A 72,089-nucleotide genomic window follows, 5' to 3' on the forward strand; every position below is an offset into this window, starting at 1 on the left:
ACAATACGCTAGTTAGACACAATCTCAGGCTCAAGCATAGAATATGCTGTGACATGTTAATAAATCAAAACAAAATGAAAGCGGGAAAAAAAACGCGCTACTCATTTCTGCTTCACGGACCGTTTAATAGTTTGAACCAATACAGCGCAGAGCTCGATCACGCGACACCATTTCATTCGCAGAATTCTCCTGTTATAAACCATATCAGATCAAACAGCTCTGACGTGGAAACCAGGAGAAACATCGTGCCATGAACGAACAAGTAATAGAAGGCTTTAGGTCCACAGATCAGCAACATTTACCATGGATTGAATGTAGTAACACTAACTGTAACTATGGTATAGGCTACTATGGTTAAAACAGTAGCCTTCACATGTTTTTCCAGCACTTCAAAACTGCAATATCATATTTAAATATTATTTTTAATGTGTTGAACAAATCATTTTTTGTTCATCCTTTAAAGATTATCTCTATTTATAAAACTAAAAGTTTCAAGAAGTAGGAAAACTCACACTTAGCCTATTTAAAATAAAATAAAAAGATTCAATTACCATTTTAAACATAGCTGCAGAACACGCTTATTGGCTATTTTCACTCCCTAATATCTATTTTGTCACCATTTTGCTTTTGAATTAATATTAAGACATTATGAATGATAATAACTAAAGTTAACTTTATCTATACACCTCTAAGCTCAGTGCTATGTCATCCCACAGTGCTACCAAATACTTTCCGTAGAACGTCTCGGTTACGTATGCAACCCTCGTTCCCTGAGTAGGGAACGGAGACGAATGGGGTTTCGCTTAGAAAGCCTGTCATCTTCCAGTATATAAAACGAGCCAATGGCAAAGAAATGCCATGGGTCTGCAGAATTTGCATAGCGTAGCTCCGCCCCACTCTGTGGGTAAATAAGGAAGTGCGCTGGCAACATGCAGATATGTCTTCGCTGAGGAGCCGAGACTGAACTCAGGCGTTCCAGCGGTACAGCGGAAGTGGCAGGGAGACGTAACGTCTCCATTCCCTACTCAGGGAACGAGGGTTACATACGTAACCGAGACGTTCCCTTTCGTAGTCACTCCGAGTTATGTCAGATGACGACGAATGGGGTTCCCAGTCTAATCACGCCACCTCTCGTCTGTCTTCCAGTGCCCTGCGTAAGTCTGAGCTCCCTGTCGTGAGACTGGCACGGACGAAGGATTCCTACTAAAACAGGAATACCAAGGTAGACTGGGAAGCATATCTCAGAGGAAATATGCATTCATGCCCAACCCGAAGGGGGGGGGACTTGGAATACACATATGACCCCGAGGGGCTGCATATGGAGTATCACTGGGGTGTCCAGGGGTGGCAAGGTGGCTTGCTGAGGGAAAGACACATGCTCAAGGTGGCTTACAGTGGAAATACACATGTGGGGGTCGCCCAGAGACCATGCACATGGAGGCACCTAGCCAAGCGCAAAAGCTGCGGTGGCATAACTCTGGTGTTGACGTCAACAGTGCTGGAGGAGACTCAGGTCTTATGAGGCTCACCTGAGGAGAATATCACACGAATCCCATCTGTGGAGAGGAATGGCGAGCAGGCGAAGACACCTGAGCACAATATAGTGCCGGCTAGTTGAAGCGAGTACATGAGAAGAAACTGGCTCCACTCGGAGATTGTAAAATCTTGCGAATGTGTTAGGTGTCGCCCAGCCTGCAGCTCAGCTGATGTCTGTTAGCGAGGCGCCATGTGCTAGAGCCCAAGAGGATGCCACACTCCGGGTGGAGTGGGCGGTCACACCAAGGGGGCACGGTCGACCTTGCTGCTGGTAAGCCAAAGCAATGGCGTCCACTCTCCAGTGAGACAACCTTTGCTTGGAGAGAGCCTTTTCCTTCAGCTTCCCACCATGACAGACAAAGAGATGGTCTGACGTCCTGAAACACTACATTCTGTCTACGTAAGCACGGAGGGTGCTTACTGGACAGAGCAATGCCAAGGCTGGGTCTGCCTCCTCCAAAGGCAGCGCTTGCAGGTTCACCACCTGGTCTCGAAAGGGAGTGGTGGGAACATTGGGCACATATCCAGGCCGGGGTCTCAGGATCACGTGAGAGTTAGCTGGTCCAAATTCCAGGCACGCTTCGTCAACCGAGAATGCCTGCAGGTCCCCTACCCTCTTGATGGAGGCCAAGAGGGTAGGGGACCCATGGCATTTCTTTGCCATTGGCTCGTTTTATATACTCGAAGATGACAGGCTTTCTAAGCGAAACCCCATTCATCGTCATCCGACGTAACTCGGAGTGACTACGAAAGGGAATTTTAGGTCTGCTGCCCTCAAATGTTAGTCTGGAGCCCTGTGAACTTAAAGTAAAACTGCAGATTGTAATTTCTGTATGTTAAGTCTATTTATTATCAAAGCATTTGTCGGTAATACAGTTATTTTGGGGGATAATGTGAATAATTGCATTGCAAGGTGATTTAAGGTGTGCCCCTAAATTTTCTTCTTGCACTCCTACAATGTTAAGTCAGAGGCTACAGTGCTCCTAGTAAAAAACATTAGTCTGGAGCCCTGAAGAATAGTCTGATAAACTACTGTAAGAGTTAAAATTTTAGCACATTATATTAAAATATTAATTGTGATGTTAAATTTGAATATTTCAATGTTAATTCAGCAGTATATTTAAATTGTGTTAAAGTGGATGTTATTGTGAGGACTTTTATTATGACGGGGGTACAGAGAGTAGAGCGGAGGAGAGAGGGTGAATAAAGAGAGAAAAGAGGAGAAGAACTTGTCCGTGTCCGAGGGTTTTATTGCTATATTCCTAAAGTTATCTTTGGAATAAAGCCCTGAGAACACCCACAAATAAGTAGTACACTACATCATCTTCTGTACGGCAGTAAATCAACATGTTTTAATTCCATGTCTGAAGCATTCTGCAAATAATCTAAATATTCGGGAAGAATCTGGATGATGTAATGCCACATAAAAGCCTGACTTAATTATGCCTGTTCTGACCCACCTCAACCACTAGTATCAAAGTATACAGTTGAAATTTCTGAGTAATGACACATTTACACTGTAAAAAAAAACTCTTCTTAAGTGGCAATTAGAAGTCATAAAACAGACTGATTAATGCTCCTCAGAGATGGCATAGATGCATATACACAGCAATTCGAACTGCATTGTTATACAAGGGGCTTAGGTGGGTCAAAGCAGGCATAATTTAGTCTGGCTTTTTTTTTTTTTTTTTTTTTGCTGCATTGTGCCTTTACACACAATTTTGAGCAGGCACTGAGCAGCCTTAACTCGGCTGTGTAAAGATGCCTTAAAACCATTTATGCCACCTCTGAGCAGCATTTAACAGTAGGCTATTTGTAAAGACACCTAAATGCCATTTCAGAAGCATTTCTGCAATGCAATGTAAAATATCTAAATCTGTGTTTTTTAGGCAGATAGTGTGCACATATAGTCTCTTACCTGATTATTGTGCTGTAGGCCTATCCTGATGTCTGTTTGAACAATAAAAACAAACTCAATTAGACACACATTACTTTAGTTAATTAGAATAAAAATACACTGAAGATATTTTCGCTGCTGTTGATCTGTAGTTTATATTCTCCAGAGTGTGTGAATGAATCGGATGTCTGTCTGTGATGGTCAGAGATGACCAGTCATATTATTTACCCACAGTCTGTCTCTGAATCTCTCTTTACCATTTTTGCACTGAACATCTGTGCAGGTTTGAGTGAGATCTCGCTCGTGATTTCAGCTATGACAATGTCATTAAATAAGCACATCATCACATCACATGGCTTTCTTATTACAACAGTATATAAAGTGACAGATTCTCCCTACTTTTCAACAGCAGGAACCCTTGAAACACAAAATCAACCAATGCTGTTGAAAACCCCACAGCATCAAAGAAGTGAATATCTTATGAATCTATCTGTCTGAAACTGACCTCTCTCTCATAGCTTGTGACATGCTTTGTTCAAATGGTTATTGTTAAATTGTCATACATTGTCATACACAATCTTGTCATACATTAAGTCAGGTAATTGCACTCTTTTTCTAAAAATCAAATAATTCAACCTCATGTTTGTTCTACTGAACATTCGCCTAAGCAATGTATATGTTTTCTTTTGAATGCGAACTGAATTTGAAATTTTTTAAAGGTTATAATGGGAATTGTAATGGTTTTAATGGAAACTGTTGGACCCATGTATAGGTATCTACTATAGCCTCTGTCCTGAGAATTGTTTTTCATCTTTCTATGTTTTCCCTATAATAAATTTTGGATGTTTTGCAGTATTTTTGTTTAACACCTTTGTAATTCTACAACAATTCCTTGTAATTCAACTTTAACACTTGCATGGACTTGTGTACGGACAATTTAGTTTGCACAAGTGAGTGGATCCGCATTTCGGAGGGTTTTTTTTTCCCAAGAGACTGTCTCTTTTTCCAGGAACATTTGTGGAAAATAATATTTTTTTTTCCTTTTATAAAAAAAAAAAAAAAAAAAACATTCATTTCCTGCGCTTGAAGAAGGAAGAGACTTGATATCTTTGAACAAGTTCCATATAGCTGTTCTGATTTCCCTGCCATACCTGGACAGTCCAACGCCAGCCCAGTTCTGCAGTGAGGTAAAATTTAAACCTTGAGTTGTGAATATTACTCAGGTATGTTGATTGACATGAGAAAATATCTGATGTGAAATGTAATATTTATTATGTACTGCTGACTGAACTGGTTCTCATCTGAATATTCTGGGGTCCCTCCGGTTGAACGCTCTGTTGCCATGCTACTATGTCCTCAGAGTGCTTCCCGGCGCAATCCTAAGCACCCGTCCAAAGCCTGTAGTTCTTTTCGTATACACTAATCTGTGGCGAAATCCTATAGTGCCACAGGACAGGCAGCCGCCTCACTGCATCCCATGACCGTTCTGCTGGTCTACCTGACCCAGATGCTCATGGACATGCAGGAGGGTGGGACTGACCCGAGGCTCTTCAGTGTGCTGCGCGCCGCCACTGACCTTGCTCTCCGAGCGACGAAAGTGGCCGTACGCTCTCGGAGTCAGGTGATGTTCACCATTCTTGAGCTGACCGGTCTGATGTGCACGATGTCGGGCGGACCCGTCTGCTCGACACCCCCATCTCCCAGGTCGGCCTCTTCGGCGGTGCGGTTGAGTGCTTCTGCCCAACAGTTCTCAACCGCCCGTGAGCAGATTGAGGTTATTCTGCCCGACGGCCCGCCGTCCGCTCAGATCCCTCAGTCTGCCCACTGCCGAAGGCGCCCTCCCACGGTTCCAACCCCGCCCGTTCACCCGGGCCTGGCTCTGGAAGACCGTAGGGGGGATGCCACAGCCCTCTCCAGCCCCGCCCCCCGCTAAACGCCGGGTTAAGCGGCACTTTTGAGATGGGCTGCTCAGAGATGAGACTCAGTTCTTTCCAGGAGTTGGTAGCAGGGCCACTCCTTTCCCCGGTGGAGGGCTGGGGAAGAATCCTTATTCAGAAAGAGCTGACTCTCTCGTCTCTGAGCATACAGAGTTCTCGGACGACACAGAGCGCCGCCCACAAGCCATGCTCTCCTCGCCCCCCTCTGTCCCAGAGGCGGTTGACACGGCGTGCCGTCCACGGACCGCTTCGCCCCTGTCCCCCTCTGTCGCCAGACCCCTGACAGAGCAGGCCCCCGTGGAACGCTGGTCCTTCCCTGGCCTCCTCTGTAAGGGTGAGGTTAAGACCTTGCCCCCACACCGGGCCGCTATGCCGTCCACGTCTGGGCCGGTCATTCCGCTTCGCTGCACCACCGGGGGGACGTCTGTGGTTCTTGACGCCGCTGGTACAGTTGGGAGCCTGCCTAGAGCTTCCCTATCTGTTCCGCTGGGTCGCGCGAACCATCGGGTCGGCTATGCGATTCAGTTCGCACGGTCTCCTCCCCGCTTCAGGGGAGTCCGCTCCACTTTGGTCGATGGCTATGCCCCTATCATGAGAGCGGAGGTTGCTACCCTACTGGCGAAGGGTGCGATTGAGACTGTCCCTCCAGCCGAAATGAGGTCTGGGTTTACAGCCCCTACCTCATTGTCCCGGAGAAGTCTGGTGGGTTACGGCCAATCCTGGACCTACGCATCTGAACCGCTCCCTTCACAGGCTGCCGTTCAAGATGCTCCTGGCCAAACGTGTGCGGCCACAGGATTAGTTTGCAGCGATCGACCTGAAGGACGCCTACTTTTATGTCTCCGTTCTCGTTCGACTCAGACTGTCACAGGTTAACCTGGTGACTCTATAAACTTGGACTTACAAACATACACCCATTTCACTGATACTGTGCATTACCGGCAATATTAACATCTGTGTACACATCAGGAAGGTGTTATGGATTTTTTGTTTTGTTCAGTCTAAAGTTTGTTACTGCTGTATTTTGTTATAATTTTCAACTCTTTATAGTTTTTCTTTAAGTTTGTCATTATTTTTCTAAAAGAACAGAATGCCAGAACACACAATAATTCATATGATAATTACCTTTATTTTTCCACATATCTTCCACAAACCGTATTGCAGTTAAACTTCCCGGTTAACACTCTGTACAACCAAACCCACAATCCAGGTTAAACTGTTTTTTTTTATAGCAACAGCCACATCACTTCCTGTGGAAGATACCATTTTGGTGGGATGTCAGAGGAGGGGGGAGTTAGAAACAGTTGTGTTTGCCATATAATTTGTTGTTAAACTCTTTCTCTGTTAATTTTTGTGGTTTTAGCTGTTTTGGAGGTTTAAGAGTTGTGTTGGGTGTTTATATTAATTAAATTGATTGGTACAAACGTTTTCGTTTGTACCTGTGGTTGGTATGCCCTATAGGCGGGGCTTCAGCCTATAAATAGGCTTGCTGGATGAAAGATTTTCAGTTCTGATTGTGAACTCAGAGAAATTGGATACTGAGCAGTGTTGTGAACATTGGGCCATTTGGTTTAGCCAAAATTAGCACATTGTTGCGGTTTCCTTTTCTTTTTGTACAGTTTTTATTTATTTTTGTTTTCTCCTGCACTGTAAATATTTTAGCACCTTCCAATAAAACACCATTTTGGATTTTGCATCAACTTTTTGTACAGCACGTCATTTCCCTTTTCCACTCCAACTGGTTGGCTTCCCTACACAGACCATATACCTACGGTTTGCTGTCAGGGCGCGCGCATATCAGTACGCTGTTCTACCATTCGGGCTAGCCCTGTCTCCTCGCGCCTTCACAAGGTTGTTGAGGCAGCCCCTTGTTCCTCCATGGGAACACGGGGTTCGCATCCTGAACTATCTCGGTGACTGGCTGTCTTATGCCAGAACATAACCAACACTATCAGATCACAGTTTGCTTTATTCATTTGACTGTTATAATCAAATAACAGCCGAAAAACAAATTTAAAGTGAATGTATAAAGGTTAAGAGCCCAACTAAAGCAAACACTTATCGCCATAACGGTTGCTTACAATTTGTGATTTTCGCCTTCAATGATTCTGCTTGTTAACATCAGGTGTCTTCAATAATGCTCAAACATCACTAAATTAATCACTTACTTATCTCATTAACTTTAACACTCTTGAGTGTTAATTTAACACTGGAGTTTGTGCTGTAGAGTAAATGCCGCTCCATCTGAAAGCAGGTTACGGCGATTTACTACTAATCAAGGAACCGGCTTTACTGACGAAATGTACATAACAATATCGTGCGATATATCGCCCAGCCCTAGGTCCTATATGTTATATATGCTCCTAATCATATCTCCTATATGTTTGTTTTAATGTCTACAGTCTCAGATCAACTCCAGCAGTTTCAGCAGCAGCAGCAGTAACAACAACAACAGCAAAGGCAGCAAACTCACTTTGACTTTAGTAAGAATTTACCAGAACAGGTATCACATTAATGTTAAAAATCTTGTCAAGTATTAATTGCTGTTTCTGTTTGCTTTGTTTTTATTTTCATTGTATGAATGTAACTTGTATTTGTGTAAATCAGTTTATGCCATGAAAACAGCCACAGATGCTGATATGGCATTAAATAAAACTGTACTGTATGAAACACATGGGCCATGTTGATTTTGTCCTAAACAGTTTACTATAACAGCTGTTCTTTATTATTCTGTATAACAGAGAAGAAAAAGCCATCAGGTTGGGACAACTTAAGATACTTCAGTTTCTAATCTCAGAGTTATTAATAGGTGCACATAAATTATTTTTTTAACTTTTAAACTTAAAATTTGTCTTTTCTGTTCTGTTTCTTTTTCAAAACTGCATCAATGCATTTGCTGCTGTATCGATACAGAATCATCCGTATTGATATATTACTGTATTGATATTTTGAGCACAGCCCTATTTAAAGCCTTGTTCCGCATGTGCCCCCTTTTATACTTTGAGCACCTGCCCCTCCAGAGGTCTCTGCACGGCCCTGAGGATGAACAAAATATGATGATACAAGTAGTGGGAGCTACTGTAACATGTTAAATTGTATGGTTTTCTTTTCTTTTTCTTTCTTTCTATGAATGTTTTTGATATGAAGAGAAGGTTAAAAGCTGTGGTTATCCGCTATGTCGAAATGAGGGATTTTATTGTACTTTTATTTCTTTGTATTTCTTAGCCTGTTGAAATGCCATGTGGGTTTCAATATGTGTGATGATAACCAGGGTGTTAAATTGATGTGTTTCCTACTTAAACTATACACTATTTCTTGTTTATACTGAGGTGACTGAGGGTTCGATTTAGATCGAGAGTGCAATAACAGTGCTTATTCATTCAGCCCGGCTTCAGATAAAGTCTTTACTTGCTTGCTAATACTTAAGGGACTATCCCCACAAAAACAGCCTAAGCTTTTTACTTTTCCAAATGTTATTTCACAAATGTTTAAGAGAGTGGTCAGTTATGCGAAAACCAGAGATGAAGAGTAGTGTGATGATATGACTTAAAATTTGTCTTATTGTTTATTATTATGATTGGGTAATCTGAATGATAAAAAGGGGGGCATTATTGTAGAAATTTTAATAGTCATTGATCCCTAACAGGTATCATAAGAGAGAGAACCTATTCAATGTATAAAAATATATGTGTGTACGTGCTTGTGCGTGACGTTTCAGGAACATATGGTACAGGACCTTTGACCTTAGGGACGGTCAGGTTTGGCCAGTTTATTTCAGTACCAGTTTGTGTCTTTAAGTAGAAACTGAACAGCAGTAAGGACCTTATCTGGGTGGGTGAAAGGTACAGCGGGTGAGGAGGAACCTTGAAAACATTATAAAGGCTGTCTCATATCTTCCTGTTGTGTGTCACTCTCTTGCACAGCGTAACTTCTGTGTACTAGACTGAACCTATTCTTGCAAGAATAAATACTTCTCTTTTTATTAATTTGACTCTGAGTGTCTCTTACGCAGTGATGATGTTTAACAGGATTTTTGCCACAACACCATCCAGTGTCAAATTCAACATTTCTCCATTTTTTTGGAGAAGTTATCTGCAAGTTGACTTTATTTTAGTGTATTTAGTTTGTTACGTCACAATATTGGTAAATTTCCGTTTTAAACCATGAAGCCGAGCTAATGGATATCACACAAGCAAGTGTGCATGCAATGTGCAAGAGTTATGGCGGTGAAGAAGTCTTTAATCTCAGTCAATTCACTACAGAAAGTGAAATTAAAAAGCGTTTACTTCTGGTATCCATTGCCGGTCCACCCACTGATCTATATAAATGACTGGATTGCTAATGACGTCATTTAAAGGAAGCCACCACACCGCCATATTGTTATTCCCTCGCATTTTATTGAATAAATAGGATGTCGTAAACATTACCTGACATCTCAGCCTTTTTATATATGAAGTCTCTGTGTACATTCTTACAATGCAAACACCCCAAACATTTATATGGTTATTTGTTTAAAGTTGGGAATTTCCCTATAGCTTATTAAAAGTTACGTTCATCTTCATTACAGTAGGGTCAACATCACAATAAAGTGCCTATATAAAAAGCTGATATCCATTTAATTTCATATTTGTTTTATTAAGGAGACCTTAGGCTGTTAGAAAGGCATGTTGGTCAAGCTCCACTTTTTATAAACTTTATAACTGCAAGCAGCCAATATACAGGCACAGGGCTGGACTGGGACAGAAAATCGGCCCTGGCATTTTGGCACAGACTGGCCCACTACATATGATCATAAACACCAGCCATCTTTGCACGCCCTTGAATATGTTCAACTCCTATTCATGAAAACCACTAATGGCATGTAATGAGTGAGTAGGAACGAGTGAGAGTTAACAGATGAAATAAGTACAAAATTGTAATTTATTAATACAATTGAACTATACTCCGCAGCGATGCATCAAAAAACAAGCTATAAGCTGCACTGGCATAGCAATACTTTTAGAACATAGAAAATTGTGTGCATTTTAATGTTAAATTCATCAATCTGGTGCACTTTGAGAGTTAAAAATTAAAAGCTCCAACCCATTTTTAGTGTGCAAATTAAACACAGAAAAAAAAAACTCTTTTAGTATAAAACTGTATTTACTATATTACACTACTATATAATAATAGTTATAATTAATCTCAAGACAGTAGCCTAATAGCCATATATTGTAAAACAAATGCACTGAAAAATAAAGAAAACTTTCATAATTAGTTTTGTACTAATTTATAAACTTGAAAGAGATAAGCACATGATCTTTTATTTTGACGGAAACTGCATTTATTTTGGCGGAAAACATGGATACAAACGCGTATCATTAAACTTCTAGTAAATTGCTGTAATCGTCAACAATGCAGATGTGGAAATAATGCGTAACTAGGTAATGGGTTCCTACACTCATAGCCAAAGTGTTTTAAAAAGTAGTTCTGCTTACCACAGACTCTACACTTTCTCATCTCTCTCGTCTCCTGATCCTCCTCACTATCCTCCTCATCCTCAGCCACTGGAGCTGATGAAGCTCCTGCTGCTGAAGAAAACGCATATACTTTGACACATTTTACAGCGTCTGCTTGAAGGGCCTATATCTATTTTTCACGCTATTTCTCTGCACATTCCTTGCGTTTCTTCTCCATCTCTCAGACTATAGACAGATACACAGTACACTTGACACTGCACGCTCAGTCAAAGCACAAAGGGGGAGGTGTTTCAAGATTTGATTGGGCCAGCCCAGTGTCAATCAAGAAAACAACCAATGGGCCGTTGATCTAAGTGTTTCATGGGCCGGTCTGTCATTGGAAAAAAATATGCATTTTTTTTTGACCAATGCATTACATCGGCACTAACCCAGCGCCGTCAATTAAACAAAACAAAACGAATGGGTTGCCGATGTACGAGTTTTATGGGCCGTAAAAAATAAATAAAAATAAAAATATGAGATGTATCGGCCCAAAAAGCACGTCGGCCCACCGGGCATTTGCCCGGTATACCAGATTACCAGTCCAGCCCTGTACAGGCAAACCACAAAATATCTCCACCCTGTCATGGACAAATTCAATCTGATTTTGCTGACGTTACATTAGCACTTGTTTGTTTTACTTTCTATTTTGTTAATAAACTTGGCTTAAATTCAATGACAGTCTGTGTCCCTTCCTTTGTTGCGTCCTTTTGGAGTCACGGGTCGTGAAAGCATCAACTGCAAAGTGTCCAATATGTAAACAATATGATTTACACACTAAATTCAGCATGAACTCCAGCACAATCTGCATATTTTTAAACTCTTTAAGACAGACGTCACTGAACTTCATAGCAATTTGAGCACATTGCTAGCATGGCAATAGTTTTGTCACGATGCCAGATTTCAGTAGTCCCTACAAAAAGACATAATAGAACTGATTGTGTTTACACACATATCTTGCCAAGATGTGATTGCTCTTCAATGGACATGTGCATAAATATGCAAAAGAGCGTTTGAAGGCAGCTGCCAATCAAATAACACACAAGTATTGAATTGAGTCTCTACTTAGTTCAAACACTAGTTGTTATTACTGGTATTGGTACAGTTATTGGAAGAGACTGATATTGTTTTAATGTATGTACATGGATGGATATAGAGCAAGCACTATGCGACAACCTGGAAATCTCTAATTTACTGTATTTTAGCTCAAATATTAAGTCTCATAAGTGCTTTAAGAGCATTAACATCAGCACTTGTTTGACAGCCTGGTGGGAATTTCTTAAAAAAACAGATTCTTCAATGATCCCATGTAGGCTCAGCCCTATATGGAATAATCCTGATATTACACTAAACAAAAATATGATTAATTTTATCCAATGGAAAAACAAAGGAATTAAACACTTAGAGCATTTAATCGATCACTGTAACTTTTTACCATTTCAAACAATCACTTCACAGTATGGGATAAGTAATAACCGATATCTAGAATATCAACAACTCAAATCAGTAATAAGTAAAAAATTCCCTCTTAAGCAAACAAACCTGGAACTCCCACCAAGTGTTACAGAATTCAGGAGCCTTGGTACTCCAAGGCTACTATCGAAAATATATATAGTAATTTCCAAAATAGATGATACAATCTCATTACCAATTGCAAAATGGGAGTCGGATCTATCACTGAATCCCACCAATCGGTTCTGGTCAGAAATAATATTAAACAACTTTAATATGACTGACAGCTTAAATCTGCAACTCATACAATACAAAATTCTCCATAGAACTTATTATACAGGACAAAGGATGTTCAAGATGGGTTTTAATCAATCAAATATTTGCACGCAGTGCACAAGTAATACAGCAGACGATTACATGCATGCCTTGTGGCTTTGTACACCAGTCCAAAGATTCTGGACTAAGGTCTGTGAGGACTTATCAATATGTCTTAAGTGTAATATACCTATTTGCCCAAAACTATGTATGATATTAATATGGAGATTGATAAAGCACACATGGTCCTCACCACACTATCTGTTGCAAAGAAAACTATCCTTTTGAATTGGAAAACTAAAAATAATCTTAGTATTAACCAGTATAGAAACCTCCTGTCGGATCATATCAGTCTGGAGTCCATGCTTGCTTTTAACAAACTTCGATCGGCTGAGTTCGATTCTCTCTGGGCCCCGCTGATTAATTACGTCACTTAGTGGGAGGGAAGGGATATGTGTTCTGCCTTACTGGGGGATATGGGGATCTGCGGTACGATCAGCACAAGCCCATAACCAGTCTGTGCTCCTGCCTAGCAGTCTGCAGTTAGCATAAGCTCACGACCAGTCTGTGCCTCTGCCCAGCAGTCTGCAGTTAGCACAAGTCCGTTACCAGGCTGTGGACCAGTCCAGTGGTCTACACTCAAGACAAGCTAGCTCTCAGTCTGGGTCCCAGTTCAGCCGCCTGCAGTCAGCATATTCCCGTTACCAGTCTGTGTCCCAGCTTAGCGGCATGCAGTCAGCCCAATCTAGTTGCCAGTCTGCAAAGCACACATGACCATCATCACATTATTTGTGGCAAAGAAAACTATCATCTTGGAAGCCCACATTTTGTGGAAAAGTCTGGCATCCAACAACTAGCCTAAGCCAGCTTACAGTCTGGCATTCAACAACCCGCTAAAGCCGGTTCACAGTCTGTGGACCAGTCCGACATTCAACATCCAGCCTAAGCCAGCTCACAATCTGTGGGCCAGTCTGGCATCCAAAAATCATCTGTAGACCAGTCTGGCATCCAACAACCAGCCCAAGTCAGTTCACAGTCTGTGGACCAGTCTGGCATCCAAAAATTAGCTCAAATCAGCTTACAATCTGTGGACCAGCCTGGCATCCAACAACCAGCCCAAGTCGGCACACAACCTGTGGACCTGTCTGGCATTCAACAACCGGCCCAAATCAGCTCACAGTCTGTGGACCAGTCGGGCATCCAACAACCAGGCTAAGCCAGCTCACAATCTGTGGATTAGTCTGGCAGCCAACAACTAGCATAAGTTAGCTCATAATCTGTGGACCAATCCGACATCCAACAACCAGCCCAAGTCGGCTTACAATCTGTGGACCAGTCTGGCATTCAACAACCAACCTAAGTCAGCTCACGGTCTGTGGACCAGTCTGGCATTCAACAACCAGCCTATGACAGCTCACAATCGGTATACCAGTCTGGCATCTAATAACCAGCCCAAGTCTGTGGACCAGTCTAGCATCAGACAACCATTTCAAGCCAGCTCATAGTCTGTGGACTAGTCTGGCATCCAACAACCAGCCCAAGTCAGCTCATAACCTGTAGACCAGTCTGGTATCCAATAACCAGTCCAAGACAGCTCACAGTCTGTGGACCAGTCTGGCATCCAATAACCAGCCCAAATCAGCTCACAATCTGTGGACCAGCCTGACATCCAACAGCCAGCCAAAGTCAGCTCACAGCTTGCGGTCCAGTCTGGCACCCAACAACCAGCCCAAGCCAGCTTGCAACCTGTGGACCAGTCTGGCATTCAACAACCAGCGCAAGCCAGCTCACAGTATGTGGATCAGTCTGGCATCCAACAACCAGCCCAAGTCAGCTTACAATCTGTGGACCAATACTGCATCCAACAACCAACCCAAGCGAGCTCACAATCTGTGGACCAGTCTGGCATCTAACAACCAGCCCAAGTCAGCTTACGATCTGTGGACCAGTCTGGCATTCAATAACTAACCCAAGCGAGCTCACAATCTGTGGACCAGTCTTGCATCTAACAACCAGCCCAAGTCAGCTCACGTTCTGTGGACCAGTCTGGCATTCAACAACCAGCCCAAGTCAGTTCACAAGCTGTGGACTAGTCTGGCATCCAACAACCAGCCTAAGTCAGTTCACGGTCTGTGGACCAGTCTGGCATTTAACAACCAGCCCAGGCTAGCTCACAATTGGTAGACCAGTCTAGTATCCAACAACCAGCTCAAGTCAGCTCATAATCTGTGGTCCAGTCTAGCACCCAACAAATAGCCCAAGCCAGCTTACAAGGTGTGGACCAGTTTGGCATTTAACAACCAGTTTAAGCCAGCTCGCAGTTTGTGGATCAGACCTTAGTGGTTTGCATTTAGTATAAGCCTGTTACTAGTATGTGGGCCAGCCTAGTGGCCTGCAGTCAGCATAAACAAGCTCTCAGTCTGAGTCCCAGCCCAGCAGTCTGCAGTCAGCACATTCCTGTTACCAGTCTGTGGACCAGCCCAGCGGCCATCTGTGATATGTATATAATCTTTAAAAGTATTTGCGATACTCTCCTCAACCAGGCTTAATTGATGTTAAAATCCATTTTGCCGATAATTTAAATGCCTTGAAGTATTTTTCTACATAGTGTTTTCCACCCATTGTACATTCAATCATATAAAGCGATCAAGTCTTTTCTGAAAATTTGGACTGAACTGCCTGATTCATATAGATTAGTTTTTATTAACTTTTTGAAGCAACAAAGTGGTAGTTGTGTGTCAATGGAGGAACAGAAATCTCTCAGATTTCATTTAAAATATCTTCATCTATAGATGAACAAAAGTGTTGTGGGTTTGGAACAACATGAGGTCGAGTGATTTCCATTACACGAGAGTAGATGTTAAAACTTCATGCTGATTTGTACTCGGCTTTCGCCAAGATAATCACCAACTAAGACGTAGCTTTACAGTAACCTATGCTTCTCCATCCATTCTTTCCATCTGGTGACGTGAATTTTCTGTCTGGTGTTAATACAGTGTATTGCGCGTCAGCACACACAACGGCTGCAACCACAGTGCGGTCCCCCCATAACAACCCTCTGGATTGAGCGGAGTAGGGAACATCTCTAGGGTCTTCAAGTGGGCACCTTCCGTCCTCAGTGTTTCGTCGACTAGCCCACGACACCTCAAGAGGGCTCGACAGTGACTCTGGCGTCCCAGAGTCACCCCCTCCGTCCCCCACTCAACTCAGCCCAGCTTACTGACCTCTACTTCCCTCTTGCTGCTGAGACCTAACCACAATCTCACAATCTCTCCGCAACCCAACCATACGCGCCAACCCATTTGACTAAGGCTGTCGAGCCCCACTGGTGCGTTAATATGCAGTTTCAGTGGCAACGGTTCCGTATGGCATACCACCTACCACAAAACACAATATCTGCCCAACCACCCGTCATCCACGCAATATACACAGGAACGTAATGACTGTGAATACTATACAACCTATACAAATAAACCAACAGTTGCTGCTGAGACCTAACCACAATCTCACCGCAACCCAACCATACGCGCCAACCCGTTTGACTAAGGCTGTCGAGCCCCACTGGTGCGTTAATATGCAGTTTCAGTGGCAACGGTTCCGTATGGCATACCACCTACCACAAAACACAATATCTGCCCAACCACCCGTCATTCACGCAATATATACAGGAACGTAATGACTGTAAATACTATACAACCTATACAAATAAACCAACAGTTGCTGCTGAGACCTAACCACAATCTCACAATCTCTCCGCAACCCAACCATACGCGCCAACCCGTTTGACTAAGGCTGTCGAGCCCCACTGGTGCGTTAATATGCAGTTTCAGTGGCAACGGTTCCGTATGGCATACCACCTACCGCAAAACACAATATCTGCCCAACCACCCGTCATTCACGCAATATACACAGGAACGTAATGACTGTAAATACTATACAACCTATACAAATAAACCAACAGACCTTTCTAGTTTTCAAGAATTCTACGAAACCGTAGCATGGCGGCCTGTACACAGCCAGCTAGAATCTTTCCGTCTCAACCACAGCCAGTTGCTGCTCCTTTCTGCTGCTTCAGATAAGTTCTTTACTGTACGACGCAACTCTTGGCCACTGAATCCGACGTCTCTGACGAACCGGGTTGTAGAGTGTGCCACAAAACCACGACAACCCACTTCCACTGGATAAACCTGGACTCTCCATCCTCGCTGTTCTGCTTCAGTGGCCAGATGAGCATACCGCAGTTTCTTCCTCTCATATGCCTCATCTACCGCATCCTCCCATGGCACTGTTAACTCTATCAGTTGAACAATGCGTGCTGATCCAGACCACAAAACAATATCTGGTCGTGGGTTAGTGGTGGCAATCTCGGGTGGAAAAATAAGCCGTTGATCAAGATCAACCAGCATCTTCCAGTCCCTAGCAGCTTCCAGTTGTCCTGGGCGAGAATTGGTGTTAGCAACTTTTCTTGGTGGTTGCTCGCCTGGGCGGAGGAATATTGTCTTCTGCGTGTAATGTTTTGCTAGAACAGGCGGCAATTTATTGGTCATACTACGCTTGCCTTCCAATGCTAAAGCCAAACATCGCAATACTTGGTCATGGCGCCAAGTAAACCGACCCTGGCTAAGAGCCACCTTACATCCTGTCAAAATGTGCCTTAATGTGGCAGGTGATGAACACAAAGGACAAGATGGATCCTCTCCTACCCAGAGGTTTAGGTTCTGCGGTGATGGGAGAACATCATATGTTGACCTAATAAGGAAACTGATCCTACTCTCTTCCATTGACCAAAGGTCTTGCCAGCCCATTTTGCGTTGTTCCACACTCTCCCATCTCATCCACTCTCCCTGCTTGGCCTGGGAAATGGCCTTTATACATCTCATCCACTCCTCCTGCTTTCGCACCTCGTTGACTACCAGCTTCCTCCTTTGGGCTGGGCCTGCCTTGTGCCATTTAGGAGGAGCTAAACTGAGCCCAAAACCCCCTCTTCCATGCTGTACCTGTCCCACGATATCCCCAATTTGAAGGTCAGCCTTTGCCTCTACTACAGATTTCTTTGCTGACCACTTTCTACCAGTTTTTACCACAGGGGCTGTCTCCCTTACACAGTTGTCGCGTGACTCTGCTAAAGTCATTTCCAGTCTGACCTTGGCACACTTAAACTCCTCGGTTAAAGCAGAGACTGGCAGCTGCAATACTCCTTTACTATAAAGTCCCACTCTGCTGAGGCAGCGTGGAACTCCCAACCATTTCCTGATGTATGAACTTATTAACGCTTCCAGCTTATCCACTGTTGTCAAAGAAACCTCATACACAGTCAGTGGCCACAGAAACCTTGGCAGTAGACCAAACTGAAAGCACCAGAGTTTCAGTTTGCCTGGTAGAGCACAGCTGTTTATGCTCTTCAACCCTTCCACTGCTTGTCGTCTAACTTCTCCCACTCGAACTGTGTCCTTTAGATCCCCATCGTACCATCTCCCTAGACTCTTCACTGGCTTCTGAGAAACTGTTGGTATTGCCTCACCATTAATGAAGAATGTTTTATCTACTACCTTGCCTTTAATTATGGAGATGCTCCTTGATTTAGAGGGCTTAAATTGCATTCGTGCCCATTCAATATTATCTGTTAACTTCCCCAATAACCGATTAGTGCAGGCTACCGTTGTAGTCATGGTTGTCATGTCATCCATGTATGCTCTGATTGGTGGTAGTCGCTTCCCAGAAGCCAAGCGCTCTCCACCTACTACCCATTTTGATGCCCTAATGATTACTTCCATTGCCATGGTAAAAGCCAGTGGAGAAATGGTGCATCCTGCCATTATTCCAACCTCTAAGCATTGCCATGTAGTGCTGAATTCTGGAGTTGAGAAACTAAATTGCAAATCTCCAAAATAGGCTTTCACTAAATTTGTTATTGACATCGGTACCCTGAAAAAATCAAATGATGCCCAAAGAAGCTCATGTGGCACTGAACCATATGCATTAGCCATATCCAGGAATGTCACGTGGAGCTCCTTCCTCTCCTTTTCAGCTGATTGAATTCGTTGCCAGATAACACTGATGTGTCCTAAGCATCCTGAGAATCCTGGAATGCCCGCTTTTTGAACTGAAGTGTCAATGAAGCCATTCTTTAATAGGTAGGTTGACAATCTCTGAGCAATAATGCTGAAGAAAATCTTTCCTTCGATGTTTAATAGTGAAATAGGGCGAAACTGACTGATGCTTGTAGCATCTTTTTCTTTGGGTATAAAGACTCCCCCTGCTCTGCGCCATGCTCTAGGTACAACCTGCTTTTCCCAAGCCACTTTTATCAATTTCCACAGAATTCGTAGAACTCCTGAAGCACTCTTGTACACTCTGTACGGAACTCCATTAGGCCCTGGAGATGATGAAGCCCTTGCCTTTCTCACAACCTGCTCTATCTCTTTCCACTTAGGTGCACAGACCTCCATTTGGTATTCTGGTTTATTGACAGGTGGCATGTCTGACGGAATAGACATAGGCTTATGCCTTTTTGCATCTGTATGTGTTTCCTCCAAATATCTCTCTAGCTCAACCTTAGATGCTTTTAAAGTGCTTTTAATTTACTTGTAAAGTAAATTATATCGTTTTCATTTTTGTTTCAACTATCCATTTATCATAACTTTAGGTTTAGAAAGAAAATAGCTGTGTCTAGTAAAAATACCCATGTTGCATAACCTGCTGTCTGGCCATTTTATCTGGGTATGTCAGCGAAACAAGCACACACAACTAGTCATAAACAACTTTCGGTTTGCATTTATACAGAAGAACACAATTTTACTTGTGCATTTACACTGGCAAAAGCTTTTATTTCCACAGAATCAGGGATGTGTGACTACTGTAAAATGAGGGTCTTTATTTTGCTCTTAGTGTGTGTGTTAGTGGCTGGTAAGTGCCTTTATTTGTTGCAACGTCTTTTTCGAATGATAATGAAACAAAAAGTGTGTAGTGTGAACATGACCCTGTTTGAATTTATTCAGGTTTAATCATTTTTAGCTATTGCTGTTTTAAATATCTATGGGTTTAGGATAAAATTGTTATTTTAAGAGGTTGCTGTAAATCATTTGAGTGTAAAATTGTGTCCTGGTCATTTATTCTTAATCTCTAATTTTTAAGAGGAATAGTCAAAATAATTTAATTGTTCTGTTCAATCAGTCTAAAACTTTCAATTGCTAATAAATCTGATTCTATAAATGCATTCGAAATAAAAAGGCATTGATACTGTACAATTAAAAATAAATTAATAAAAAACATGACTTTATATGATGGAAAATAGCAATAAACTGATTAACACCGGGGTCTAGGGGTTGATAAAACAATGAATGATCTCTGTGTGGGAAGGAGCTTTGTATGAAGAGGTGTTTGTGAGTTATGTGTAAGAGCATAAATGTGTAAATAAATGATGTTCTTCTGCTGTTTGATTTCATGTGTTACTGTGATGCAGAGTCAGAGGCGTTCGGATCCATGTGCAGATACTTTATTGAGAAAAAGCAAACAGAGCAGAGCAGACACAGTAATGCAAAATTCTCAAGGGCAGTCCTCGGAGTTGTTACCAGGCAAGGGTCCTGGGCAGGCAGCAAACGTTCATAAAGAGTCATTGGACACGGGCTAGGAGGAACCAGGAGTACACAGAGATTATTAGTAGATTACAAGTAGAAGTAGTAGAAACAAGACTTCGCAGGGAACAAAGGGGAGCGAGGTCCAGATAAAGGGGAGTTGAGTGAGAACAGGTGGCAGTGATAATGGGGATGAGACAGGGATGGAAGGAGATGAGTGATGACGGGGGTGATGGGAAGTGAAGTCCTAGAACTCAGGAGAGATTTATCTGGAGGGGCCAGGAGGAGGCGACGCGGAGCGCATCGTGACAGTTACATTATAATTTTGGTCTTTATCTAATTGAAGGCAATTTGGTTGCAGCATTTAGACATTATAAACAATACATAAAAAGTACATGACAATGCATACACCCTTAGGAATCTTATCTAATTTTCTTCCCAACAAATATTCAATTTAAGAGCTCTACAGATGATTAAAACTGTCCAGACTGGTTTGTTCTAATGCTGGATATTCTAAAATGAATGCAAGAGCAGCGTTGAAACTTGTGGTGCTTCCCTTCTCTTCAAACAAAGCAAAAATATGTTCACAGCACTTTCCTGTTATATAATTGTGTTCAGCTTATAATTAGCTTTGTGTCTTCTTCAGGTGTTCCTGGTGTTAGTGAACATGAAGTGATTGTGGCAAAGGGAGTTTCAGTCTCTCTACACACTGGTGTTACAACAGACCAACACGAAGAGATTAGATGGTATTATAATGACATTCTCATTGCTGAAATCACCGGAAATCTCAGTAAGATCTTTACAGATGATCAGTGTGATGGAGATACTGAGAGATTCAGAGACAGACTGAAGCTGGATCATCAGACTGGATCTCTGACTATCACAAACATCAGATACACAGACTCTGGAGTTTATCATTTACAGTTTAACAGCCGCAGCGACAGTGAAAAGATCTTCAAGGTTATTGTCTGGGGTAAGTTGAGTGAAAGGCAGGTTATATACAGTATGTTTAAATCACATAATAATTTTGATTTTAACAGTAATGTTTAGACATTCCTGTAGTACATTTACAGTTTATATAATTTTGTGATCACAAGAAGCTATTTTATATTATTTAAAAAAATAATGTTCTAAATTATGGTTGTTTATATTCACTAGTAGTGCATTAAATTGCATGTTATACATGTGCATGTGTAAAAGGAGTACGGAGTGGGTCAAAAAATGGCTCCTTCCAGCATCCGTTGGTTTGTGTTTCAGGTATTTCTGTTGGAAAACAAAAGAACATCGCGGAGGGAGGATCTATCCTTTTAGACGCTGGTGTAATGAAACAAAATGAAATGGTAACATGGTATTTTAATGACACTCTCATCGCTCTTGTCACTGGAGATCTCAGTAAGATCTGTACAGATGTTCAGTGGAAGGATAGTAATGACAGATTCAGAGACAGACTGAAGCTGAATTATCGGTTTTCATGGTCTCTGATCATCACAAACATGAGTTTCACAGACTCTGGACTTTATACACTAAAGATCAACAAGAGCAGTTTCAGCATCATGAGGAGCGTCACTGTGACTGTTACTGGTGAGTGTCATTCAATCATTCAGGGCACTTCTCCCTGGAGCAGTTTTAGAAAACAGGTGTTAAATTGACCCAATAATTATATATTTTTTCTAAAACGTATTGTGAAGTGAATATCATTCCACCTTCGCATGCATGTCAAAGTAACACAATTTTCACTTTGTGTGTTACTCTTACAATCATTTGATGTTTCCCAATGTTATTAAAGTGATAGTTCACCCAAAAATTTAAATACTCCCATGATTTACTCCCCCTTCAAGCCATATCACATGCATAATACTATATTATTTCAAATGAATACATTCAGAATTTTATATAGCCTATATATATATATATATATATATATATATATATATATATATATATATATATATATATATATATTAGGGCTGTCAGTTAAACGCGTTATTAACGGCGTTAACGCAAAACCATTTTAACGCGATTAATTTTTTATCGCGAGATTAACGGTCTTTTTGGTCTAGCAAACTTTGTAGTTTTTTTTCACATGCTTTTGCAACAGGACGCGGCATGCGCGGCGCTGCGATATGAAACCCATTCATTTCAAGGGCTTGCGCCGTGCGAGGACGTTTTGTTGCTTCGTCGACCAAAGCAAGTACACCTGGCTGCAGCCTGCAGATCGGGGTGGGGCTGCATCTGGGGCGGGGCTGCACGTGCAGCCCCACCCATAACGCTTCTCATTGGTTAGTGGCAAAGTGATGACGTCGATCGAGGCGGGGCCGCACCTGGGGCGGGGCTGCACCCATAACGCTTCTCATTGGTTAGTGGCACAGTAATGACGTCGACGCCACGGTAAACAGGAAATACTGTTGAAAACAATGCGGTCTTTGAAAACTCAATCGCTATTTTGCGTTGATTGACGTCACGCGTCTTCAAAACGCATGCGCAAATTTGAAATAATACTTTAATAAAATGATACTGGTTTAAGGTATTAAACTCTAAAGTAATAATGAAAGTAGCAAAAAGGAGTAGAGCACATATCCATAGTCATAACTATGCCTGATCTAAGGTAAACTTATAAGGAATCACAGAGTATATATTGTGTAATATCTGTGCAGTATTTTAAAAGTCTTTCACATTCTGTTGCACTTCACTATGTAAATTACAAAATTACTGTAAACATTAATGGCACCTTATATTTCTTATTTTAATCATTCCTCTGTAATAGTTCTTGTTTATTTTTGTGCATTTATGCCAGTAAAGTAGTTTGTAGTTAAACAATCTTTAAACATTGTCAATCTCTGTATCCCATATTATGCATGCCAACTCAAAAAACCAAACTCATACCAGTGATAACTTTTATTTCAAAACAAGAATAATTGTGTAAAGAGATATGCACACATACAGATAATCACGTACATCAACCATACACACACACAAGTACGTACACACTCACACACGTACGTGCACTCACAGACACGTACGTGCACTCACAGACACGTACGTGCACTCACAGGTACACACGCACACGTACGTGCACTCAAAGGGAAAACACGTACACACACACACACGTACGTACGTACACACACGTACGTACACACACGTACGTACACACACGTACGTACACACACACGTACGTACACACACACACGTACACACACACGTACGTACACACACACACGTACGTACACACACACACGTACGTACACACACACACGTACGTACACACACACACGTACGTACACACACACACGTACGTACACACACGTACGTACACACACACACACACACACACACACACGTACACACACACGCACGCACACGTACACTCACGCACGTACGCACGCTCACGCACGTACGCACGCTCACGCACGTACGCACACTCACAGGTGCACGTACACTCACAGGTGCACGTACACTCACAGGTGCACGTACACTCACAGGTGCACGTACACTCACACACAGACGTACACTCACACACAGACGTACACTCACACACACACACGTACACACACACACACACGTACACTCGTACTCACACGTACACACACACACACACACACACACACACACACACACACACACACACACACACACACACTCACACGTACACTCACAATCTACTCAGCCTGAAATTCCCCTCCATCATTGAAAAAACAATCAACCGAGCAATAGCCCTCAACTTCCTTCTCAGAATAAAATGCACGCAGGACTCCTCTTCTGCCATCACCAACATATCCAGGTGGGCAGTCCTTGTATACTTCAGTGCAGTGCAAGCACAGAGTCAACGAGTACGGCACCCGGAATTCTTGCCTATATTCTCTGGAAAAGGCACTCCAGTTCACAACACCTAATTTAGATAAAATACAGAACAAACAATATTGAATCACGGGCATTAACATAGTACACGGGCATTAACACATTAACATTAACATAGTACAGAGTCATACAAGGAATTTCTTTTTTATACATTTTAAACATATTATAGGAAAATGTTAGACAAGATATGCTTGAGTGTTATTGGCTTTGTCTGTAAAGTACCTAAGAGACTTACTTTGTTTAAAAAAAAGGTTTGTCAACAAACTTTAATTTGGCTTGAGAAAGCCTATCCTAAAAGTTTGAAAGCTTGAAGTTTGAAGGTTTTCAGTTTGAAGATCAAAATAGTTTAAGCTGAAAGTTTTGAAGGCAATACAGTTTATCAGACAGACAGACAGACAGATAGATAGAGACAGACAGATAGAACAGACAGACAGACAGATAGGCAGATAGGAAGAACAGACAGACAGATAGATAGATAGATAGGAAGAACAGACAGACAGACAGATAGGAAGAACAGATAGATAGACAGATAGATAGGAAGAACAGACAGACAGATAGATAGACAGATAGATAGGAAGAACAGACAGACAGACAGATAGGAAGAACAGATAGATAGATAGATAGATAGATAGATAGATAGATAGATAGGAAGAACAGACAGATAGATAGACAGATAGATAGGAAGAACAGACAGACAGACAGATAGATAGATAGGAAGAACAGACAGACAGATAGATAGGAAGAACAGATAGATAGATAGGAAGAACAGACAGACAGATAGATAGGAAGAACAGATAGATAGATAGGAAGAACAGACAGACAGACAGATAGGAAGAACAGATAGATAGATAGATAGATAGATAGGAAGAACAGACAGACAGACAGATAGGAAGAACAGATAGATAGATAGATAGGAAGAACAGATAGACAGATAGATAGGAAGAACAGACAGATAGGAAGAACAGATAGATAGATAGGAAGAACAGACAGACAGATAGATAGGAAGAACAGACAGATAGATAGATAGATAGGAAGAACAGACAGATAGATAGGAAGAACAGACAGATAGATAGATAGGAAGAACAGACAGACAGATAGATAGATAGGAAGAACAGACAGACAGACAGATAGATAGGAAGAACAGACAGAAAGAGGGATAGATTCCACAGACAGACAGAAATAGATGGACGGACAGACTTTCTCAAGTACCTTTTACAGTACTCACAACTTAGGTTTAAAAAAACTTACTGTCCAGCCATACAAAGTGGGCCTCTTCTCTGAATTTGGGATCGCTGACAACGTCCCTGAAAACCTTACATGTCAGTGAAAGTCTCCAGAAAGCCACATCGCCGTCATCTGTGACGACTCCCATCAGGATCCGCCACAGGATGTCAGGTGGCATCTGTTCAAAGTAGCCAACAGTCAGTCCAAAATGTAAATTTAAATATGACTTATTAAAAAGGGTAACTGATAGATTGACAGGAGTTTATACTGCGCTTACCTTGGTCAAAGAATCAATGGGCAGGGGGGTTTCCATCACCTCTAAATTGGAGGGTAAGAACAAGAGTAGCATCATTTTCAAATCCCTGTTATTTACGGTTCAAGATTTAAGGTGGGAACCAATACCTGCTCTCTCTACTCTCCTCTTTTTCCGGAGTTGCTTTCTTTCAGCGTCTGACCTTTAAATGTTAAAATTTTTAAACATTTTGTTCAATTTAAACAATTTTAGACAGTTTGTTCTTAATGACATCCCCAGGACCATAATTGAAATCCACTTGTTTAGATTGATACATGTAATGAATTTATTAGCAATCTATGGTTAAAAACAATTATTTATTTTAAACTGCTAAATTTAAGCATTTGGTAATTGAAACTTCAATGAACAGTACGTATAGTGTGACAGAACAGCAAAAATTAGAGTGCAAGTTCAAATGTGGATTCAAAAAAAGGAAGAAAACAAACCTCAAGGGGAAATTCTCCAAAAGCAGCAGACACCACCACCTCCTGATGCAAGGCATGTCAGGCTAAGTTAAAAATAAATAATCAGTTAGGTTAATAACATGGGGGGTTTCCATTGCATTTTTCACTTACCTCTGTAAAATCAAAAGCCCCTGCTGTCACAAAGCTCAGTGAATACTGAAATGGTAAACATTACAAATAAATTTGCTCAGATACATATACTGGATAAACACATAGTAAGCAACACATCAGCTTTATAAACTTACCATTAGGACAAAGACACCACAGCTGTTGCTTTGATGTTGTCGTGGAAGGCCCTGTTAATGTTGCCATGCACAGAGTCAATCCACCTTGAAAAAATAAAACAATTTCCAATGCTTTTACAGTTATTTATTTAAATGAATATTGGTACCGTAATATCATCGACACAGTATTCATGCCAAGGCCCAGGAGACATGATTTGTGCAATGTTTCTGTGATGACAAAGACAAAACAGTTACTGCACTGCATCAAACAAAACAATACAAGAGAACTGAAATGTGAGGCAGAACCAGAACTTGGCATGAGTATTATATGATCATTTTCATTGACACTTTACAAAAAAAGTGATCTGTAAAAAAATTAGATCCTAAGTCAGATGAACAAGTCACATAAAAACCTTTAATGTTAATGGCCACAATTTTATTCAAATGTGGTTAAGAACGACCACAATCTTATCAAAAAGTGGTTAAGAACGACCACAATCATATCAAAAATGTGGTTAGGAGGAACGACCACAATGTCTGAACTCCGAATAGTGCACTAAAAAACCTGTAGATGAGCATGTATTCTTCCTTATTGAATGTTTTGCCGTGCAGAGGATCAAGGAAAAAAATGTCATGCTCTCCAGGCTTCATAATCTGTTGATATGTCACAATATATATACCGAAAGACAATTGCAGTTAATATATCAAATAGTATCTAAAAATTATGCAGACATAAGTTATCCCAGGTAAACACTACAGATTCAGAATGACTTACACAAACCATCCAATGCCCTGGTATCCATGTTGGGAAGATAAACCAGTCGATGTTTTCATCCAGCTTGAAAACAAATAATATTGGTCATCACTGAAATTTAGAAACTTTGACTGGGTTTCATATTAAACAGAACTGACTATAATACATACAGGCAGGTGTAGAAGTTGCTCTTCAAGAGTCCTGTTTGGCCATGTTTCAATTTGATGTGAACTGGCCGAAAAAACATTCACATTCTGTATGGAAAATTGAACATACTTTAATTTAAGGCAAAATTGAGAATTTTAAATACAACATCTGGGAGTATTAACATTCTGACCGCTGTAAGCACATCAACAAAAGTATGTATATTTCTGCTAAGGGGCTGCTTAAATGTATAGTTCACCAATAAATTAAAATTTTGGTGTATGATTATACCTGTACATACTTCCATATATATATATTTTTTTACAATACAATGGAAGACAATGGGGACCAGCAACTCTTTGGTTAACAGTCGTCATCATCTTTTGTGTTCAACAGAAGAAATAAACTCAAATGATGACAATTTTCATTTTTGGGTAAACTATCCCTTTAAGCAGCTAAAGTAAATTGAGCACAAAATATTATTTTGACTATTTCACCTGTGATTTTGCTATGGTCTCTACCACTTTCAGGCAACAGTTGAGAATCTGCGTTTAAATAAAATATAGAAACTCAATATAAACAACTTTCACCATTAATTGCTATATTAAAATATAATGTCTTTGAACTGTGTACCGTTCCCTCAACGTCTCTTTCCAGTCCCAGGCAGCACAGGTCTGATCGGTTTAGCGTTGTGTTGTATACAGTTGCCAATAGCTCATCTTTGCACTTTCTGACATCCAAAGCATTGTTTATCTAACATTCAGATAAATACATAAATGCTCAGGCTGATGAACAGTATTTTGTAAAGATAAAATCCTTGAAAATCACTTACCAACTGCTGTTGCCCCTCATTTGGCATGGTCCCCCAAAATGTTTTGCTTGATTTAACAATGTTCAGGCTTGTTACCACAGGACTTCGACAAAGTTTAGGGTCACACTGCGACTGGACAGCTGTACATAAGTAAAAGATAAAAAAAAATAATAATAATTCACTTAAAATGTTAGCAAATCTTCAATGAGTTAAAGAACAACCTCAACCTGTATGCATTTCCTTCTCATTCAGAGTTGTATTCAAAGTTTGGGTTGTCTTTGAATAATTTGGTCCCACATTTGGTTCTGGTTCTGCTCCTACTCAGGTGTTATAAAGATATAGTTAGTACAATTAATTGACTGGAATGACCTATTCACATGCAGCACATTAATTGAATATTTATACATTACCAAGTATGACCTTTCCATTGGAGTCTAATTGCAAATTAGGACTGCCACTGAACAATTTCTTGAATTGTTCCAACTTCTTCCTGTTCCGTGTGAGATTCCGGTGGTGAAGGATGTTTTGAGCAAGAAAAATGTGTGCAGAAGGTCTTATCATATTCATGAAGTAATTGTTTCTCTTTACTTCAGAAAACAGCTGCTCGGCACACTGACTATTGATCTTTCCAGCCAGCTCTGGTACAAGACCAATAGTGCGCAGCACATCTCTCTTGTCTTTACTATTGCTTTGGTGGAAAACATCACACAGGCAATAGTGCTCTGAGGACGCTGTCAATGGGTGGCAGTCAGGATCCATAGGTTTTTTCTTGTGAGTCAACCAGGGAAGATGAACCTTTAGCTTTCCTTCTTTTGCTTTTTGTATGTTTTCAGAGGAGGGGTCTTGTACTCTGCCCTCAAAGGGATGGAAAGGTGGGTGAAGTGGTTTTCGATTATTAGTGTGTGCCACTAATCCTCTAGGGTAATCGTAAATTGTGATATTTGGAAAGTGTTTCCAAGACAAGAGAAGGTCTGCAAAGTCACGGGGACTCTCTGCTCTCAAGTTAAATTTAATAGAGTACACAACACCACAAGGACACATTATTATACCCAGGCCACCTAAAAGCATACAAAACAATTGAATGAAAACTACATTTTCTGAAAGATCAGTGAAACCATTCCAATAACACATATGAAATGATATAGGTACGAGTAATTGCTGCTTTAGGCAGTTTGTCATATCATATTTCATTAATGTTTGTAGTACTGTATTGTTAACTTCATTGAGTAACAAAAAACATCACTCACCAGAAGCACCCCACACCTGTTCAAACACCTTGTTGTAAGTCACTCTGTTTGACATTTTATTACGAAGCCTGAGAATGAGATCCATTTTGGATCCAACATCATCGACCCCACACTGTCGACACAGCTTTTTCAAATCGAAAACCTGATCAAATATGCAAATTTGTGATTAGGTTCAGCAAAAATAAATTACTATAAAATTATAATATTTATGAAGAGACCCTATACATACCACTGTGCTATGCAGCCAACAGTGTAATAATAGCTTAATGTGGTAAAACCCTTCTGAACAATTTAAACAACTATTTACCTTGAGGTGGAGCAGCTCATCACCAAGTCTTTCCTCAGTAAAAGGCACATCAATGTCACTTCCATCATTTGAGGACTTAACCTTTGCACTCTCTGTGTTTAATACCATGGCCGATTCCCTTGTTTTTGGACCTATCCATGGGGACCAGTTGTGGTAACTAGGTGAAACTGTAAATGGGTTTTCTTTGCCACCTTGAGAAAAATACAGCTATTTATTGCAACACGCAAACCATACAAAATGAGACTAGCAATGCATGATATTGGAAAAAAACGAAAGTGCAATATTTAGTTTTTCTGTATATATAATATATAGTATTTTTTTATCTTGTTTTCCAGTTTAAATATTAAAATAAATCTTACATTCAAACGCATTTGGTAGAAAAGCAAAACAGCAAGTCTTGTTTTCTAAAACTAATTCCAAAATTAAGTGCGTTTATGATTAAAACAAGCTAAATATTTGGCAGTGGGATAAGAAAAAATAACTTATTTCAAAGAGAAAACAAGTGATTTTGCTTCTCCAGTAAATGCATCCTCATGTGAAAATTTTTGTATATTTGGAAATTTGGAAAATTGTTGCAAATATTGCATTGTTATATGGAAATATTTCCATAATATAATTCCAAATAATTTAAATAATTTAATAAATTAATAAATTAATCACACTAAACCATATCACAATATCATGCAGCCCTATGTGAGAGACAAATAAGAAACTTACTTGGGTAAAACCCTCTGCTTATCATGTCCATTGCCACTGCATCCCAAAATTCTTCTATGTCAACATGACCATCATAGGTCGCAGGTGGAGACTGAATTTCACTCACTTTGATATAAAGAAACTTAATTCAAAGCCAAATATGTGAATTATTTATTTAAACCGAAACATAAATCTATGATAGGAACCAATGCAACTACAATAACTTTACTTACCTGGGATGCTGAACACTCCTTTTTTATGAAGGTCCATAATCACAGTAGATGGATTGTATCCACAGGACACACAGGAGTAAATGTAGTCCAGATCACATAAGGATTCAAAGTGAAGATACGCCTGCATGATTAGGTCACCTTTGGGCAAGGACTCTCCCTCTGTGGCTTCAATTGTCTGCACAACCCTACCTACAGCTGTGTGATTCTGGAAGGACAACAAAAAGGAGGGGAAATGGTTAAAATAAAATAAAAATAAGAGCCCTCAACTTATAAAAGACGTTCTAGTCATTTAAAGCCCAAGTGAATATCAAATGTATGTCCTATCTGAGTCATTAGCAATAATAATACTACAAGTGTTTAAAAAAAAAAGTTAAAGAGTCCTGCTAGTCACAAGTAAAATAGCAGGTATTATTTTCTAATATTGTACCTGTAGAGAGTTTCGCAAAACCACACACAAATGTAACGAGACGATTACATTATCGTTGAAGTTGTGCAAACCGTCACTCCATTCTTGGTATCTGTATGTGAGGTTGCATTTATGGCACAGCTTGTAGTAAGTAGATACACCTGAGAAAGCAAAGACTATTTACTGACAAATAAATATCTATCAAAGCAACAACATAAAAAATATTGATCAAAGCAATATGAATTAAACAAATGTCATACCCTGAATCACTCCATTGAATGTAACGATCTTTGCCCGGCAAGTTATCATCATTGGCTCACTCAAAACTCCCTTGCATATTCCGCATTCAACTTCCTCAGGCACAAGATGTTTTGGGAAATTATTAAAAGCCTTTCCATGTTTTGACTTTTGCATAATGGTCTGTGGAATTTCCACTGGAATCTTCTTATTTTCCAGCATATATTTCATCATCCTTTTAACAGTGGTAGAGTTGGGGGGATATGAAAGATCTTGACCGCTGGCATCATCATTACATGTATGAGCAGTGTTGAAAACCTCCTCTGAACTCTTGACCCTCTTGAAGAGTTGTGGTATCATCTGGAAAAGATGCCACTTTGCTGTAGCCTTGTGAATGCATGATTGGCGAGGTCGGGCACAAGGACAATGCCAGTTATTTTTCTTTTTATCATAAGCCACCATAACTCTTCCCATCCTGCTGTAATAGGACACTGTTGGTTCAAATACAGAAATGAAATGCTTTGTTGATGGACCTCCAACAGTGACATGAAAAGACAAAGGTGTCTCTGCAGTATTTGCCTCTTGCTGCAACTTTAACAGCTGGGCTTTTCTTGCCTCACCAAACCACTTCTGCAGCACCAGCTGAGAGAGACTGTTCTCTGTCAGTGCATCATTGAGGTTGAAAACTTGTTTACAAAAAGACAGTGATTTGACATGGCAACACTCAAAAGGCAGTATCCCAGTGTTATGGGCAAACTCTGAATTCAAAATACACTGGTCAAGTTCACATGCTGAGCGATAGTTTGGGCCCCAAGTATTTTTTATTACATGTATGGGTGTTGCTTGACCGTGAAAAGCCTTTTCAATGGCAAATATTCCAATTTTTTCATCAATGCACTGAGATTGAAAGTGCCTCTCAGGAGTAATTGCATTTTCCTTTTCAGTGTGATGTCTTCTAATGTGAGTTCGTAGATTTTTGGCAAGCAAGGTCAAATCACATTGGCTGCAAGTTACAGTCCTCTTTACTGAGCATTTTGGGAGGATGGCAGGTGACTGAGGCAGCTGGAGAGAGGAGGAACACTGAGGCTGCGGGACAGAGGAGGAGCACTGAGGCTGCGGGACAGAGGAGGAACACTGAGGCTGCGGGACAGAGGAGGAACACTGAGGCTGCGGGACAGAGGAGGAGCACTGAGGCTGCGGGACAGAGGAGGAGCACTGAGGCTGCGGGACAGAGGAGGAGCACTGAGGCTGCGGGACAGAGGAGGAACACTGAGGCTGCGGGACAGAGGAGGAGCACTGAGGCTGCGGGACAGAGGAGGAACACTGAGGCTGCGGGACAGAGGAGGAGCACTGAGGCTGCGGGACAGAGGAGGAGCACTGAGGCTGCGGGACAGAGGAGGAGCACTGAGGCTGCGGGACAGAGGAGGAACACTGAGGCTGCGGGACAGAGGAGGAGCACTGAGGCTGCGGGACAGAGGAGGAGCACTGAGGCTGCGGGACAGAGGAGGAGCACTGAGGCTGCGGGGCAGAGGAGGAACACTGAGGCTGCGGGACAGAGGAGGAGCACTGAGGCTGCGGGACAGAGGAGGAGCACTGAGGCTGCGGGACAGAGGAGGAGCACTGAGGCTGCGGGACAGAGGAGGAACACTGAGGCTGCGGGACAGAGGAGGAGCACTGAGGCTGCGGGACAGAGGAGGAGCACTGAGGCTGCGGGACAGAGGAGGAGCACTGAGGCTGCGGGACAGAGGAGGAACACTGAGGCTGCGGGACAGAGGAGGAGCACTGAGGCCGGGTTGGTGGTGAAGGATGGCTGGCAATGTGCTTCAGCAAATTTCCCCTAGTTATCACAGTTGCTGAACAATAGCAGCAGTGAAAATGGGACTTTGCCCGACATTTTAAACTGCATTTTATAATGGTGAAATCTGAAAGAGGGGGGAAAAAAGGTTTGATGAAATTAAACTTCACTTGTTTGCATTTTGCTCTGGACGGTGGACAGTCGCAAGACAGATTTTCTGTCATTAGCACCATCCACGTGCAAGCACATGTTTTTGTGATTTGAGCAACAAAGACCCATGGTAAATGGAATATGCTTTTGGATGTTTGCACACTCAAACTGTGAATGTGCGGAATGCAGAAAATGAAGTTTACCTAAGCCTTAAAATTCAATTACAAATTCATTTAAAATTATATTACAAATTCAAAAGCAATGAAATCAGAAGCATGCATGCACAGTGCATTATTGGCTGGTTCTGCACTATAGTATACTTAAACTAAATAAAGTGTCATAAGCAAAAGACTGTTAAACTCACCATGATGTTGCACTGCCCACTGTAAATGATTTTTGATGTGGTAATACATCAGCTGTGGCATGCTGGTGTACAGGCAGAATGGGCACTTACTACTGCAGTCTTTTAAATACTGCTCACACTCCCCCTTGCTTAACACAGTTGTGTGCATTTTTGCAGGGGGGAATGGCTCTTAAAAGAGCCTTTGGGTTATAAAGTAAACAACAACAAAAAATAGGTGAGAGAGATGGAGGATTAGAGTAAGAGAATAATTTACACAGCAAAACAAAAATAATATAAAGTAAATAGCAAAAATGGTACACAGGGAATATAAATGGGGATGACAATGCCAAGGATCTGCAAAGAGAAAGAAGTATAGAGCATCAGAAATAGCATTAAATGTTTTATTATTTTATTACTCTAGTGCAGGGGTGTCCAAAGTCGCTCCTGGAGGGCCACTGTCCTGCAGAGTTTAGCTCCAGCTTGACTCCACACTCCTGCCTGGAATCTTCTAGTATGTCTAGTAAGACCTTGATTGGCTGGTTCAAGTGTGTTTAACTGGGGTTGGAGCTAAACTCTACAGGACAGTGGCCCTCCAGCAGAAGGATTGGACAGTGCATATACTGTATAGCAGCAAAAGTATAAGTAACAGTATGCAATATATAAAACAAGCCCTACTTTCAAGGAGTTTTGTTGAATTTGTATTACTATTGAATGTAGTTTAATGTTCAATTAAATAAATGTATACTTATTAGTAACAGTAATATCAAAATAGCTTACATTTAATCAATTTATTCATAGAAAAAAAAGTCCAACAATATAACTTAGTATATAAGTATATAATAATATAACCTAGTGTTACTAGTAAATCCTATTTTTCTTCTCCTGGTTCAGTTTCGCCACTGTATTTCTTTTTAAGGGCCTTGTTTTAACACTTTATCCTAATCCCTTCAAAACCACACACACACATATACACACATACACACACACACACACACACACACACACACGCACGCCTACGATGCTTTTGGGAAACACTGCCCTAGTTATTTGTGTGATATGGTGAATAAAGTTACACGATCTTATTTTTACACCACTTCATTTTAACATCACACTAAACGCCACATCAGAATTAAAAATTGTACATAAAATTAGAACAAAAAAAGAGTAGCTTGCCTGTACTCACCATGCAGCGATGAACAGCGGAAATGAAACCATGATAGATCCGACGTCATGAGTTGAGTTCACGCCACTAACCAATGAGAAGAGATGTTGGTGGGTAGAGACATAAGGCTTGTTCGACTTGAACCGGCGCTGCAAAGACCGATCGGTTGATGACATCAAAGTACCGCGAGAGCGATTCAAAAGCATAAGGAGCCGTCTGCTCTCTAATCGCTCTCGCGGTACTTTGATGTCATAAACCGATCGGTCTGTGCAGCGCCGGTTCAAGTCGAACAAGCCTATAGACATCATATGATGTCTATGGGCAGAGATGTGCAGCCCCACCCCAGGTGCGGCCCCGCCTCGTTCTACGTCACCACTTTGCAACTAACCAATGAGAAGCATTGTGGGCGGGGCTGCACGTGCAGCCCCACCCCAGGTGCACCCCCGCCCAAATCTGCAGGCTGCAGCCAGGTGCTTCTCGACCAAAGCGCAAGTGGATCTAGCTAGACCGGAAACAAAACAACAGGCACGCGCACACACACTTGTTTGGGCTTGCGAGCCGGCCAAATAGGTTAACGTTACGTTTTGAGTGGATGACGAGCGCGAGACGCCGAAATGGATGCCAATAAGATTCTGAATGGAAAGCTTACTTTTAAAAAGTTGGCAAATGGTTCCATTGACTAGACCAAAGTGATCTGTGTGTTTTGTCGTTATGAACTGAGCTATCATCATAGCAGCACGTCCAGTCTGAAGTACCACTTGATGATGGCCAAGCACACACACACAGTTGATGCGAATTCTCCGCCCCCTCGTCAATATCAGTACCTCGTTATTTATTTCACCCTTTTATTGATGGACAGTGTGTTACAAAGAAATTATTTGCTCCAAGTGAGAATGTTAGTGTGAAATTGAACACAGTATTGCCTATGTTGTTTTCAATAAAAAAAAATGTGCACAAAGCAAGCAATCCACTTTTTCATGTTGATAAGAGCATTAAAATGAGAAAAAATAATGAACAAAAAGAAATCAAGAGACATTTTGAATAGATAAAAATGTGCGATTAATCACGAGTTAACTATGACATTAATGCGATTAATCGCGATTAAATATTTTAATCGTTTGACAGCACTAATATATATATATATATATATATATCTCCTGGTTCTTCCAAGCTTTATAATGTTAGCAAATGGGACCCAAGATTTTGAAGCCCAAAAAAGTGCATTTATCCATCATAACAAAAATCTATACGGCTCAAGGTTAATAAAGGCCTTCTGAAGCGAAGCGATGTGTTTTTGTAAGAAAAAAACATTCATGTTTAAAACTTTGTAAACAATAATAACCAGCTTCCGTCAACCATCCGTTCGTAGTCGACCTACAACGGAAGTGTAACTTCTATACAACGTATTGAAGAACGTGGACACAGAGGATACAGCAAAATAAAACACTGGTCACAAATTTTTACAACAATTAACAATGAGCATTTTTAAAGAGAATTATTGGACGATTTCACAAGTTCACACTTACAAACAATTAAAGGGAGTAAAGTTTAATGCGTATTTGGCGTGCGGGGAGGGCTCCGAGCTCAGAATTCGTCCCGAACCCAGAGTACTCCCCCCAAAAGGCTAGAGAGCAGAGGACAGCCGCCGGACTAAAGACCCCCCAAATGAGTGCCGAGTTTGGCGGGCTGGCATCTCGAGAAAGGGTCTGGGTGCTTGGCCACGAGGGCCCGTGGTGGTGGCGGCTCACTGTGCTGGACTGACGGGCCCTGCTGACCTGAGAACGGGGAGCAATTGTAATTTGGAATGACAAATTTGGGAGAGTTGTGCCTTCTTGATGGGAGCTGTTCGCGCAAATCACGGACGACAGACCGAGAGGCCAATGTAGCTTCGACAGGGCGGCTTGCAGTCGTTGGGGCCTATCTGCCGACTGTGGAGTGGCCATTCCGATCTAGGCTTACAGGAAAGTTTTCGCTGCGTGCGCTGTGAGACCAAATGCTTGCTGGAAAAAAGAGAAAACAGGAAAGAGGAAAATGAATACTCGGCCGGGAGATTCTCACACTGCGTCCGCTGTGAGACCAAATGCTTGCTGGACGAAAGAGAAAACGTAAGTGCTCTACCGGGAAAGTTCTCACTGCGTCCACTGTGGGACCAAAAGCTCGTTGGACAGAAAGAGGAAACAGGAAAAGAGGAAAATGAGTACTCAACCGGGAGGTTTTCTCACACTGCGTCACTGGACGAAAGAGAAAACATAAGTGCTCTACCGGAAAAGTTCTCACTGCGTCCGCTGTGGGACCAAAGCCTGCTGGACAGGAAGAGGAAACGGGAACAGAGGAAAATGAGTACTCAACCAGGAGATTTCCTCACACTGCGTCACTGGACGAAAGAGAAAACGTAAGTGCTCTACTGGATTTTTTTTTTTTTTTAAATGTGGAACCGGTTGGTCCTGATATAGCTTTGCAAAGCATCTGAGGACCATCTCCCGAGAGCTTGGATCTTGCTGTTGGGATAGGCCTTTTTGGGCTGCTGAAGTTGCTGCCCCGATACGGAAGGAGTGACTTGAAAAATCCTTTGATGGGATGCCTGACTGCTGGAGAACGGATTTGAGGTGTTTCTGTAACCAAAAGCATGTCACTGGTTTATTGGATTTGTCAATGAACAGGGGTTCCAGAGGAGATTTAGCTTGGGAGCTTCTCCATTGCAGATATGCCTGAATTGACTGGTATGGTTGGATTGGCGACGAGAGGTTAAAAATTTTGATAAAATTACCTTTTTCGGTTTGGTCGGTCTTTGCTTGATCAAATATGAGATTGTTTCACCATCTAGCACTGACAAGTCTGAGATGGTGGGATGGATTTGTGGGTCAAATATGGAGGTGATAGCGAGTTCCGAGCATCTAAGAAAACCAAAAAAGGCTAGGGTGAACATGGCGTCGAGTGTTCGGGCGGTATTGAGGGGTTGGTAGCTTGTGCGAAGGGTGTGAATACATTTGGTGAGAATGTCTAGCGTTATAGGTTGTCTGGCATCGGGATGGGTGGGCTGTGATCTTTGAATCCCTTTGATGAGCAGGGAGGTTTGTGGATTATTTATCTCAGGGGAGGGAGCGCCGTACATCAGTTTATGGAAAAACTGGACACCGCTCAGGTAACATTTAATGGACCCAACTTGTAAGCCCTTAGCGCTATTAAGGCGAGACACGGCAGGCAAAAACATCGATTTTTCATGCAGTGATCAGTTTTATGACTTTTGGCTAGTTTACTCCTTCAATATGTGTTCTTTCAAGCTGCTATAAAGAAAACGTTGAAAATATACATTAAGATGTTTATTTTATTACATTTTGTTTACTTGCGGCAGTAAGTTTCTCCCAAATTTACCAAAAATTTATAGCATTCCAGCGCGTCATGCCGCGTTCCGTCTGTTTACTTAAGTCTGTCATGACCAGTATCATTGTAAAGCTCTGAGTCTCCTGCACAATGCTATGTAACCCAAATATGGGCATTTCCTTTCTATCAGTAACCAATCGTGAATGTCCAAAGGGTGATTAAAAACTAATGACGAAATCTCATTGGCTACTGCTGGTTTCTGCTAACGTGATTCGCTCAGAAGCATCACGTGGTGTACTCTGCCAATGTTAATTCATTGAGTTACTGCAGTTGTAGGCCTTGTATGCCTGCCATGTTATTAAATAATCAGTTTTCATGAGCTTGAAATATTATATATTATTATTACTAAGGGCCTGAGAATTTATTCTCTTTTTGAGCATTTTTTTCCAATAGAAATTTTTGTCATTCTCCAGTACAAATATCTCACCTATGTACACCAAACTTTCCAGTTATACACTTAGCAGTATTCTTAAGATATTTTCACAGGGATTTGTTAATAAATCATTCCTGGACTGATTTATCTGACATTTAAATATGGCGAAAATCGATTTTTTAAGGCTATGGACAGTATTTTTTGATTTCCTAGGTAATGAAAGCATATATCCTGAAATCCCTCTGAACTTTTTTTTTCATCTTGTGTGTAAAAAAAATGAAAAAAGAATTTTGCACCTGGCTTTATCATATGTTCAGATCTATCTACCGAAAATATATGCAAAATTGCGCATATTTAATGAGATGCTGCCTAATTTGCATAATTAAACACAATTTTCAAAAACTTATAATACATTTTTTTATATACTTGTGTAAGTAATCAACTGAGGAAGTTTCATGGTGATATCTATTTAAAAATTTTACCCTATTCACCTGTAGTGTCTCGCCTTAAGGTTGGAAATAAATGAAGTGATTGAAGGAGAGAAAAATCAGGGAACGACATGCTATGAGAGACGTGGAATGTTTTAAAACATCTCCAAGCAGTTACGTAGGATTGGAGGGTCCTGGGAGAAACTGCTTGGAGGATGGTGTTGAGCGCTGCGTTGAGGAGGGGTTTTAGCGGGTGGGTTACGGGAATATCAGTTCCGAATAGCGAGGTACTGGAGTTGGAAATTGGTCCGCCTCTGGAGCCAGCATCCTGTATTTCTGAAACAGAAAACGAGACAGGGAGTCAGTGATTTGGTTTTCTGACCCGGGGATGTGTTTAGCAATTATGGTGAATTGGTAGCAAGCTGAAATCCACGTGAGACGCCTTATGAGTGGCATCAGAGCAGGTGAATGGGAACGGCCCTTATTAATGCAATGCACTGTTGCGTCATTGTTGCAATGCACTAAAATGCTACTAGTGGACCATTCTTTCCCCCACAGAAAAGCTGCTACAACGAGAGGGTAGAGATCGAATAGGGCTGAGGATTGAGATATGTCCTGGAGCTGCGGTGGCCACGGAGACGCGAACCAATGACCTTGATAAAATCCCCCAAAACTGATTGAGGGGGCGGCATCTGTGAACAGCTGGATGTCGGTGGGGGACGAAACGAGACTTGTATAGAAAAAAGAAAGGCCGTTCCATTGGTTTAGAAATATTAACCATAACCCGAGTTCGTCACAACATGCTTGGGTTATGGAAATGAGGTCCTCTAGTGAGTGGACGGAGGACGCGAGTGAGAGGAGGTGCAATATGAAGGGGCGGCCCTGCGGAATGATGTGCATGGCGAAGTTTAAATGGCTGAGCAGGGACAGGAGTTCGTGTTTTGAACATTCTGATTTTTTAAGGAGAGTAGATGAGACGAGAATTATTCGGTCGATTTTCTCTTTGGGCAGGGATGCTTGGAATTTGACTGAATCCAAATGAATTCCTAGGCACTCGATGGATGTTGCGGGGCCCATGTTTTTTTCCTGTGCGATGGGAATTCCGAGGTCAGAGAAAACGTTTTGGACCGTGAGGAAGTTTGCGGCTGGGATGGCATTGGGAGACGAGATTATTAAAAATCATCTAGCAGGTGAATGAGGTGGGGGATGGCGTGGTTGTTCGACAAAATCCAGCAGACGGCTTCTGATAACATGTCAAATATTTTAGGACTGCTTTTGCATCCAAAAGTTAAACGTACTGCGAAATAATATTTGCCATGCCAGCAAACTCCGAATAGATGCCATAAATCTGGATGGATAGGCATTACTTTGAAAGCAGATGTAATGTCGAATTTAGCAAGCCAAGCACCCATACCTGCCATTTTGATCAAGTCGATTGCCTGATTTATGTCGTGGTATTTAAGCGAAAATTCCTCGAGAGGGATCAAGCTATTTATGCTAGGGAACGGGGAATTGTGCGGGGCTGACAGGTCGATTATTAGGCGTTTTTTGCACAAGAATTTCCTTGTAGCCACTCCGATGGGGCTAATACAAAACAGATTAAATGGAGGATCGTCGAACGGGCCGATAATGAAGCCTGACTCGACTTCTTTTTTGATCAACTTGTCTACGACTTCAGGTTCTAAGAGAGCAGATTGAAGATTTTTTCATATGATGTTTTGGGAGAGTGGGCATTCTAGGCCGGGTTTGAAGCCGTTTTTTAGGCCTGACAGCAGGTAATGAGTAAATTCGGCGTTAGGGTGATGAGCTAGTTCGAAGTGCATGCGCAAAATATTTACTGGAGTCGACAAGTAATCTTTTGTTTTTTTATTCACGGATTTGTACACTGGACATACAATGCCACAGAAGCTACAAATATGCAGGAACCAGCAGCGCGGTCTCCTACATTTACCAGAGTTGAAATGGTTACAGGGTTGTCTGCTTTCGACAAAAGTGGAGACTCTCCTTTCAAAGTCCTGGTTTGCACTGGTTGCTGCACGAGGCACGTAGCTGGTGGATTTTGCGGCGCTTGTTCCCGGGTAGGAAAGAGAGGAAGGGTTAACCTGCAGGCATGACACTGTTGAGTGTGCCACAGATCTGCAGACCGCGCAAGAAATGTTTTTACAGCCTAAAAACACCCTGCTGGGGAGATCCAGGTCGAGCGCACCCCAGTATGAGCACTGGTTCCATTGTGCGACTCGAACGGCACTTTTGACTGAAAACAGTTTGTGGTACGTGTAGAAGTGCCCTCCCCATAGAACAGCGCTAGCTCAGCTATGAACGCTAGGTAATCATTTAGTTTGTGCCGCTGGTGGGGGAAAGCTTAACAGATTATTTCGGTGAAGCGAAAAAAAGCTATTGAAAACTCAGAAAATGAAAGAACGCGGGATGCGTGCGAGTTGGTGTTTTTTAGCGTAACGGAAAAATCCCCACAGTCTATTTGGGGGTCTGGATAGGCTGCGGGGAGCAGAGAGAGAAAGGAAGAAAGGTCTACGTCCGCACCTGAGAGGCTGAAGACTGCCCTCGACGTCTTGGTGAGCGCAGGGCTGTTCGGGCCGGTGTGCGGCCGTGTGAAAAAGCCTGGGGCTCAGGTGCGATGTCCGGCATAGGAGGGATGATCGTGGGACCGGTGGGATGCGAAGGCGAATTCCTGGGGATGTTTGCTTCTTCGTCAGAAGATGAGTTTAAACGTTGCGACATGGTAGCGGAACGGTGTAAGACACTGCTAAACTGTCAATGAAATGAGGTGAGACTGCTGAGTCTATGGGTGCTTCTCATTTCTTATTTGTGCATCCTCGTTTCCTTTCCTCGCTTCCTTTCCTCGCGTCTCAGCTCCACCCCCTGTAGGACGCGAGGGAAGGCTGCAAGGAAAGAAAATGAGGACGGAGGAATTGAATGAAAGCTTTTTTATACATTGGAATACTTGATCACTCGAGCTTCACTTCACTGCGTCATCAGCAGTGCTAAAAGGATCTGCCCTTATGTTGTTAAAGTTTGTTTATTTAAGAAATTCATAATAAATAATAATAAAGCAAGATACCTTGTTGAAATATGTGAGTTGTGTGGTTTATGTAAACTACAAAAGTAAAGTATAAATTCAAATGATTGTGACAGATGTGAAGGGGGAGGAGAATTGATACGTGCGATCATGTTTAGTCGATAAAACTCTTCCGCAAAGGGTACATCTGTGTATCCTCGCTCATAGCTCCTCTGGAAGCCTCCTCACTCCTCGATCCTCGCCTCCTCGCGGTGCAATTAGAGAATTGAGATGTCCTTCAAGATGGCTGAGCTCGATTGGTTTCCGGGTCATAGGATGGAGGACGGAGGAGCGAGGAGACGAGGAGGGATATTGAGAAGCACCCTCTATATACACGTTTTAATCATTGATTGCTGAGTGCTCTCCACCCGTGTTAATTATCTGAACGTGCTCCTCTCGAACTTTGTTAATAAAACATAATTTTGATACAAGAGAAGAGGAGCTTGAGTTTGTTACCCAAACCTATCTGTTTGAACCACAGGGAAATTCTCACCTACTCCAACGTCATACGTCACGTCAGTTGCACTACCCGGTAAGTTGGTTATTACGGTTTATAAAGTTTTAAATATGGATATTTTTCTTACAAAAACGCATTGCTTCGCTCGAGAAGGCCTTTATTAACTCATTGAGTCATGTGGATTATTTTATGGTGGATGGATGGATTTTTTCGGGCTTCAAAATCTTGTGCCCCAATCACTATAAAGCTTGAAAGAGCAAGGGTATTTTTAAAAATAATTTGATTGTGTTCGCCTAAAAGAAGATAGTCATATACCTGTAGGGTGGCTTGAGGGGAAGATAATTTATTTTTGCGTGAACTAACCAATTTAAGATGAAAAATGTATACAAATACAGTATATATATATATATATATATATATATATATATATATATATTTCCTGGGCTGATGTTTACCATTGAGCTGCTGTTATTCAAAAACCCATCAAATGGCGCTATTTATGTAAACAGTCTCATTCAAAGGATGACCAAAGTCGAAAGTATATCTGTAAAATCAGTTTCATTCCAGTAATAATGACTGTCTGTAATTACAGTTCCAAGTCTGATACATGCTGTTGCTACTGCTGTTCTGGTGTTGGCTGTTTGTTCCTGTTGCACGCTATTTCTATGTCAGAAGGGTGAATATTACAAACAGACAGTTTAACACAAATAGATGTATAGTGGTTTTTAAAAGAAATTTTTTATATGTATTTCTTTCTAATTCGCCAAATAAATAATGCGTTTAATTTAATATGTTGTTTTTGTTGAAACAGATGACAGGATGCAGCTCAGCGATCGGGAGAAATTCCAATTTTCATTAATCTGTCTTTGTCACGGATATTCAGGAAACGAACCCAATCGCAGAAGTTTGCAGACACACAAAGTTTATTGATAACAAAACAGGAAAACAAAACCCCACGAGGGGGGAAAAAACAGCACGGGCAAAGCAAAAGACAAACAACACTTGACTAAGACTAAGACACAAACTTCACAGGAACAAAATAACTATTACAAGAAAACTTTGTTTTAGACAGAACTCAAGACAAGGTACTCACAAGTATTAGCATGTGTGAATACACACACAATGAACCAACACGGGACAGCAAACACAAGGGGATAATATAGGGAGAACAGATAACGACAGCAGGTGACACAGATCAGGCAATGAAGACAAGATGAGGATAAAAGGGGGCGGGGTAAGAGAACGAGACAACACAAGCATACAGCCCAAACACAAGGCCATGTGCCTGCACACAAAACATGGGTCTGTCATGATCCTGCCTCAAGACTAGAAAAAGGAAATGACAAGAGGGCAGAATCATGACAGTCTTAGATCTCAAAGTGGAATTTGAGTTTCCTTTATGTGTGGTTTCATTCAGATATCATTACATACAAAAGTGCACTGGTATGGTTTAAGTATTAGTATTAGTAGTAATTAATTTTTATACAGGGTCTTATGATTCTGCTTTAGCGTCAGGTTGTAACAAATGTGAGAAAGATTTTCCTCTTTATTGTCCTTTATTATGATTAATGCAAATTAACAAATAAATGAAGTATAACAATATAAGCAAAGTAATATAACAGTTAATATATGTTACAATATGGTATTTTTCTTCTTTCTTTCTGTTTTTGGATAATGTTGCATTTACATTTTTGAAGAATTGAAAAAAAGATATTGTTCTGTATTATTTTTGTATATGCAATTGTATTTTTGTATGTAGTCTGATACTTATGTATGTAAATGTAGGCTACACATATGGGTTTTGGTATATGCACTTTTAAATGATTTTTTTGACGGAGTCAAAATGACGAAGAATTGGACAATCTTAAAACCGATACTGAAATACAGAGATATGATCAAAAACATCTGGAGATAAAACTCGAGAACCACAGACTCTGGAAATCATCAGAATCAAATGGATAAAACCTAATTGGAGTTATTGAGTGTGTCTGTCTCTGGTGAGTAACTCAAATCTTTGGTTGAGGATCCAAATGCAAGGTAATCCAAAGACGTAGTGTCAAACATTTAAATGATGGACTTTGAGTTTATATATGAGTAGCAGATTAATCATGTGACTGTAGATGTGCGTGTCAGAAAAGAACATCCTGATTTCTGTTAATCAGATACATCATAGTGAGAATGATTGTAAATAGATGATTGTGTTGCATTTGTCTTCAGAATTTGTTATTGCTGATCTAATGTCTACATCCACACAGACGTCTTTAGTGTCACTTCTTGTTTTAGTTTCTCTTAGCATAAAACACAGAAAAACATTACGAAAAACATAAGAACTTTAAATCATCTGTTCCTTTCCAATAATCTTTCATTTCAATTATCTGATAAAAAAATTAAACACATTGACTTCATTGACGTTTTTTTTTTCTTTACTCATTACTTTACTCAAAAACACTGGTTTCTATTTTACTGCTGTTACGGCTGGCTCGTAAACCGCAACATAAAAGAGGCAAACAACAAATACTTGAACAATAAACTGTAAGGCCGTCTAATTCGATCCAATAGCGGTATTCAAATTAGCGGTGAAGGTCTCACGCACGCGTGTTCCGTCTTTTCTCATGGCAAGGGGATTTTTGGTTAAATGCAATACATTTCTCAAATGTATTAACTCGTTATTTCAACTGACTCCATAAATGAAAAGGGTTTAATGATATCTGTGCATCATTAAATGGGAGCGAATGTTTTACTATTCTTTTAAACTCTTGAATGAAAATAATGTCAAAGTCAATTAGAATAATCAAATATCACAATTTAATATGTCAGGTAAATGTATCATTACAATTTCATAATCAATTCAAAGATAATCAATGCAAAACATCAAATGCTCTAGAATAAAGAGGAAAAAGTTTACCCGATAAGAAATGCGTGAGGCAGAGAGTCTCACAACTCTCAGCCTCACGGGCCGATCTCAGATACAGAAAAGGCCCCGAGCTCTCCCTACGTTTCATTATATACCCAGACCTCATTTCAAATCTAAACATCATCCACAGTGGAAATTTACCTGTAAGTCACCATTTGCTAGCAGTGGAAAATTAGCATTCAGTCAAATGGTCAGAAGGTGTTAACTCAAAGACACACCCTCCAGTGTGGAAGATATTTCTAAACTTCCTAAGAACTTTATTACCTTTTGGTTTATTTCTTTGGGAATGAGACATTTGTACCAGTCGCACTGAGACATTTCAAATAATACCAAACATAAATAAACTGTATGATAATTGTTCACATTAAACCATTTAGATTCTTGTGTGAGTTTGGATGATCTCTGCCAGGATGAAGAATGGGGGGGAGAAATGTAGATTAGGATGAGGGAGGTGAGACCTTCGTCTCAATAGTGCATGAGGGGGAGTTCAAATGTTAATTTCCTTTGTTTTCTCAGAGAGTGGTCCTCTCTTAAAGTCCTTCCAGTTTTTCCAGTCTTACAAAACCAATTTATTGACAAACCAAACAAAACAATTATTAACTAATCAGAAAAATCAATGTCTAGGGAAAAAGTAAATACACGTGCGTTTCTACACAAATTAAACAATATCTGGCACTAACAATAAAGATGGGAGAACAAACAAATACCCAGAAGAAATAAGGTGGGAGAGAAATCAAAAAAAACGTGAGAGAGCTCAGCTCCCGAGAGAGACAGAGCCTCAGAGCTGCGAGCTGAGACTAAGAGCTGAGACTAAAGCCTGGTTCACACGGCAGGATAATTAGGCAGATTTTAGCCCCGATTTACCCCTTCCGACAATCTTAAGGATGCTCCGATTATCGTAAAATAATCTGATCAGATATTCCTGCCGTGTGTGGTGTGTTAAGAGTTCTCTCGTCTGCTCGGAAGTACGTCGGGACCGCTCCGATCACAAATCGGGGATATCCAACATGTTGGATTATTTTGGCCCGATTTCTCCTCGTGTGTGGCGTCCCCCGGGGACAAACAAGCACGCAGCCTGTGGACTGTGGCGTCTAGCCAATCAGAAAGCGAGGTGACGAGGCGCAGAGGAAGCACCGGGAAACAAAATCAAAACAGCCGGCGGCATATGGCGCACCAGAAAGTCCGGTGGACGTCGGAGATGGATTCGGTTCAAAACAAACTATCGCCACTGTATCCTCTTCGTCCGCCATGATTATTATTTACTCTGAAGTCACGTTTGATCTCGAGGGATTTCGCGAGATTTTCCGTCTGACCTGGGAATGCTCGGGAGTCAAATCGGTTCGTGTGTGATGTGTTGATTTTGCCGTGTGGCTGCGCACCACACACGGTACGACCAAAACTGTTAGACCCGTGATTTTTTACCGCCGTGTGTGGGGTCTCTCAGGTTTGGAAAATCGGCCGACAATTTTAAAATCGTCCCGTGTGAACCAGGCTTAAGAGAGACCGCTCACTCCCCAATCACAGATCTTTATACTACTCCATATAAGGAGTTAATTTGGGATGGAATACACCTGTTGCTCAACTAACGCCTGCACTGTGTAGCAGAGCCAGTAGAGGCAACCAGGCGGGCATAACAACTGCCTTGTGTGTTTTCATTTAGGATACATTGCAAACAGAATAAATAATTCAGAGGATACACACACTGCTTTACTAAATAGCCCTTTATCAGCTTCAGCATAGAGAGACATAAACAAATTTGACCATCCAGCGTCAAATTCAACATTTCTCCATTTATTGGAGAAGTTAACATGCAAGTTTACATTATTTTAGTGTATTTATTTTGACAATATTGGTAACATTGCTAGCTTGGCAATAGTTTTGTCACAATACCAGATTTCAAAACTACTGTTTTGAAATCTGGTATTGTGAAATCCTGGACCTGACACAGTTGCAACCGCAGATTAGACTGTGCGCTTTAGATCAGGAGGTAAGGGAACGCTGGCGCGCTTGGCTGCCGCTCCTTTCTCCAATTTGTTTTTTAAGCTATATTATTCTCCGCGCCTTTGCGGTTGCGATGTGGACGTACCATTTTATATACTTTGGACTGCTGTTTTTAATTGTGTACTCCACCTGGATTAACCTGCAACGTCTCACGGAGAATTCCCTTACCGAGAATCAACGCAGTGCTTCGGCAGTGTAGTGCACGAGGACTCTGTGGTACTACGCTCACGGTGTGCATCGAGGATTCAACGCTGTGATCCGGCTGTGTACGCGGACTTACTGACTATGGCCCTGAGGTACTCTGCACAACAACTTCTGAGCTTAAAACGAAACTCTTATTGTTTAGTTAAAGACTCTTACGAACACTGTCGAGACGCTGGCTTGCTGTGTTCTAAACGATATATTCACCGGGGCTCGAGGTGCAGTTTTTCCGTCTCATACTCTCCTAATGTTTTTGTCCCTGCATGCCGGTGTTGTGCCGAATTTTGACCCCCGCCAAATTATTACCCCCCTAGCATTGGTAGGTTTAGGATTAGTTGTGGGGGAGGGGTTAGGATTAGGGGTGGGGTTAGGATTAGGCAATCAGGTACTGACTTCAACGAGGGGGGTAATAATTTGGCAGGGGGTCGAAATTCGGCACAACATCTGCGTAAGAAAAACTATCTGCCTTACGTTGGTGCTGTTCACAGACATTTAATATCAGTTCACCGTGTGAAGACTAAACTAATGTCGTCTCCTACTCAGAGCCGGGCCTATGCTGCATTATTTAATGCCCGCTCTGTGAATAACAAGACACTTTTTTTATCGGATTTTATTTCGGATAGAAACCTGGACTTGCTGTTCTTAACTGAATCATGGCATAAAGAGAATGACGGACTTCTGTTTAACCAGATAATTCCTGCTGGTTTTGGAGTTTTAGATCTCCCGAGGTCATCTGGCAGAGGGGGTGGCATTATTGTGATTTACAACCAGCAGTTCAATTTAAGCACTGTGTCTGTTCCTCAGTTTTCATCATTTGAGTGCTTGGTTTTGATTATTTCCGCTCCTACTTCTACAATCATTGCGACCGTCTACAAACCACCTAAGACTAAGCCACATGCAGTTTTTATGTCAGAATTTGCTGATTTTCTGTCAATGCTGTCCTTAAAGTTCCACAAAATTCTTATTGTCGGGGACTTCAACATTCATGTGGATCAAAGTGATTCAATGACGGCTAAGGAATTTTTATCGCTGCTTGACTGCTTCAATCTCTCGCAATTGGTAACTGGCCCGACTCATTGTAAAGGCCATACTTTGGATGTTGTGTTTACAAATAGCTCATTTGTATCACAGTTATCATCTGTTGATATTGGATTATCTGATCATTCAGCTGTCTTTTTTAATCTGGTATTGCACAATTCATGTGTGCCTGCCACCCGAACGGTAACTTTTCGGAAGTGGAAGTCTATTGATCAGACAGTATTTTCGAATTCTGTTGTTTCCACTTTCGGTGATCTGCACTTCACATCTTTGGAGGAGAAATTCTCACAGCTGAATAAAGCTCTTGCTGTTAATCTAGACACTTTTGCTCCCCTGAAGTCACGCAAGGTTACTTTTACTCGCACTGCTCCATGGTATAATGACAATCTGACCGCTATCGGGTCCGTGAGGGGCTCCACTGGAATCAAAAGAAAGCGAACCCGTGGCAGCCAACATATCTCTGGTAAGAGACGTCTAAAATATTTTCTTTTGGGGAAAAGTATTTTGTTTCGGGTATGAAATGTGAGTGAACCATATTGGCTGAGGGCTGTTTCTGTGGTACGTAATCTGAGATTAATTGAGATCTATATATAGATCAAGAGGTTTCAAACAGATACGAGAGAAAATTATCTGAGATTAATTGAGGTCAGTAACAGATCAAGAGATTTCAAACAGATAGGTAACCTGAAAATTAGTTGTTCCACGACGGAGCAAATTGTTTTTAGGTACTGAGGCTAATTAGGGGGAACCAGAACAGTTTTTGGTAAACCTTAATTAGGAGGGCACTAATAGTGCAACCCGACCGATTTGGGTTAAAAGGAAAAATCGGGTCTGTTGGGGACGCCTAACAGATCAGGAAAACGCGCGTTGAAGAGAAATCCACAGAGAACAGAGAAGCAGCCAATATGGGGAAGTCTCAAGGTAAGCATGCAAATTTTGATACACCGGTTTTTCAATCAAATGAGAAAATTATGGGGGAAAATTTATGTTTTAGATATTGAAAAAACTGAGAAAATACCATGATTTCCCCAGGGAGGGAACACTGAGCACAACTAGACTGAAAGTAGTGCGAGAATCAGTTGAACAGGGCAGTGAGAAACAAAAAAGGTTGTTATGGCTGTGTTCAACATGTGTAAGCAATGTGGACAAACAATGGATTGTTGTCTTAAAGGGGCAGATAAAAAGAACTGTCGAGAGAAATAAAGTTTTTACTTCTTCATCCAGTAAATGGATGCATGACATTAGATGTCTGAGAACTTAAATTTACATGATAAGGATTGAAGTAAGCAGCAATAAGGCTGTCTGTGTGAAATAGAGGGAACTGTAAGTGAGAGACTTGATGGAAGAGGGAAGTGAAAAACAAAAAGGTTGGTGTGTGAGATATGTGTGTGGGGATTGTTAGCAAACAATCATGTACTGGTTAGATAATGAAGGAACTGGCACGTAGAGAAAAGAAAGAATTAGCATGTAGAACAGAGGATGCAGAAGGAACTGGCATGTAGGGAAAGATTGAGAAGGAATATAGTAGAACACTATATGTGATGAAAATAAAATGTCTGACAGAATTTATGGAAGTCAAATTAACTGTTTAAATGGTATGAAAAATGAGTTTCAGAATAAAAATAAGGCATTGAGTATGATTAACGGGGACTAATGTGATATAAAGATAAGGAATGTTTCATTAAGCAAAATGGGAAAAAATTCTATATTTTAATGGTAAAATAATGATTGAAATTAGGTTTAGTTTTAGTTTGATAACCATTGTGTTTTGAACCTAGGGTCCAGCTATGCTGGAGGTACAGCAACAGGGTTTGCTTATTCAGCCCAGTTTCCGGATGTTAGATAAAAGTACTTGTTCTGTAATTAGGGTATTTGATGATAATACCAAATTAGTAAAATGTAAAGACAACTTTGACCAAAGATTCTGGAAATCAATAATGTATAATGTTGGATATTTGTTGATATTAAGTCATTGAAGCAAAAGATATTGTCTGTTTTATAAATGAAATTATGGGTCAGGATAATTTCCCTGGACAAGTATGACTAAAGTTAAACGAAAACTTTGTGAAAACAACTTAGAATATTTTGAGCATTTCGATGCAGCTTATGAAAAGTAATGTTCTGCCAAAAATAATGATAAAGATTATGATTCGGCTATTGGGATTGAATCCGCCACTGGTGGACTGTAAAAGAATACAGAGAACTGCTTATCAGCTCTGTTTGCATTCCTGAATGGGACACACTGCTTCAAGAGTGTGCAGTAAGTTGGAGCCGACTGAGAGTGTTTTGATTGTGGTCAGCAGGACCATTTAACACGTAACTGTAAATGCCCACCGAGGTGGTGTAAAAAAAAAAAAAAAAATGTGATAGTGACACATTTCTGATAATAATGTAGGTTTGAAAGTAGATCAGTGTTTAATATGATGATATTAACATTTTAGTCTGAGAAGGAACAAGAGATAAAAACAAGGTCAAAGGAGTGAACTCTTAAAGTGAATCCTTTTGAAGAAAAGATCTATAATAGTAATTTTTTATAAGTGAATTGATGAATAAAGGTTGAGGTAAAATTACAGATAATGACTCCAACAAATGTGATAAAATTGTAAAAGTACTAAAAGGATGATTGTGTTGTAATTAAACATTTAAACAAAAAAGATTTTAGAGTATATAGATAGACTAATCTCACAGATGATTTACAATAACTGCAAAAGTATCACAAGCAGAGAGTGCTTGCCTCGTCAAAAAGTAAATCCTAATTGGAGATTGAGAAATGTCAAACGTTATTGAGAACTAGAACAATTATTTTTATGTAAGAACAAATAAGCAGAAGTAGTAGGCTACTGAATTAACAGTTGCTAAATGTAAAATGTGTTGAAAGATCTGATTAAACAAACATCTTGAAAAGTTGACCATGAAAGAGCTAGAAGCTGATGCTTTGCTTTTTAAAAGATAAGCTTGTGATTTGGCTGAAACAGTTCGCTTATCTGAATCTGGTGTGTGCTGTGGCTGAAAGTGCCAGGGCGACAGAGACTCAATCTGAGTGGAAATTTGTAATGTCTAAATTCCCTGATGTATGGGCAAAAGACAACTATAAAATTATGTTTATTTGAAAATGTTTGTAGTTTCTGGCAAAGATGCCTTAAGCTGGGCTAGAGTTAAAAGATGGTAGATAAAGTCTGATGTTAAAAGTTTTATGAAAATGCAGTGTACCAGTCCTGAATGCCTCAGAGTCTCTCTCTCATTCAATGTCAGCTAAAAGCTGTTATCTGAGCCTGTGTCATAAGTGAAAATAAGTTATTGATAGTAAAGCACAGTGTTTCAGTTGAAAATGATAGACATGGAGAGGTTAAAAGAAATCATTGCCGTTCAGAGGGCAATTTGTATTTGTAAATGTTTTAAATGTAAAACTGAATGACTTTAAAGAAGTCTTTAAAATAATAATACAGACCTTAAACGATAGAGGTGACATTTTGATTAGCGTATTTTAGGACCAGTAACAACTTTGTCTCATTTTAGTCTCCACCATTCAGGACCGATGGCTCCGGCTACAGATGAAGTACACTAAATGTACGGTTGTGATCTAAATTCACTGAGTATAGTCTAAGTAGCTAGGTTGCTGCTTTTAAGATAGTTAATGGATTTAAGTGATTAAATACTGTTGGTATTAACCTGTCTCCCTGTGAACACTATTAGGCAATCGGAATGGCTCTGGTGACTCTTGAACGTGCCTTTCCTAAGCTCCAGAAAACAGCTGAGTTCTGTTGAAGAAAACTGATTGTATTGGGAATGAGCGGTCACCAGTGTGTACGTGTGTACGAGTGGCTACTCAATGACGGGATGATCTTCCTGGCCAGGGGACAGCCCAATGCAGGGGGTCACGAACATTGGGCAACTCCGGATGGAGGTGTTATTTGTGAGAAAGGTATGAGAGTTGAGCGCTGATTACTGGAGGCCACCGGGGTCAGCAGAGCATTGAGAGGTGAGATGGGCTGTGAGGTGAAAATGAATGTTACGGCAGTCTGACCCAGAAATGTGAGTTCCTCTATACCACTCACCAGAAACCGCATTGATTGTATGGCTTGTTTTTCATTGTGACAAGTGTCTGCAACTATGCCAGGGGACGACACCCTGAAGAGAAGAATATTAAAGATAAATGGGCTAGCGGGAGTGGACTTTCAAAAGCCAGCTGATTCCATGAGGTGATTGCCATTATTTGCTGCGGAGACAGTAACAAAACTTAATTATATGAGGGACATGATGTTGGTTGCCAAATGGGCAAGTAAAATGTATAGAAGAGTTAATTTTGAGCTAATATGTCTATAACATAGTTTTAACTCGTGAAGGTCGTTAGGCACGGTGGTGGCTAAAGATGAAGACAGGCTTTTTTAGATTTGAGAAGAGTCTGGATAACAAAGGTGAATGGTAAAAGGTTAATGTAATAAATTTAATATTACATTTTGTCTAAATTACAGTCTTAGGAGGCTGTTGAAAAGATTATTTGTTTATAGTGAGAGAGACTGCTTGAGTGGAGGAAGGGATGGTAACTGTGTCTGTCTTTTTGTTATCGGCCTGCTAAAGAACAAAATAGTGATAATGAACCAAAACAACCCAGCTGACTTTGCTAAGATGAAATGAATAATGAACAGACATGCTTTGTAACTGGTTAAAAGACCATGTAAAATTAGGTAAAAGCTACAGTAAAATGTGAAGTTTAAAATCTTACTTAAAATTTAAATCTTTTTAGAGATGATATAATGAAAAGCGAACATTGAAGATGAACAGTTAAAATATGTGTCTAATATGTGTGTGTGTGATGGTGACTGCACTCTATGTCTTGTATGTGTTAGTTTGGGGTACTAATACTCCGCCTGAATAGTGTGTATATTGTGTCATTAACCTCTGGAATGAGGGTTTTATCATTACAGATGGGTTAAGGCAAATGACAAGTTTTAAGGAAGCTAATAGTTTTGAGTCAATCTGATGACAAGATGATGTAGAACATGGGTCGAGCTTTAAATGGATTAGTTATCCAGCTCTGTCTGCTACTGGTAATTATGAATCAATCTATGGATTAAAAGCATTTATGTAAATTGGATTTGTGAAGTGGTAGATCGTCGTCCATCATGGGTTGAGATAAACTAAAATGTTAAAGATTTGCAGGCAATAACAAAGTTACATATTGGCTAAATCAATATCAAATTATCCAGAGAGTCCTTCACATTTATGAATATTGTGAACAAAAGGGGGAAAATATTGTTTGACTGACATTGACCAAGTCTGTACAGCACGACCTGACCTGACAGAAACAATTGAAACAGAATTTTCAGAAACAATGTTTGTAGATGACAGGATTAAGAGACCAAACAACAGGCCTGAAAAGCAGGATACACTGTAAGACTGAGGGCCGTTGCCCTCCAAATACTCTGATAAGAAGATGTTTGTGGCTTTAAGTAATATTTTTGTTTCAGAGGCAGGGAAAGATGTCTGGAGGAATTTTGGCTTTGGGACAACGTTTGGGTTAGTGTTGATGGCAAACTTTATCCAAACACCATTATGTTAGATTGATGCACGAGATGATTCATGCATCAAAAGGGGGGGGATGGTAACAATTTGGATAACAATTGACAAAATTTGGTTTATTAAGGGACGGTATATGTTGGGAGGACAAGGGGCTTAATAGGGTAAAAGCCTGGCAAGAAGCCATTCTTCTCCCTAACAAAATTGCTGTCTGTAAGTGTGCCGCACACGCTGATAACAAAATTGCAGGACTGTTTCAACAGGAGACGCCAGGGCAGATGCAGCAGCGAAGGCCGTGGCAGCACAGCAGAAAAAAGAAACTACGTGTACTTTACTATCTGAAAATAACCTCGACATTTGTTTTTCTTTACAGAGCATGCAGACTTTTGATGCAGGGCAGAATGTGCCCAATAAAATAATGGTTATGGATGAATTTGACTAACTATCCTGGCCTGGATTGTTATTGTGGCAGAAAGAAACAAGGCCACATCTGCGCAGCGCATAACTTAAGATTTTCCTTTTGCAGAATGTCAGGAAGGATTGCAGAAAACAGAACTAATTCTGTTCCAAATGTATAAATATTGTGTTGTGGACATGAGCAAAGTGGGTTGAATGTTTTTTCAGGGTAAAAGGACCCCGAGTGCTATTAAGTTAGCAAGAAATTATCCGGAGATAATGTTTCAGGTTGTTGATTCCACAGGTCACACCAAAGGGGACGAGCGGCAAGACAAGCGGTCACTAACAAAATACTTAAGGTCTCCATTCACAGGTGAAAGCAGGCAAGAAATGGTTCACTCCAGTGGGGGTGGGGTCGTGATTTAAGGGAAAACCTTATAAGGATCAGAAAATGGTTGGAGAGTGGGACACCTGGGTCCAAGCCTCTCACCTTAGACAACACCAACAGGCCTCAACCATCCAATAGAGCACAAAGTGAGGGATTCAAGGACGTGCTAGTAACGTACCTCCCGAACCAGCGATGGAAGACCATGGCTACGGCACGCAAAGTGTCACCCTGGTGAAGACGGAATGTCCATGGTGCAAACGAGATGACCAACACACCTGGAGGAAGATGCACCAACTAATGTTTTGAGTTTAGCAAAATAATCTGTTTTTGTGATGATTTTGATGATTTTATTCGATTGAATCAAAATAGGGCTTAGATCAAATGATTTGATTGGTTAAGGATTCATTAGAAAATATTTCAGGTAAATTATAGGGATTATTATTGAAGAAACTTGATGTTTAGGCTTTCCATTAAGGGTAAGAAAGGCCGATCATGGGAGAATATGTAAGGTAATAAGCTAAAAGATGGTCCGTATTTGAAATATTAGAGTTAATTTTGAACAACTACATTGGTTAAAAGAATGGATAAAAAAAATATAAAACCTTTTCTGGATAGATTTTATTAAATATGGTGTTAAATACACTGTAAAAAAAAAAATCGTAAAAAAACGGTCAATGACTGGCAGCTGCGGCTGCCAAACAAAAACCGTAAAAATAAAGTAAAATATCGTAATTTAAATGAAATGCAAAAAACTTTTACAGAAATTTTCCTTAATTTTTTTTTACAGAAAAACACTGTTATTTTACAACTATTTCCTGAATTATTACGATCAAACACCTTCATTGTAAAAAAATCCCATAAAAAAACAGTCAAATGACTGTCAGCAACGGCTGCCATACAAAAAAACATAAAATGAATGTAAAATATATTAATTTAAATAAGTGCAAAATACTTTTACAGAAATCTTCATTAATCTTTTTTAACAGAAACACACAGTTAAAACAGTTATTTCACATTTATTTACTGAAAAACATGCAGTTAATTACATGCATGATTTGCTTTGACTATACAGTATACGTCACTACATCAGCAACTACACAGTTACTGTCACTTAAATAAAGAAACATGCAGCATTTCAACAGTGTTTATTTGCTCATCCTGGACTGGAGCTCAGGCTCTACGCTTCAACACAATGGTGACACACGAAACACACCATACAGAAACACTTTAAACCCCAACAGAACATTAAACACTACCAGATCTCTCAGGATCGCAGCATCTTCACTTATTACAATCCAGACTTTATTTCTTTCATACTAACATTATTATTGAGAATTAACAGAGGTTTAGAAGTTGAAGCTTTATTGAAAAGAATAAAGTTTGATGTCACCATGATGGAGATCAGTATTTGCTTTAGTTGGGCTCTTGAACTTTTAGTGTTGAACTTTAATGTTTCTCTGGCTGCATTAACTGTGTGTCTGTGATGCATATTTGTTATGGTAAGAGTCTAAGAGAAACTCAGATCAGATAATGCTGGTCACTTCGTAGTGAGAATAGTCATCATGTAGAGTCCAGCTCCATTGATACCATCTGAAGTATAATATCTGATTATGTCATTAAATATTAGTTATTCATTTTGCATGACAAAGCTTCTATAAAACATTCTCCAGTGCTGTGAACTCAGATTTTATGAAGTCATTATACAGAAAATATTTGACAGGAACATATAGACTCACTCAGACATCAAGAATCAGCGTATGAATCACAACAATGGTGACAATGAAAAAAAAACTTTTTTGGTTGTGACCATTGTTGAGATTCATATGTTGATTCTTGATGTCTCTATACAACTAAAAAAAACGACAAAACTTTTGTGTAGTATATATATATATATATATATATATATATATATATATATTTTTTTTTTTTAAATGCAGGTTGTTATAATACTGATACCACAATATTCAAGGGTCATGTGAAAAATTATGACATTAATTAAAGACTTTGTATAAAGCTAAATTCCATCTACATACTCTGTAATCTAAGTTATCATATTCAGAGATTTCACTGTCATATCAGTGAATCAGATCATCATATGATGACTATAACATCATCAATTAATGATCGAGATCATATGATATTTTCTTCAGCATTTATGAAAAACGTGTATCAAATACACAGTTAAAGCATCCAAAGAAAAGCATAAGTTAAATCTCAAGGGTCATGAGCCCAACTAAAGCAGACACTGATCCCAATCATGGTGACATCAAATTTATTTTAAAGTTTTTTACACTTTATTTAAATTAGCATATTTTACTTTAATTTTATGGTTTTTGTTTGGCAGCCGCAGCTGCCAGTCATTTGACCCTTTTTTTACGATTTTTTTTTTACAATTAAGGTATTTGATCATAATAATGCAGGAAATACCTGTAAAATAACAGTGTTTTTTTGGTTTATTTAAATTAGCATATTTTACTTTAATTTTATGGTTTTTGTTTGGCAGCCGCAGCTGCCAGTCATTTGACCATTTTTTTACGATTTTTTTTTACAATGAAGGTATATGATCGTGATTATTCAGGAAATACCTGTAAAATAACAGTGTTTTTCAGTTTATTTAATTTAGGATGTTTTACAGTTTTTTGGGGAGCTGACAGTCATTTGACCATTTTATCATTTAACTGCTTTGTTTCTGTTAAATTACAGATTATATTTGTAATTTTACATACATTTTTATGTAATTTAAGAAAACAGAAAAAATACTGTATGAAAAATACAATCAATTTTCTGTATAAAAAATGTGAATTACTGTAATTTGTCATTAATGTCACAATACCTAAAATAGCAGCTGAATTTTTATTTTACAGATATTATTTGTAATTTTACAGTGTTTTGAGTATAATTTAAAAAGAAAGAAAATGATCGTCAAAAAATCACAGTAATTTTCTGTAAAATTAGGATTTTTTTTTACAGTGTAGAGCTTACTAAGTAAAACCATTGGCTGAATCGAGTTAGAAGTTAAGAAAACATGGTTAGGAAAATGGAGGTGATGTATGGAAATGGGCGTGGATTGATGGTAAATGGATAAGATTGGTTAATCTTTGGGGGGTTGGGGGTACTGTACTACCAATTTCAGCGATAGGATTATCAATATTGTTATGTTTACCATGCATTATAATGTGTCTCCAGCTCAGTACAGAGACTGGTTAAAGCTGGGAGTCTGTTCAATTGGATGAACAAAATATGATGATACAAGTAGTGGGAGCTACTGTGACATGTGTTGAACTGTATGTTTCCTTTTCTTTTTCTTTCTTTATATGAATGTTTTTGATATGAACAGAAGGTTAAAAGCTGTGGTTATCCGCTATGTGATGACGTACAAGGAGAGGGGTCGAAATGAGGGATTTTATTCTACTTTTATTTCTTCGTATTTCTTAGCCTGTTGAAATGCCATGTGGGTTTCAAGATGTGTAATGATAACCAGGGTGTTAAATTGATGTGTTTCCTACTTAAACTATACACTATTTCTTGTTTATACTGAGGTGACTGAGGGTCCGACCTAGGTCGGGAGTGCAATAACAGTGCTTATTCATTCAGCCCGGCTTCAGATAAAGTCTTTACTTGCTTGCTAATACTTAAGGGACTATCCCCACAAAAACAGCCTAAGCTTTTTACTTTTCCAAATGTTATTTCACAAATGTTTAAGAGAGTGGTCAGTTATGTGAAAACCAGAGATGAAGAGTATAAGTGTGATGAAATGACTTAAAATTTGTTCTATTATTTTTATTATTATGATTGGGTAATCTGAATGATAAAAAAGGGGGGAATTGTAGTGGAAATTTTAATAGTCATTGATCCCAAACAGGTATCATAAGAGAAAGAACCTATTCAATGTATAAAAGTATATGTGTGTACGTGCTTGTGCGTGACTTTTCAGGAACATATGGGACAGGACCTCAGACCTTAGAGACGGTCAGTTTTGGCCAGTTTATTTCAGTACCAGTTTGTGTCTTTAAGTAGAAACTGAACAGCAGTAAGGACCTTATCTGAGTGGGTGAAAGGTACAGCGGGTGAGGAGGAACCTTGAAAACAGTATAAAGGCTGTCTCATATCTTCCTGTTGTGTGTCACTCTCTTGCACAGCGTAACTTCTGTGTACTAGACTGAACCTATTCTTGCAAGAATAAATACTTTTCTTTTTATTAATTTGACTCTGAGTGTCTCTTACGCAGTGATGATGTTTAACAGAATTTTTGCCACAACAATGGCGTCTCATTGGCTTGCATGTTCATTATCTAGCCTGGAAGGATCTTCTAAGTGACTACGGAGCATTAATTGAGATTGAAAGATCTTTGTATTTCTCTCAAACTATTGAAAACAATCAAGAAAACCCAAGACATATATTTAAAACTATAAACAGACTCCTTCAAGTTAATGCTGCTACTACCACGCCTGCTTCTCAGCCGCTGTGTAATTATTTTCTTCATTTCTTCAATTCAAAAATTGATAGTGTTCGTAAACAAATCTCTGTTTCATCTGTTTCTACTGTTTCATTCCATTGTCCACCTGGGTTCACTGGTACTTTTCTAACTAACTTTCCTCTTCTTGATACTGAGACTCTTACAAGGGAGGTATCAAGCATTAAAGCTTCCACTTGCTTGCTTGATCCTCTTCCCACATGTTTATTTAAATCTTGCTTTGGGGTCCTGTCTCCGGTTGTTCTCAGTATTATGAATGACTCTTTGCAGACTGGGGTTGTTCCAGCAGCATTAAAGATTGCTGCGGTAACTCCAGTACCAAAAAAAGAGAATGTTGCCCTGGATGATTTTAATAATTATCGTCCTATTTCAAACCTTCCGTTTCTGGAAAAAATACTTGAGCGTATTGTTGCCTCTCAGTTGTGTAAACATCTCACAAGTAATAACCTCTTTGAACCACTTCAGTCAGGATTCCGTAAATTTCATAGTACTGAGACGGATCTGGTTAACGTCACCAATGATCTGTTGATGGCTTCTGACTCTGGTGCAACATCTATTCTCATTCTTTTAGATTTAAGAGCCGCTTTTGACACTGTTGATCACAGTCTAATGCTTACACGTCTTGAGAGAGTGTCTGGTGTGTCGGGGACAGCTTTGAAGTGGTTTCGGTCCTACTTTGCTGACCGTTCCCAGTTCATCTCAATGGGTGACCATAGGTCTGAGATTAGCCCGGTTCTCACTGGTGTTCCCCAGGGGTCAGTTCTGGGCCCTTTACTCTTTAACATCTATCTATCACCACTTGGCTATCTCTTGAGATCGCTCGGCCTCCATTATCATTTCTATGCCGACGATACGCAAATTTATATACACTCAAAACCAGATGAGCGCTCCAACGTTGATTTTCTTTCTGGTTGTATTACTGAAATAAAAACCTGGATGAGTAATAATTTCCTGTGTTTGAACAGTGCTAAAACTGAAGTTATGCTTATTGGTTCTCGTCATCAAATCTCCAAAGTTGGTTCTCTGTCTTTTAATCTTGATGGCTCTGTTTTGGGTATCCAGAGTAAAATGAGGAACCTTGGAGATATTTTTGATGCTTATCTTTTATTTGATTCTTTCATTCAGAGTACTGTTAAAACATCTTTTTTCCATCTTAGAAACATCGCTAGATTGCGGCCTATGTTAACTTTTCCTGTAGCTGAAAAGCTGATAAATTCCTTCGTCGTCTCTCGGATTGACTATTGTAACGCTCTTTTAGCCGGAGTTTCTAAATCTACACTACACAAGCTTCAACGTGTACAAAATTCTGCTGCTAGGATCTTAACTGGGTCCAGAATATGCAACCATATCACTACGGGTTTGGAATCCTTGCATTGGCTCCCAGTTAGGTTCCGAGTCGATTTTAAGATTATGATGCTTACATATAAGTCCTTGCACGGCCTGGCTCCAAATTATCTATCTGAACTGTTGCTCCCCTACACTCCGAATCGCAGATTGCGCTCCTCACAATCGAGCATGCTGGTGGTTCCTAAAACTCGCTTTTTCCTTCTATGCACCTGTCCTTTGGAACTCTCTGCCTCTTGAACTTAGAGAAGCCCAGACTTATGCCACTTTTAAAGGTCAACTTAAGACATACTTTTTTAAACTTGCATTTACCTGTTGATGTGTTTTGCTTTTAACAATTGTTTATTGTGTGTACAGCGCTTTGAGAAGCTGCTTTTAAAGGCGCTTTATAAAATAAAGGATATTATTATTATTATTCAGTAGTCCCTACAAGAAGACATAATAGAACTGATTGTGTTTACACACATATCTTGCGAAGATGCGAGCGCTCTTCAATGGACATGTGCATAAATATGCAAGAGAGCGTTTTTGAAGACAGCTGCCAATCAAATAACACACAAGTATTGAATTGAGTCTGCACTTAGGTCAAACACTATAGATGTTATTACTGGTATTGGTACATTTATTGGAAGAGACTGGTATTGTTTTGTAGTTTTTTATTTTTTTTATTTACCACCATTTGTTATTTTGGCGTTAACACTTCTGGTGATGTGTGTCAGGTGACATGTTACAGCACACAAATGTGTGATGACTTGATAAAACAATAATTTTTTAAAAATGTTTTCATAGTGTTTTTATATAGCCTTCTTGTATTTGTTTTATTATCACATGTGAACAAACATCTGTGATATTGTAGATTTAAAATTCTTGCTTCCCCTTGTTAATTACTTTCATGAAACAGGCACCATTTATTTCTTAATAACCAAGATATCTTATTTATTTTACCATTTTATATAAGACATAAGGGAGATAGTGATAATGGACCAGCAAAGATCTTCATTCCTGCATCTCTGTCATTTCTCTCTCTGCCTTAGACAAAGAGTTTCAGTTCTTATATGCTGACAAAAAAAAAAAAAAACCTGCGGTTCCCATTAATAGGAATGTATATTCTATGCTCGGTGTAAAAACACTGCATATACATGTAGCAGGTGTGCATTAAGGACATTTATTTTGTGATTCCACTTTTCATGACCATTTTTGGGTTTTCCTCATTCTTTCCGTCCGCCATGCTGATTTGGGGGGTGACGCACTTTGCTTCTTCCCACCCAGTCTGCATGAGCTTTCACAGTGGTATGTCACGCAAGCATACCTGATGATTTAATAAGGCTGTACTTTTTTTAACTGATTGTTTCATATGTTATACTTGTGTAATTGTGACTTTAAGTCCCTCTGAAATGGACACACGTATGTTTTATTAACTATTTTATTTCTTTAAGTGGTTTTGTTTACGTTAATTTGATCCTTTTATCATTTACAGTGCGGGTCGTGCATTGCTGCCGCACGCTGCTCTAAATGCTGCACGAGTCCTCATAGTCTGTTTGTTGCTTCAGGTACATTCATTATTGTGTGTGTTCCTAAAATGTGTTTATGTAAAAGTTTATTGCCCAGTCTGCATGAGCTTTCACAGTGTGCGGGTCGTGCATTGCTGCCGCACGCTGCTCTAAATGCTGCACGAGTCCTCATAGTCTGTTTGTTGCTTCAGATCAAAGAGGATTGATGGGACGAATTACCGCCTTCAAGAGTGATTTTTAGTCGACAAACAACGCAGATAACACACCGCTACATACATTCAACATACACTCAAAGTCTCCCACATATGTACAGTTCAGAACAGTATGATTCACAATGAAAAACACAATGATTACAAATGATTATGAATGTATATAAAAAGTATAAAACAGATACATAATACTACTGATTATGAATAAAAATACAAAAATAATAAAAACAATATTAAATGATGAGATTATAAGTCTTCAGATATGTATAGGCAGGTATACACTGTAAAAAAACGTTTTCACAGAAATATACTGTATTATTTTACAGATATTTTCTGTTTTTTTAACATTACGTGTAAATGTCATTAAAATACAGAAAAAAAACTTTTATTAAAAACATTAACTGAAATGGTGAGGTTCAATTGTAGACTAATCTTAATGGATGTGAAACGCAGCAGGCTGTCGGTCAGAACTGTATGAGCTGACGCTTAGTTGAACAGACACACTAGGCAGGGTCAATTCTTTACTGAAGAGCTGGTAGATTTACATATGGGTATGTATGTGTGTGGTTTTGGTATGAACGCACACAGCGACTCAATGTACATGTATACCAGCTGAATGACCGTCGAACACTACAAATTTACTATATTCAAACTGTCAAGCACTATTAGACGGTGGGCCGAGGGGGGATTTCGTGTTTTCAGACGATCTCTGGGGATGGATAACCCAGTTTTTTTTATATATAACCACTACACTTTTCAACAAAGCAAATAAAATTTGTTGCCACTCACATACTTTGCACATTACTATAATATCGGTAACTTTCTCCAGGTTATTTTCCCGGCGAATAGAGCAGGCGGCTACGTGTGGGGTCCGACATGCGTGCCGTATTTGTTGCCTTCATTCAATAGCGTGCGTGGGAAAGTGTCGGTGTTGGTGACGCATTTGTCAACACACGGGCGCACTGATATGAAGTTGCTGTCTGACTCTGTGCACATCTTTTCGAGAAGTGATTTTAGCCCAGGAAAGATTGAACTTGTTAACTCATTTTGCCCACTTATGCTACATATTCAGTTTGACACAAAATGTGAATGTAGAGGTAACGTTATGCATTCTCACTGTTTTTATTTTATGTAACCATCTTTTGTCATACGATGTCCTGTCATTTCGTTGTAATCTTTAATAAATATACCGTTCTGATTTCACACATTTGATCCATGGTATTGCTTGGAAACACAACATCATAAAAACCATAGACATCTACAGCAGGATACAACGTTAAAATAGCCTAAATATACAGTTATGAAACTTTACTTTGCCATCAGCCAAAACGATTTGCCAAGGAACAAATTATAGATTAATGAGACCAAAGATCACCTGTTAGATATACACAAGTCGAATTATATATCATGTTTAACCACTAGACATCAGAGCCAGCGGCAAACGTCAGAAGCACTAGCCGAGGTAAGGCTGTTCCAGGTGGGGTATATGAGCGCTGAGCGCCCGGATCTCTCACTCCGAAAACGTCAGATAAAAATTTTAACATCTTAAGGACATCTTAACTCTGAGCTAGACAACACCCGAATGCAGAGAGATCAGGCTGATGTGATGAACATTGTGGTCACTATCCAAAATATGATTAATCCTTTTGCCCCTTTATTGGACAGAGAGTCTCTTTGTCACATCTCTTCTGGCCAACAGGCATCAGAAAATGTTGCCACAGATTTACTAGGGGCTAAACAAAGAGGTGTAATGGCACTCACTGAATTCTGTGAAAAAAGGATAGTCAATGGCGAAGCATCATTCCATGACCCTATAAAGAAAATGAAAATGAAAACATTCAAAGACACTGGCCAAAGTACAGTCACAAAACTTAGAGGAAAAGAAATCACCCTAACATCACATCGCAACTTGTTTGCAAGGCTAATTGTTGTGGGCAGTGTTAGGCAAATTAACATCGATGAAATGCTCACTTACAGTTTGGGTCTTTTTCCACAGTCAATTTCCAACTTTGATGGGTCTCTGGTCAAAACCAACAAAGCTAAGCTGATGCACATCTTGCTCGATGAGATCAGCCCGCCTGCAACAGTGAGTGACATTCTTGATGGCTCAGTTTGGATTTGGGATGCTATGGCTCTGGTGCAACAACTAAAGCCACAGCCAACATTTGGGTTGTATGCGGATCATGTTCTGAGGACATTAGTTCACTCAGCTAAGGCAACCAAGCAAACAGAGCTTCATTTTGTATGCGACACATACAGCGAACTGAGCATCAAAAATGCTGAGCGTAGTCGGCGCACAGAAATGCTGCACGAGCGCACAGGGCTACCAAAAAATCAAAATATATGGAGATGACCAAAAAACCCCAAAGCAGTGGAAAAAATTCCTGGCATGTGGCCAAAATAAAGAAAACTTACTGGAGTATTTCTTTCAACATTGGAGCTCATCTGCAAAGAACATAATTGACAATATAACCATCATTGTTGCACATGGAAGCAAGTGTCACGCAATTAAGATGAATGGGAGCTATACTGACCTTGAGATACTGGAACTCAAAGACCTAGAGACAAGTCAAGAGGAGGCAGACACCAGAATAATACTGCACGCGGTCCATGCAGCCAAACACAGCCGTGACCTGGTAATCAAGAGCCCAGACACCGATGTCTTTGTGCTGGCTCTGGCTTTCTGTAGCCACATTGACGGCCACCACCATTTCCATACTGCCAAGGGGAGAGACACACACATTACTGACATTACCAAGCTACATGCACATCTTGGCGAAGACAAATGTGATGCCCTTGTAGGTCTGCATGCCTTTTCTGGATGTGACACTGTGAGCGCTCTGCATAAGGTTGGGAAAGCAAAAGCATACAAAAAACTAAGCTCAAAAACAGAATACATCCCTATGTTTAGAGAACTAGGAACAAATTTCACCCCATCACCAGAACTATGTGAGGCTCTGGAAGCTTACACGTGTGACCTATATGACCAAAAGGACTGCCAAGATGTCAATATTGCAAGGGCTAAACTGTTCAAATCAGGTAAATGTTCTGAGAGAGACTTACCTCCAAACAAAGACTCCTTGCATAAACACATCCAGCGGGCAAGCTATCAGGCTGCAATACACAGAAGGAGTCTTGAGTGCATGCCAGACATTCCTCCTCCTGTAAATCATGGCTGGAAGATGGTAGGAGATTTCTACGGAGTGGACTGGATGACACTTCCGCCAGCTCCAGAGGCCATACTGGAACTTGTGCACTGCTCATGTAAAAAAACAAATTGTGTTAAGGGTAGATGCACATGTAAACTGCATGAGCTGCCATGTACAAACCTCTGTCAGTGTGTAAACTGTGACAATAAGTCACTTGAAGATGACTAGGACACATGTGGTTATGTAAATGTGACCAGTCACGGAAACTAGGGACACAAGTCGGTTCTGGGGCATTTTGAGTTATTCATAGATTCTGAGAGTGTAATATCCAAGCTTTCCAACGATGTGTAACATGTGGAAATCTGATAATATTTGGAGAAGTTGTGGCCATTTTAAAGTAGGCACTTAAAAAAGCTCAAAGAGGAGAAAACGAGCTAAAGATTGTGCAGTTCTCACCTGTCTCTGCTGCTGGGGGTGACAATAGGGCTCATTTACATCTCATTTAGATAAGCCATACCCCCTGTAAAGCTCCTCCATGTGCTTTACAGCTTTTTTTACACTTCGAATGAGTGCACTTCTGCCGCACTAGGCGAAAAACAATTGTGCTGCCCCTCTATTTGCAACGTACCAGCAACAACACACAAAGACCAATAATGCCATATAGCCTGCATATAACGCGAAACCAGCAACAACACATAAAGACCAATATGCCATATACATATAACGCAAAACCAGCAACAACACACAAAGACCAATATGCCATATAGCCTGCATATAACGCAAAACCAGCAACAACACACAAAGGCCAATATGCCATATACATACAGTATAACGCAAAACCAGCAACAACACACAAAGACCAATATGCCATATACATATAACGCAAAACCAACAACAACAAACAAAGACCAATAAGCCATAGGCCTACATATCTATATGTAGCTCGCTCGTGTGCAACGCTCGTGTGCCCAAAATGTCAACAATATTAAAGTTTATGTAGGAGGCAAATGCCTGCTGGCATTTTTCTTTAAGCAGTCATTTCTGCAATTTTCCAAATAATCACATTTCACCTCCTCAAATTACTGTTGCAAATCTCTTTACACCACTTTCTTATGTGCGTATACACACACAAATGAAATGTCCGCAAGCACATTATATCATCAGCAGGTTCAGCATCTTAAATAACGACTAAAGAGCAAATGAAGCTTAACTTACATTTCAGAAACACGCACGGCAGGCCTTCATCGCAGCAGCAAAGGTCTTAACTGCATCCTCTATTTCGATTCTCCGTCACATATGAAACAGCCAGCCACCGCTGTCAGCGAGCCGAGCCGCCGTATTGAAGCACAGAGGGCAAGCGCGCTGCGCCCATACCTCCGGTTCAGTTTCCCGAGCCCACGAAGTGCGGCGAAAACATTTTCGGTGTAACTGCCAGACGGTTCATCTCGTCTGCGACAATCTTTGCGGCATCCATCTTCATTGAATTTTGATATCAGAGAGAGCTGGCCAGAGCACAGCATAATAAGTAGCCATGTGGTTGACTTGGAGGGCGGGGGCAAAAGCGCCGGGTTATTCAGTATGGAAATACACACAGACAATGACACGCCACGCCCCTACTGCATGGTAGAATCTCCGAAAACAAGCCGATTTCAACCTCAAAATGTAAGCTTTTAAATATACCAATACTGCTATCTCAAACATGGAGAGGCTTCTTCGTGATTTCAATTAACAGATTCTCCAAAAAATTGAAAATCACCAATTTTGAAAAAAAACTCTTCTTTCTCATTTTGCTCGAAAGTTGTGCTGCCGACTTGTGTCCCTGGTTTCTGTGACGGGTCACAAATACACATGTGGGGAGGGGTGTGTGTGTGTTGGCTACTCCAGCAGAAGTAAATCTGTACGATGTTTATGTACATTATAACTCTGCTCTGTTTGATAGCATATGTACTTTGATAGTCTAATCTTATTTCTATTACATGCCGTTCTTCTTGAGCTCTTAGCTCTCCGGTTATAATATTGGCTGCTTGCTGACCCTTTAATGTTATGTCAGATATAACTGATAATTAAATATGTTTTATACATCAAGAGGTTCATGTTTACCTTGAGTTTTTGGCGAACGTTTACAAAACAGTCTGAGGTAATTATCCGCGGATGTCGTAGTTTTGGTTCAGAGCTGTGACCTAACGTTAGACATGCTAGCTACTGCCAGTTAGCCAGCTGAAACTACCCTACTTAAAACGACACTAACGAGACGCTTACATACGTTTGAACAACACAGTGTACAAAACAAACATTTGTCGTAGATATCATATTCTAATTAAATGAATACTTACAATCACAAAAACAATGTCCTTCGCGATTGTCACTATGCTGCCGCCGCAGATGCTGTTCGTGTCTGACAGCTGAATCATCCGTGTAACAACTGTTCTAAATAAGCTACATCTGACTGGTTAATAATAATCAGTATCTTGCCACGCTATTGGCTCGACTGATATAGTAGGCAACCGCGTTTGCCTGCATATTTACGGTCGTGCATTATGATTTCGGGGGAAAATGTGCAACAAATGGGAGTGGCAACACTTTTCATATCGTTGAGAATAAAACAACCGTCCCAACTTTACAAATTCAGGTTCTCCCTCCATGGGGATCATTCATTTAGAAAAGTAAAGCAGATACGGGGCCTCGGCCCACCGTCTATATCGATTAACATTTGCGATGCATCTTTTCCCTCCCTCACAGTTCGCCTCAGCACGAATGTCACTATCATTGGCGGTTCTAGAGGGGGGGCCAGGGGGGCCCGTGCCCCTGTGACAACAAGCTTGGCCCCCCTTGTGGCCCCCCTAAATGTGGAGTGTGAAATAATTTTTACAAAACTGTTTTTTGCTATCTTTGTTATCGTTGTATGCATATTAATTTTTTTATTATTCTATCTTTGTGGATTTGCTTGTTCACGTGACAATTCGCATCACATTCGCGGGAATCGCGGCAGAATAACGTCTGTCTCCTGCACGCGAGAGAGGAGAGAAGGAGAAAGCTGGTCAATTGCAAGTTCATTCTGTATGTGCGTATCGGGTGTGCGATGTGTATTGTCTATTAAAATATTGTAATCATTGTTTTAACTATGTACGAGGCACTGTGAGCTGACATCGCATTTGTCTATGGTTCTTTCACTGCTGTGTGCGGTTCATAGGTAGGCCTATGTCTTATATTTATATCATATTATGTTCTTATATTAGAATATCAAATCAGCAAGAGTGCCGTTTTCCCGTGCACAATTGCAACTGTGATATTGATGTTATACAACAGTTAAATCAACAATAAGTTAACATGAGTTACTTTTTAGACACAATATTGTCAAAATTTTTTGTTTTCCCTTTATTTCGCCGACTAGAATTTCAAAATGAAACCGTAGCAGAGTTTCAATGCAACAGACAGCGATGATTTATTGACTGAAATCCGCGTTTTGATCACTTGCTGCTTTCCCGAATGAATCAGCCGTTTGAACAAATCGGTTGAATGAATGAATCCCTCAACTCACTTCTGTGACTTTCCGCCGCCTACTGGCGGTTTTACTTTCATATTTAAAGTACCCTTTAATTAAAACGTTAAAATTAGAAATCATTTCATGTTTAAATATTGATTTAAAAAAAAATCTCATAGCTTTATTTATGCAATTGTAAATGGAGTGTAAATATATTAATGCCGCTTCTGTGTCACCTCTAGACTGCACTGCAAACATGGATTTTGATTAAATTAATTAATTTGACTGGTAACAGTGGTACTGTATAATTATTGTATAATCAAGTATTATTGTATAAATAAGTATAATTACTGTATAATTTGAATGTTAGTATTTGACATAAAAGGTGATTCATAACTCTAAATAAGTTTAGAAAGAATGTCCATATATAGGTGAAAATGCCCCTGGAAATCGATTTAAGCTGGCAAATTAAATTAATTAAAAATTAATTAAAAAATTAATTTCGGTCCCTGCTGTTAACTGACCACTGCATATAATATTAAAAAATATGAATATCTTTGTGAGTCTGCTGTCAACAACAGGCCTAAACCAGCCATGTCACCAGCACAAAAACACAATCAGTAAAATATCATCTAATTATCAACAAAACATTGTAAATATTGAGATATATTTTTGTCAATATTCCACACCCCTAATGTACGGTATGAATTATGATTTCTTCAGGTCTTCAAAAGCCTTCAATTTGACTTTAAAAAGTGTGCAGTAACCTGTAAACGGTTAGACAGTTACCTAGCAAGTCAGTTATTTTCAGTAAATGAATTAATAAGCTTCTTGGTCCCCATTGCTTTTGCTCTATAGTTCTCACCAAAATAAAGAGAAAGAAGGACATCATGTCAATTACAGTTACTGTGACTAATACTGAATATGTAATGCAAATGTAAAAATATAATGGAAATGCAAATACATTGTTGAATGATTATAAACATGGTATTTTGCCTGTTAATGCCTGCAGTGCAGTGCAGAAAATGATATGACAACAATAAGGTCTAAATGTAACTGGCCCCTCTAACAGTACAACTGGCCCCAGCTTGGCCCCCCCAGTTGAAATGGTCTAGAACCGCCACTGGTCACTATAGCAACCTCGCACGCTGTGATTGGTCTAATACGTCCAGGACATTTAAGGACGTCCGGGCCTTTTGTACATTAACCATAAAATAAAAGTAATAATCTGTAAATTCATATAAGGAGAAATTATAGGTTTTTTTACAGGATTTTTCTTTTGTTTAATTGGCTTGAATGTTAAATTACATTAAATTCTATGTAAAAAGACAAAAAAAATCACTTATTTAAAATTAAGACAACTATGTGTTTTTTTTTCTGTGAAATCTTAAATTTAAGGTAAATACAAGTAAAAAAAACAATCGTAAAAAAACGGTAAAAAGTCTGGCAGCAAAGTTGCCAAACACTTACCGTCAAATTACAGTAAAAAACCTTAAGTTATTCTACCGAATAATTCTGTTTTTTTTAAATACAGATATTTACTGTAAACATTTTCTGTATTTTTACAGTTCCACTGCTGTAGAATGAAAAGAAAATCTCATTAAAAAAATGTCTGTAGAACATTAAACAAATTAATAAATCTGCATATAAACTGGAAATTATTGCAGAAATACCTTACAATTATACAATTAAATGAAGTCTTCTGTTTTTTACACAGTATTCTTTGGTAAATTTATAACATTATCAATTACATCCACAAGAACTCCCCGTCAAAGTACAGATTTTTAGATGTAAAACACGTACTTTTCACATTAATGTATAGGTTTTCTTTGAATAAACTTACTTTTATAGTAATTAAACGCAACTATCCAATATACTTATATACTTTTAATTCAAGGAGTTCACTTTATATAAACATTGTTGTATAGTAAATAAAAGCAACTACCCAATATAGCTACATTACCATTAATGTATAGGGTTAGGGTTAGGTTAGCACCTCACACCTATCAAATACAGGGTAAATGTAAAACTTCCAAGTCCCCTGCCAATGCAGATATTTTTCAGAAGCAAAGATAAACTTTGCTGGCCACATCAGCTTAAGATTCAACAAGTGCAGATACAAGAGTGATAGATAAAAAATATAAACATAAAATAAAAATAAAAAACAGCTATGTAGGCTACCTTTCATGCAGATATGCTGTAAAAAACATTTAACATAATAATTACTGTGTGTTATACTACAGAAACAGATCTAAAAATATTGCCTTGAAAGATGGATGAATACAGCAGGAGATATTGTTGCACAGTGTAACTAAATATACAGTTATTGTACATGAAATAATTGCATATTAATATTAATATAAAATTAAATCAAGAATAGTCAGTGATTGTTTATGCATCCTATATCCAGTGTTTCTACTGTCAGGTACCACTGACTCAGTGTTTACAATTCTGAAGTGTTCTGTAACAATTTCATAAGTGGCAGAGAAAAAATTGAGTGGCAACATTTTCAGACCCCACCCCGTGCACTGTAGCTGCTGCTGTCTGGTGCTGCAGCCTCAAGTCTCGGATCATCATGCTTTGGGGCAGTTTTTCCGCAAGACAACCAGGCTCAAGAATGCTGGACACTAACCTCCTAATGCCTGTCTGCCTGTTGGTGTGAAAGGACTCTTGAATCTTGTGTGCTGATATGTCCTCTTTTGGCTTGGCTTTTAAGGGTGACATTGTCCTTTTTGTCTGTTTGAAATGAATATTGACACGTATCTCATATGCTTATTTGAGAAGAAAATATGTGATTCAATTTAAAAGTAAAGGCTGTAAATTCACTTTAAAAATGTTGAAGCATTAAGACAAAAAGTCAATCTATATTCAACAAAATTCAAGGCCCTCACTGCAGTGAATTGTAAGCCTGTCTATTGGTCCAATGAGGGTTTCCAATAATACAGGTGAAGGTCTCTGCGGGTTACTTTCTGCGGTCTTTCCTTTTACGCAACACAACAAGATTAAATGGAACACATTTCTCATATGTATTGACTCGTTATTTCATCTGACTCCATAAATGAAAAAGGGTTTTAATGATATCTGGGTATCATTAAAAGTGAGCAAATGTTTGATTATTCTTTTGAAACTCTTTAATTATGTTTTACCCGTTCAGATTAGGAAACTATGCTGCTTAGAGGTCCTCGCATCTTCTGCGGG

The 72,089-nt window shown here is 40.0% G+C and overlaps 3 protein-coding genes across 5 annotated transcripts in view; 2 read left to right on the top strand and 1 right to left on the bottom strand.

Moving 5' to 3' along the window:
• LOC143735259 (CD48 antigen-like) overlaps nucleotides 1-2,764 on the top strand; it is an 8,015-nt gene extending 5,251 nt beyond the window's left edge. Inside the window, exon 6 of the mRNA XM_077225375.1 lies at nucleotides 1-2,764. This exon is cut by the window's left edge and continues 693 nt beyond it. The gene's annotated coding sequence lies outside the window, so the exon portion shown is untranslated.
• Nucleotides 2,765-19,397: 16,633 nt separating this feature from the next.
• LOC143735252 (uncharacterized) lies at nucleotides 19,398-44,662 on the top strand. Its single transcript, XM_077225365.1, has 5 exons — nucleotides 19,398-19,541; nucleotides 20,856-21,182; nucleotides 21,467-21,790; nucleotides 42,861-42,944; nucleotides 43,080-44,662. The coding sequence occupies exons 1-5, from the start codon at nucleotides 19,481-19,483 to the stop codon at nucleotides 43,196-43,198; spliced, it is 915 nt and encodes a 304-aa protein (XP_077081480.1). The 5' UTR covers nucleotides 19,398-19,480; the 3' UTR covers nucleotides 43,199-44,662.
• Nucleotides 23,092-34,897, bottom strand: LOC143734751 (uncharacterized). Of its 3 annotated transcripts, XM_077225236.1 has the most exons (23): nucleotides 34,575-34,897; nucleotides 33,413-33,745; nucleotides 31,127-31,594; nucleotides 30,888-31,027; nucleotides 30,461-30,665; nucleotides 30,249-30,353; nucleotides 29,532-29,722; nucleotides 29,225-29,366; nucleotides 28,388-29,035; nucleotides 28,205-28,294; nucleotides 27,999-28,117; nucleotides 27,800-27,919; nucleotides 27,664-27,711; nucleotides 27,193-27,276; nucleotides 27,044-27,106; nucleotides 26,436-26,496; nucleotides 26,290-26,340; nucleotides 26,156-26,200; nucleotides 26,027-26,088; nucleotides 25,691-25,743; nucleotides 25,566-25,606; nucleotides 25,313-25,466; nucleotides 23,092-24,095 (listed from the first exon to the last, which is right to left on the bottom strand). In XM_077225236.1, the coding sequence occupies exons 2-16, from the start codon at nucleotides 33,558-33,560 to the stop codon at nucleotides 26,458-26,460; spliced, it is 2,610 nt and encodes an 869-aa protein (XP_077081351.1). In that variant the 5' UTR covers nucleotides 33,561-33,745; nucleotides 34,575-34,897; the 3' UTR covers nucleotides 23,092-24,095; nucleotides 25,313-25,466; nucleotides 25,566-25,606; nucleotides 25,691-25,743; nucleotides 26,027-26,088; nucleotides 26,156-26,200; nucleotides 26,290-26,340; nucleotides 26,436-26,457. The 3 variants fall into 3 exon arrangements, with proteins under 3 accessions (XP_077081351.1, XP_077081352.1, XP_077081350.1); XM_077225237.1 differs by lacking the exon at nucleotides 26,436-26,496 and having other exon boundaries at nucleotides 26,290-26,373; nucleotides 34,575-34,649; XM_077225235.1 differs by lacking the exons at nucleotides 26,156-26,200; nucleotides 34,575-34,897 and having other exon boundaries at nucleotides 33,413-34,102.
• Nucleotides 44,663-72,089: the final 27,427 nt, after the last annotated feature.

The sequence above is a fragment of the Siphateles boraxobius genome, unplaced genomic scaffold, assembly GCF_051911475.1.
Source record: "Siphateles boraxobius isolate OS27281-9 unplaced genomic scaffold, OSU_SipBor_1 13, whole genome shotgun sequence".
In the NCBI taxonomy this organism is placed as follows: Eukaryota; Metazoa; Chordata; class Actinopteri; order Cypriniformes; family Leuciscidae; genus Siphateles; species Siphateles boraxobius.

Coding starts and splice junctions, on each gene's coding strand:
- LOC143734751 (XM_077225236.1), bottom strand. CDS start 33,560: ATGCACACAACTGTGTTAAGCAAGGGGGAGTGTGAGCAGTATTTAAAA. Junction 31,595..33,412: donor GTGGGCAGTGCAACATCATG/GTGAGTTTAACA, acceptor TTGAACCAACAG/TGTCCTATTACAGCAGGATG. Junction 29,723..30,248: donor AAGCAGAGGGTTTTACCCAA/GTAAGTTTCTTA, acceptor ATTTTTCTCAAG/GTGGCAAAGAAAACCCATTT.
- LOC143735252 (XM_077225365.1), top strand. CDS start 19,481: ATGTGTGACTACTGTAAAATGAGGGTCTTTATTTTGCTCTTAGTGTGT. Junction 21,183..21,466: donor CTTCAAGGTTATTGTCTGGG/GTAAGTTGAGTG, acceptor TTTGTGTTTCAG/GTATTTCTGTTGGAAAACAA. Junction 42,945..43,079: donor GCTATTTCTATGTCAGAAGG/GTGAATATTACA, acceptor TTGTTGAAACAG/ATGACAGGATGCAGCTCAGC.